The sequence below is a fragment of the Cenococcum geophilum genome, assembly GCF_001692895.1.
Source record: "Cenococcum geophilum 1.58 unplaced genomic scaffold K441scaffold_86, whole genome shotgun sequence".
In the NCBI taxonomy this organism is placed as follows: domain Eukaryota; kingdom Fungi; phylum Ascomycota; class Dothideomycetes; order Gloniales; family Gloniaceae; genus Cenococcum; species Cenococcum geophilum.
The window spans coordinates 348,472-409,419 of NW_027137644.1; the positions used below are offsets into that span (position 1 = coordinate 348,472).

Sequence of the window (60,948 nt, forward strand, 5' to 3'; positions counted from 1 at the left end):
TGTAGCTAATGCGGATATTATACTCGCAATCCATAAATATTACTATATTATAGTTACTATAATATAAGTCTTTACTAATAGTAGACTGTGGGTCTTTATAGTATATAAGTTATATTGCTTATAAGTATACCTAATCCTTATTAACTAGCCGCTATAGGGTGGGCAGTAGTTTACTACGTAACTGCGCATTAGTTAACCGCTTCTTTAGGCGTAAGGTTAGTATAATAAGCTCTTTAGGTAAGCGTACTATAGAACTACTAGGGCTTAACCTATGCCCGCTTTTTATATCTACTAACTACTTAGTATTAACTAACGCTATAGATAAAGCATCACCCGCAATATCTACAGTCTCTATATTTTATTACCCGCGGATATTATTACGTAGCGCGCTTACGCGAAGATCGCCTATATACTAAGGTTGTGTATGCTTAGAACTACCTAATTTATTATAAGGACTCTACCAGCGGCTCTTAACTATAAAGATTGCTTTACCTAAGAGGCCTTCTTCTTAGCCTACCTAGCTAAACTACTATACTAGCATATTACAGGATTTGTGGCGAGGCATTCTATATTAAATTAAACGGTAAATATCTAGAATATCTATACTGTGTGCTACTGCATCTAATATAATAAAAATTTGAATTTAAGATATTGGGCATGTGCATTTAGCGCATAAGCGGTCTTTATTAATATCTGTAAGCGTTATATAGTAGCTCTATACCGCTTCTTTAGTAATAGTAGCATTATAGCCGCAATAGATTAACTAGCTGCGAATAGTATTATAATAGGTAGCTATCCACTCCTTAGAATTAAAGAAGATAATTATCTTTAAAATTAGCTAAAGTTAATTAAACTATTAGCGGTATATCCGCTATACGGATATTAAGCAGCTTCTTAATTACTCGCCCTCTCCTTAGTTACTATTACTAGCAGTGTATAAATATACTAGAGTAGCAGTAATAGTAAAGTAAAGAGCTTAAAAGTCCTTCTTCTCTAGCGCGGTTATAACCCTCTATATAATTTTTAGCTCTAGCTAATTAATTAGGGTTTTAATAACTTATATATTAGGTTTAAACCTAGCTAGCTTATATATAGTCTAAAATATAAAGGGGTTTAGCGTTATAGTATATGCAAACTAAGGCTTATTAACTAAAACTAAATATACTTTAAAGAGTTATGCGTACGCTATATAGAAGGTCTCTCCCTAATTAGTAAGTAGGTATACCTTATTAACTACTAGAAAAACCACCTATATATAGCCTCTACGCGAAAGAGGGATTTTTCGGAGCTCTTGCTGCACCTGGCCCAAAAAGACTAAAACCAACCAAAAGAACCCTGAAAAACACCTAGAGAATCCCCCTAAGATATATACATTGCAGGGGAGGCACACGTCAAACGACGGTGGTTCGCACTCGCGCGCGTCCACCAAAACTACGCCCAGAAATGGCCCTCCATAACAAGAATGGGCGAATACCACACCATAAAGCGGAAAGACCTCTATTAAGAAGGCATCTAATAAAATATAAAGCCTATTAGACGCGTTTAGTATCTATAGTTATAGAGGAGTAACTGTTAGCTATAACAAACTAATATAGCTAGTAGAATGGCTCCGCTAGTCTAGCGAACCTTAGGCGCCCCTCTAGTAAACCCTTAATTAAATCCTCTAATAGCTAAGCAAAATTAAAAATAAATAAAAAACCCCCTTACCGGCGAACCGTACCTAGGCCGCTATAGCTGCGTATCTATAGTATAGGGAACCTACCCCCCTAAAGATAATATCTGGGTATATAATTATAATATAACCAAATATAGAAAAAGTAGAGGGGCTTAGGGGATAATTAGAAATAGAAGTCCTTATAGAGATTCGTAAAGAGGTCTATAACGCTATTATAGTTCAATACCTTAGGAGCGGAGATATTAAAGTTACCCTAAGGGACTAATAGGTAAAGGAACGAGCCATTAGGGTAGGGGATAGGCTAGGAGAATATATTGGCATAAAAGTACTCTATAAAGATTACCTAGTTAAAGTCCTAGTGGTTTCCCTAAGCCTTAGGGTAGAAAAGGGACGCTAGGCGGATAATACAGCAACTATATATAAAATAGTAAAATAAACGGAACGCCTTATACTAGGACTTAAGATTACCTAAATTTAATGGCTTTAATAGGAAAATATAAACTAAGTATATAATAAGAATAATAAAAGAATATAAGGGTTGCTAGAGACTCGCTAGGGTAACGCCGGTTAAACGTATAGCTCCCTTATTATTAGTATATATACACCAGAAATGCAAAAACTCCTTATTTAAAAAGGTATTATTATAAATAGCCTTATATATAACGCAAGGCTCTATAACTATAGACTCCGCCTAAAATAATGCTATTGCTGCGCATAATGGGGGTATACCTAATCTATATACGCAGTATAGGTATACTGCGGCTACTATATAGGCCCCTACGATATAAGATACTGCTTAAATTAAGACTAAATAAAATGCGTAAACTGCCACCAAAGCATATATAAGGCGTAGGAGAGAGAATACTGCATTAAATACAGGAGACGGAAGGTAAGGGCTTAACAGCTATAGAAATAACTACACGCTAGGTTATATAAATAGAAATAATAGGCGATAAGCTAGGGGGGGGTAGGTGCCTTTCTAGCGTTTCCTACCTTTAATACTAGGGGGCTAGGCTAGCCATCCTAAGCCTTAATAGGCTAGAAGCAACGCCGTGTAATATTACTAGACCGTATAGGGATATAAGGGTCATAGGGGACACAAGGGAGAGGACGCCCTGTAGGAAGACCCTTATAGACAGCTATAGTAAGCTTAAAACCAGGATAATTAAAAATTAGACTTAATATAGCAAATATAATATTTATAGCCGACTTTTAAAGGGTATATAGCTAACTAGTAAGAATAGGAGAAGAACTAGAGATAATAATAGATTTAGATATAAAAGCGCTAATAGGAATATAAAACATGGGAATGGAAAGCTCTATATAAAATAAGTAGTAACTAGGGTATAGATATAAGAGATAGAAGTTTTAAATATTCTAAAGAAAGTAGAAATAGAAGAAGTAAGGAACAACAGAGAGGCAAAGGACCCTCGCTGGGGGTCCGCCACCTATTTATTATATAGTATAACTATAGCAATATAAACCACCGTCTTGTAAGGCCCTTACTAGACAGTCTAGACCTAGAGAAACACTATATCCTTACTATATAAGAGCCGTACTATAATACCTATATATAATTAATATACTACCCCTAAGGATTCTAGCTCCTATACGAACTAAAAGCAGCCACATACGTATGCTTTATAATTAGCAAGACTATTAGCCTATCCTTATAGTTATAGCAGGCAGTTAATCTAGATATTATAGTTATAACAATTTAGACATATAAAGGACTAGTATAAATTATTAATGTGTATAACCCTAGGGTTAAAGGGGTCCTATAAATAGAGAATATTATATTAATAATAAGCTTACTCAAAACCAAAGGCATAGAGTCTATCCTATTAGGAGACATAAACCTCTACTACCCGCGGTAAGGGGGTATTTATATCGCTGCTAAATAATAGGTAGAGTGCCTACTAAAAGCTATAGATACCTAGGGGCTTAAGCTAGCCACCCCCCCTAGAGCAATTATATGGTAATGAGGATCTGCTAGAAGTATAATTGACCTTATATTTATAGACGAAGGCCTATACTAGAGACTTAAAAGGTGCAACCCTAAAGAAGAATAGGCACTTACCTTAGACTATATCCCTATCCAAATACAGCTAGATTTAGATATTAAGGCGTAACTAAATAGCAAAAGATATATAATAAGGATAATTAAGGTAGACAGTTTCCTTAATATAGTTAAACAATAACTTTAAGACTTAGAAGAAATCCACCTAATACCAAACGAGTGAGGCTTATTAGCCACCCCTAAGGAAATCAACTAAAGACTAGAAAGGATCTAGGTAGCGATTAAAAATAGGCTGGAAGAGCACTGCCCGGTCTTAAGACTGGGCCCCTACGCGCGATACGTATAGTCTGTATAATGCGCGGTTTTTATAGCTAGCCAATAATAAGCAAGAAGGAAATACTTAAGTAGCTATAATCTTAAAGATAAGAGACGATATAAAGACATAAGAAACTAGTTAAAGAATACCCTAAAAAAAGCAAAAAATAACTAGAGACAATTTATAAATAAGCATACTTTTAACTTAAGCCTCCCCTATAATAAGGGCCTGTAGGCTATAGCAAAATAGGTAAAGAAAAAGGTAGGGCGACTAGTAGAAGACCTATACCTACCACCCCTACGAAGAGCAGGGGAATTATAGGCCACTAATAATAATAATAAGAAGGTAAAGATCCTTATAGAAAGGTTCTTCCCCTAACCGGCTCTAGTAGACCTTAGTAATATTATAGGTAAAGCACTAGTAACCCGCCTGCGGGTTAATAGCGACATAATAATAGAGGAAATGGCTAGAACTATTAGCCGCCTTTTAAATAATATAGCATTAGGTCTAGATGGGATTCTAAATAAGGCCTTAAAGACCTATGGACTACTTATAGCACCCTAGCTTATAGATATAGCCAGAGCATGCTTTGCTATAGGCTATTACCTACGACTTAGAAGATCTATAATAACGGTTATCCTATAAAAAGAAGGTAAAGCAGATTACTTAATCCTAGGAAGCTACCGCCCCATTGCCTTAGAAAACACCCTTAGTAAGATCTTAGAAAAGGTAATAGTGGACTATATAGCAGATATGGCTGAGGAATACGCCCTATTACTATAGAGCTAAATAGGGGTAAGAAAGAACCGCTTAACACTATTAGTACTTACGCTACTCGCTACTACCATTAAATCTACATAGGCGATGCGCAGGGACTTTGTAGTATTAATGCTTAGCCTAGATATTAGTGGCGCCTATAANAACGTACCCNATAAGCGTCTCCTATANATNCTTAGGGNAAAAGGCTTCNTAGAATAGATTNTATAATTTNTNTAAGNNTTTATAGGTTAGAAAGAAATATTACTAGTCTTTAGCGGATACTAGAGCCCCCCTATTATAGTTATAACAAGAATACTATAAGAATTACCCCTCTCGCCTATACTCTTCCTTTTCTTTATAAGCAACCTGCTTAACTTCTTTAAGGAAGGGGCGACCTAGGGGATAGGCTTTATTAACGACATAAACCTAATTATATATAGGCCATTAGCCGCAGAGAACTGCAGAATGCTAAAGAAAGCTTATAATATCTATATAGAATAGGCAAGACAATATAGAGTCTAATTCTTACCAGAGAAATACCAGCTAATCTATTTTATAAGAAAACGTAACCAATCTATAGATCTTTAGTATATAATCCGCATCTAAGGCTTTAGGGGTTAACTAGTTTAGGGCTTAAGGGTATTAGGAGTATAGGTAGATAGTAAGCTTTAGTAGAGCGCATATATAGCTCAAGCGGCCTATAAGGGCCAAGTATAGTACATTGCATTATCTAGGATCGTTAATTCTATATAGGGCCTATGCTTCTAGAGGTTATGCCTACTATATATAGCAGTTATCCGGCCAACCATAACGTATAGGTCCAGTATTTGGGCCATTAGAGAATCTAAGAAAGGCCCCCCTAAGTCACTCCTTAAACCACTCTAAAAGGTCTAAATAGCCTGCCTCTGGAGTATAATAGGCGGATATAAGCGAACGGCCACAGCTGTAACGGAACCTTGTAGCAGGAACTACGGTGGGCTTATTATTAGGCTAGGTATATAGGTGATGCAAGTATAGAAGTCAACAACGTAATAATAACTGGTGGAGTGGTTGCCCAACAGATTAACTCTAATTGTATTCTAAGAATCACTATAAGGAAGGAACTATCTAGGTAGGGACTAAGGGTCCTTAAATACACAACCGTACTCCTATAAAATCCTTCTTATATATAATATACGTATACTCTATCTACTCTATCGCGGATTATATAGATCTTATAGATTATATAGATTACCCCACGTAACCTTAGTTACTATTCCTTATTATATAGTTTTATCGGCTCTATCTTAGACCGTGCCTAAATTAACTAACTAGCTTCTTTCGACTCCTCTTCAAGTAGTTATAACATTGTACTTAAAGCGTCTATAACACTATCTCCCTTCTTTCTATCTTTATCCTTAAAGATTCTAAATATCTCTAAGTCGTTTACTAAAGGTGTAATATCCGTCTAATTAATTTGGTTAATATTATTGCTTATTATACCTAAAGCAATTTCTTCTTCTTTAACTGCTCGTTATACTCGCACTATTACTGCGATACTGTCTCTTAGTGAGATTATGCCGTCTTTATATTCTTATTGTTTAAAAGAGGGGTTAGTTTGTGTTACGTTAGCAAACCCATCTTTGTAATAACCGTCCTCTTACTTAAAGTGCACTAAAGCGAATATTCGTTCGTCCTATAACGTTTGCTTTATCTCTAATGCTAAATATACGCAACCTATTACTCTTAATAGTTGTCTAGTTCCCTAGTTAATTTGTCTTAGGGTTTTATATTTAATCTACTACTACGCGGCTAAATAATAAACTATCTGTTGCCCTAGTAGAGTTGCGCCATTCTTGTGACGCGGAATGTGAGGCTGCTAAAGCTTAGTAAAGAGCCCTTAATTCCCGTCTTACTGCGTCCGCTCAGTTAATCCGTCTTAAGAAGGTTTGTAAGAAGGTCCGTTTTAAGAAGTAAAAGCTTATAGAATAAGGTTTATAGGAACTTAGTAATAAAAGAACAGATTCTTTTCTAATAGAGAAGGAAATAGATCCGAGTAGTTCGGCAACTGCTCTTCCTAGGTCCCCCTTAGGTAACTTATTCTTTAGTAATCCTTTTTTTTTAATACTGCCTAACCTAATCTCTTCTGATACTCCTATACCTTTCTTATAGCGTTCTTTAAATTTTCTAGTAGCTTCTAGGTAGTCTTAGTGTAGCCTATCCACTTAACCTTATACTATGTTTTATTGTTAATATCCTTATAACCAACGATCTTTAAAACTTGCTATTTGTCTTCTTCCTATCCTCTATACGTGTCTGCCTTATAGACTAGTAGCTTAACATTCCCGTATACTTACTTTAGCATTGCGATATGCTATATAGGGTAGATCTTTATTTTAGCTGGTAGGTTTAACTTAAATGTAACTAGTAAAATTCTTTATATAATTTTAAAAGGTCCTAGTCTAACGTAGTCTAACTTCTTACTTGGTCGTTAACTCTTAAAATTTTTATATAGTAGTTATACTTTATCTCCCTCTTTAAGATCTAGTCCCTTAGATCTTTTCGCATTATAGTACCTTTTTATTCTCTCTTATACTCCTTTTACTAATTCTATAAGGTCTATATAAAGATTCATTAACGTCTTTATCCTTTCTTTAGCTGTGCTACTTGTTTTCTTTACTTACTGTAGTAATAATAATGTTCTTGGCTTATATCCATAATTTGCCTTAAATGGTAATGTGCCTATTCCTTCTTAAGGTGTTATATTATATGTAAACTATATAACTAGTAATAGCGATACCTAATTATTCTGTGCGTAATTAATATAGTACCTTAGATACTGCTTTAGTGTCTAATTTAATCTTTCCATTTAACCGTCTGTCTGTGGATAATATACGGTAGAAGTTACTACTCTAACTCCTTACTCCGCTAAGAATACCTCCTAAAATACTGCTATAAATCTTAGATCTCTATCCAATATAATCTTACTTAGTGCTCTATATCTTATAAACACTTCTTTAATATAAATTCTAGCGATATCTTCCGCTAAGATTTCTTCTATATATACTATAAAGTATCCCTACTTTATAAGCTTATCTACTATTACTAAGATTACGTTATAATCTTATCTAGTAATAGGATCTCTTAATTTTAGCAACTTAATAATAAAGTCCCATAATATAACCTCCTATGGTCTCTTTAGTATTTTAATAGGTTATAGCCCTCTATATAGCTTATGCCTCGTTAATTTATTTCTTTAATAATCTAAACATTCCTTTATAATTTTTCGCGCTAAGCCCCAGATTCCGTTAATAATGTACTCCTCCTGGAGTCTTAATACTAAGCCTCTGGCTCCGTTGTGTCCTTAAGTTATTCCCTTATAGAAATCCTTTATAAATTATTCTGCTATACTTTTTAGTATATACTTTACTTCTCAATTCTCGTATATTTCCGTTTATAAATCTTTTAGCTCTACTTCTAGAATTCTTTATACCTAAAAGCTTTCTAATAACTTATAAACTCTTTCTAATAACTTATAAACTCTTTCTAATTTATCGTTCTCTTAAGTTGCTATAATTTTCGGATAATTATATCTAATTAATCCGTCTATATCCTTTTGCAGTAAAGCCCCTAATAGCTTTTTATTATTTTGTAGTTCAGCCCTATAACTTAGAGCATCTACTTATGTATTATCTGTACCCTTAGTATACTAAATCTTGAAATAGTATTCTATAAGTATTTCTGCCCATTTAACCTATCTTTAGTTAAGTTTCTTTATTATTAGAAATCCTGTTAGGTTCTTATAATCCGTCTTAACTATAAATGGTTTTTCTGTGCCTTATAAGAATGCTCTTTATTTCTTTAATACTATAACTATACCTAATAACTCCTTATTGTAGATGTTATAGTTTAACTCCGGTGGTGTTATCTTCTAACTATAGTATGCTACTGGGTGCCATCTATCTTAATATTTCTATATAAAGCACGCCCCTAGTATATAGTCTAATGCATCCGTTTCTATAACCGTCTCTAGTCCTAGTTAATAGATTTTAAGAACTGGCTCCTAGGTAAATAACTCTTTAACTTTCTTAAAGAATTTCTTTTATTCCTCTCCCTATGCCTATAGTTCTTCTTTCTTTATTAATCGCGTAAATAGCTTAATATCTTTTAACTACTACGTTATAAACCTTTTATAGTAGTTGCAAAACCCTAGGAATAATTTTAACTGCGTAACGTTCTCTAGTTCTTGCCAATTTACTATAGCCTTAATCTTCTTTAGATCTATACTAAGTTGGCCTAGTTTAATAATAAATCTAATAAAATCTGTCTTCCTTGTAAAGAACTTACATTTCTTAATTGCTACTGGCATCTGTTCTTCCTATAGTCTCTTTAAAACCCATTTAATATATTCCCCGTGTTCTTCTTTAGTTATTAAGTAGATAATAATATCGTTAAGGTATACCATAATAAATTTATCTAAGTGTTCTTCTAATATATTGTTAATACGCTTTTAGAACGTTACTAGTGCGTTTATAAGCCTAAATTATATAACTAATAGTTTATACAGTCCCTCCTTTAACCTAAAGGCTGCCTTTTATTTATTGCCTTCCTTAATTCTAATCTAATAGTACGCCTATCTTAGATCTATCTTCGTAAAGATTTACGCGTTACCTATCCTATTTTAGATTTCGCTAATTAAGGGTAAAGGATACCTATCCTTCCTAGTAATGCTGTTTAACTATCTATAGTTAATACACAGCCTTAGTTTGCTATTCTTCTTTAGTATAAATAGTACTAGATATCCTACTAATAACTGCGATGGTCTAATATATCCCTTTTATAGGTTTTCCTAGATAAACTCTTTTAATGCTCTACCTTCCTCTTTGGTAAGCTTGTAGATTGGAAAGAACTTTAGACTTATTCCTAGTTCTAATTCTATTTTATAGTCCCATACTATATACTTTAATAGCTTTTTACTTTCTAGTAACTATAGTTTCTTGCCATACTTATGGTATCTCTTTAGTATATAACTTAGTCCTTTTTCTATTTCTTTATAGGTTGCTCCTACTTAGTACTATACTAACTTAGTTTACTATCGTACTTTGCGGCGTTAAGTATCCCTAATATTAACCTAACCTGTTATCTAATTAATCCTTAGATTATATTCCTATAACTAAGGTATACTTAATACTACCTTATCCCGTCCTAATGGTAAGATATTAAAAGACATTTTAATTTGTCTTCCTTTAATAGTTATCTAAATAGGTCCTATTTTAAGATTAATAATCCCTCCTCTATAGGCTATTAGATCTCCTAAAATTATAACTAATAGGTAAGGTTACTCCTTCTATCTATAAGGTAGTCCCATTCTCTTAACTGCTACTAGTAAGATATAGTTCCGCGTTACTCCACTATCTATTAGCGCTTTAAACTGCTAATCTTGCCATTTAACTTATAAATTTAGGTGTTGTCCTTAAATTCCTTTAAGGGTCTAAGGCTTTATTACTGGTTCCCTTTAGTTCTATAGGCCTCCACTTTTTCTAACTATTAGCTATTTAATCCTTATACACTTAGCTTACTCTTTAGCCAATACCTAGTTCGCTTTTTGTCTTTAATATACTATAGATATGTATTCTCTAGGCATTTCTATTACTATTATCCGTCTAGGCATTCTTCCGTAAGGAATTTTCCTAGTTAAAGTACTAAACTTCCTCCCTCTTAAACTTCTGCTGAATGCCATCTATATATACATTTGGCATTCCTATATTATTACTTATCTATTATCTAATATATCCTTATAGGGTATTTCTAATTCTTTTCCTTTGGATTCTTATATATCTTATATATATTATCCACGTATACAATCCATAATAGCATATAGTGCGCTAGGTACTTTAGGTTAACTCTTAACTCGTCTTTATCCTTAAGTTTAAACCTTTATCATGCTAATCTAAACGTTATAACTTTATTCGTAGGTACTAAGATGCGCCTTTTGCTTCTCTAGTCCTCTAAACGCTCCTCTAGATCCTTTAATATTATAATTAAGGCTCCTTTAATATGCGTTATAGCCTTCTCTATAATTAGGTAGTCCTAAATAACTTTCTCGTCTAACTATATATAGAAATCTTCCTACTCGTTATTGTGCCTTTACCTATACTACTTTTGGTACAGCTGCTGGAGTATATATAGCTTGTCCGTAAGAAAGTATCTTCTTATTACTACGTCGTAATAGCCTTTTATATATCGTTTTTCAAACCTAGTAGGGATCCCTAGATCCTCTTCGTCTTCTAGTTTGGTAAGCCACTTAGCCCTTAGTGTGCCTATTCTAGGCCTATTAGTAACTCTTTATACTGGCGCTCTATCCCTTATACATCCTAATGTACTAGATCTCTTATCTAGTTTCTATTCTTGCTATGCGATAATTCTCTATCTAAATTCTTCTATAGTTTCTTTTGGTTTACGTCTCGCGCTTAGATCCTTAAAGTCTTCGTACTTCTTAATCTTAGTATTAACTTTTCGATCTTTAGTCCAAATACTATACTCTACTAGTAAGTCTTCTAGGTCTATATATTTGTTTCATAGTTTAATTACTATTTATGCTGTAGATTTTCTAATCTATAAAGAAGCCTCTTACCTCTTATTTACGGGTATCTTTATTTATACTCTAAATTCCTAACCCCTTTAGATTCTCAATCCTAAGCTTACTCCTATCTTAAGCTTTACTCCAGCCTTAGTTTAACTAGGCTTGCTCGGTGTTCTTATCTTATCTTAAAAGTTTTAAATCTTACTTATCTCGTCTTAAGAGTCTTATGCCTTTAGGAAACTTCGTCCTAAGCTTATTTATATATTGCTGAACTAAGCCGTTGCTCTGCTCTATCGGTTATCGTCTATTATAGGTCCTTAAGCTTGCCTTATCTTATCTTAAGAATCTTAGTCGTCTCGTATCTTATTTTAAGAATCTTAAGCCTTTAGCCTTTTGCCTTTATTAAGTGCCGAAGTAGTTTGCTGTCTTACTTCTCTTATGTCTTATAAAGTAATAGACATTATATCTAGTGGGGTTTTGATCCCTACTAATATTCCCTACTCTATAGTAGAATTATCCTCTACCTTTAGTATAATATCTCTAAGGTCTACGCGCTCTTAGTAAGCCGCTTTTATTGCCTTATTGTTATAAAATGTTTCGCCTACGTTAAAGTTATTATCCTTAATATCCGATCTGCGAACTGGTTTATTGGTTCCTCTATATCCTATAGGTAATGGCTCCTATAGCTAATAGCTTGCGCTATACTTAGCGTCCTTATAAATTTGGTATACGTTATTGTAATAAAACGCAAAACTTCTAATTAAATATTCTTTTATTCCTCGTAGCATATTATTATCCCTCTATATATGTATATTATCTACTAGTCTTGTCCCTTTTACTACGTAGTGACTCTTCCTACTTCTATAGTCCCTAATATAATAACCCTGTTTTCCGTAATTTATACAAGCTCCTTCTTTAAACTATTTTTCTTACTATAGAGTCCACCTAAACGTCTTCTGCTGTTAAGATCCCTAATTCGGCCTCTACTCCTTAGACCTTTAATTACTTAATCCTTGTCCTTTAGGTTTTTATAGTTTCTTACTGTTCGGATCACGGTAGGGGGGGTTTTTGGTCTCAATTGATTTCTTCTCTCTCCTTTCTCCTACTTCTACAGGTGGAATTTGATGGATCTCCTGAGCTCGCTTAGCTCACGTAGTTAACCCAATTGGTTACAAGTAACCGTGTCTACTATATTACAGAACCTTATTCAGATACTTACTCTATCTCTTATAGGCTTCTTTAGTACCACTTAGGTCTATTAGCTCTGCGCCATACTATAGTTTTTAACTTAGCTTTTATTATTACGTACTTTGCGCCTTATATAACTATAGAACTCTATCCTAGCCTCTCTTAGCCTATTCCCTTTAGTAGATCCAATTATTAATCTTAATTACTTAATCTATTAGTTCCTGTAGGGTGTCCGCATCTTTTATTAAGATAATTATATCCTAAACTTTAGCCTTAAGTCCTTATTTATACTATGCTATAAGCGCCCTGTTATTTTACTCTACTTATATTGCTAACGTCTAGAACTGCGTTATATACTTAATTGCTAAGGTTTATTACGTAATGTCTTAGAGTTTTCTTTCTACTATAGTTGTTGCCTTTAGGTCTCTAAATATTTGTATAAGTTGTTCTACGAATCCGTTCTAGCTTAAGAACATAAACCGTACCTCTTAGTTGGTAGTTGTTATTCCGTTTACCTAGATTTCTATAAGGTAAGGCTTAAACCACTTAAGTGCTCTTCCTATTAAGAATAATCCTGTATAGGCTATTTAATCCATAGGTGTTGCCAGCTTTACTTCTTCCTGTACTACCTTAAAGTGCATTTATATAAGGAATCCTTTAAGCTTTAATCTCTTTCCTAAGTACCTTTTAATCGATAGTAACTTAACCTTTACTACGCCTATTCTGTTAATCCTATTTTCTAATATTATATTATTTTCTATTAACTGGTTAACTATCTCTTGTAGTTGTCCGACCGTTATAGGTTGCTATAAGTTAGTATCTGCTATACTAGTGTTGTTACCTAACCTTGAAGTAGTTGCCGCCGTTAATAGCGTTGTGGCTAGTGCTTTTAGTGGCATGTTATTCGACTTTCTGTATTTAATACCGTAACTAGGTAGTAATTATGTAACAGAACCTTGTAGCAGGAACTACGGTAGGCTCGTTATTGGGCTAGGTATATAGGTAATGTAAGTATAAAAGTTAACAACGTAATAATAACTAGTAGAGTGGTTGCCTAACAGATTAACTCTAATTATATTCTAAGAATTACTATAAGGAAGGAACTATCTAGGTAGGGACTAAGGGTCCTTAAATATATAACCGTACTCTTATAAAATCCTTCTTATATATAATGTACGTATACTCTATCTACTCTATCGCGGATTATATAGATCTTATAGATTATATAGATCACCCTACGTGACCTTGGTTACTATTCCTCGTTATATAGTTCTATTGGCTCTATTTTAAACCGTGCCTAAATTGACTAATTAGCTTCTTCCGATTCCTCTCTAAGTAGTCGTAACATTGTACTTAAAGCGTCCGTAATAACAGCACTGCTTAAGAAGGAAGCCAATATTCCCCCCCTATAACTATATATTAAAGCCGCTGCAATATAAAGGGCCTAAAATAAACGTAACTCTAATATTATAAAGTATATTAAGACGCGCCTAAACAAACTATAGAGGGACCCTAGGGCGCCCTATAGGAGAATAAACTAATAACCCTAAAGTAGGGAAGATATATTAGAGAAACAGGTAAAGAAAGTAGAAGAAGAATGGTACTGCTTTAGGGCCTAGGCCTATATAGAGGAGGAAAGGAGACGCGTAAGAGGCTAGTAAAGACAATAGTAAGAGAGAAAAAGGAGCCAAAGTAGAGCATAAAAGAACGCTAGGAAACTATCTACCGCAATATAATACTGGTTAGACTAACGCTAGAGAGGCGTATAGGAGTTAAAGGCACAGAGGCTAACTAAAACAAGAGGAACCCAAGCCGTAGCATGGTTAACGCTATAGGGGGTAAATACTTTAGGGCTCTAAGAAGGCCTAATAAAGGCAGAAAATATAATGGCGATACTTTTAAGAATAGGAATAATAGGACTAAAAGACTAGCTTTACCAGGTGGGCGTCCTAATAGGTAGCCTAAGATGCGAATATAGCTGACTAAGACAGACACCAAAACATGTAATACTGTTATGCCCCTTATATACCAACTAAGAAGTAATACTTTTAGTAGCTGGCATAGAGAACTATAATATACTGCTCTTAATATAAAAAGGCCTTAAGGCGGTTACCTAGTAGCTTATTAGCTAAAATATACTAAACCAGTTCTGGGTTATAAGGGAAATAGTAATAGAGGGTAGGGGGGCAAGCAATAGGCGCCCCCTGATAACTCTACAGTAGTAGAGTAAAGTTTACAATACTAGCACGTCTATAGGCTTGTTACGGCAGTAGTGGTTCCTAAGGAGGTTAAAAAGTAAGGTAGTAGGAGCACTATAGGTGACTCGTAGGCGCCTTATAGGCGCCTTATAGGCGAGTCCCAAAAGGCAGGGAGATGGATTACGGGGTTTTCTCGAATAGAGTTTTCTCCCTATATGTACATAAGGAGTAGTCCGCGTGGGCCCAATAGGGATCCGAATCGGACGTTAAGCAATAAATTATTATTATTATTATTAACTACTATAAGGGCAATATAGGAACGAAATATTGGGTCTATTAGAACCTTATATAGCCTATTACTAACTAAAAGCTCTAGGGAGATAAGGATATATATATAGCTGCCTATATAGATATCCTTAATTAGCTTAGCGGATATTATCTTCCCCTATATATAAATAGGTTGAATATAAGATAGCTTTATAATCTTTTTTACTTACTCTAACCTAATCGCGTTAAGTGGAAGAATAATAATAATAACTATATTAGGTACGAGATATAGTAGTGCTTATATTATTATACTCTTGCTAAAAGACGTCTTTGCTATAAGTATAAGATCTTACTACTTAAATATTAGCACCTTTAGGGCCTTAAGCTGCTCCATACAACCGCGGTATAGATATATCTCTGTAATAGCTTTATCTAGCCTGCTTATAAGCTAAGGTAGTTCCCTTTATAGGCTATATAGCTATAGAGACTACTAGGGATCTATTTTAATATAATCTCTAGCCTATTGCGTACTACTAGCTTATTAATCTACTTAACTAGCTTATAGTTTGCGACCTCTTTACCTTATTTACTTTTGTCGGAAATGAGGCAAGTTGCCGCCACGTACGGCAAACTGCCGTCACGTAATGGCAAGTTGCCATCACGTATCACCGCGGTATTAGCGTGGCGAGGAGCCTTAAGTTCCTCGCCCTCCCTTATTCCAATTAAGAAGCTTTATTAACCAACATCACTATAACCCTACTCAAGTAGTCATTATTGGTAAGTCACCCTATATAACTAATACTGATCAGTAGTTGAATATATAGTCAACTACAAAGCAGCTAGGTTTTCAAACAAAAGAGATAGTCTCGTGCAGGGGTGCTATATACGCTTATATGGAATAGATCCCGGCGATACTATGCTACCTTAAACTTACGGAAAACTAGTAATAGAAGTGTCACTAAGTACTAGGAGATACTAAGTTGCGTCTATTATACAGAACAACCGCGTTTACAAAGATTTAGTTAAGTACTTTAGGTTAAAAGTGTTATTAAACCTAGGGTCCCAAGTTAACGTCCAAAACGCGTTAAACGACGTCTAAAACGCGTTAAACAACATCTTAAATTACCTACCTCTTAACAGCAAACCTACGAGATCCTATAAAACCGAAAATCCTACCTACCTTTAACGTACGACACCCCGTCAATTCTATACCTACTATGGCGTTAACCTACCCAAAGAAGTATAAGGAAGATATTAACCTAAAGATATAGAATAAAGCCATAATTGACCTTGCAAACGCTAATAAACAAGACTTAAATGGATTTTTATTACACCGTATAGCATATTACAAGGATAGTAAATATAATAATACCGCGCTATAGGAATATATAAAGGAGGACTTTATTAAATAGATAAAGGAAATATAGGCCCCTATAAATAAGGATATTATATAGGACTTCCGTAACTTCCTTCGGAAGAATAGAGTATTTGTCCCTAAGAATGGGGGTACTATTAGAGATAATATTTAGGAGTAGGTTATTAACGTAAAAAAAGAGCACGAATGGACCCTATAAGAGATTAAGCACTAACTACGCACTATAAGGAAGCTTAACTCACAATAGAACTTAAGCAATACACCTCTAAAGACGAACCTACCTCCGCCTTTAACTCCTCTATATCCAATTTAACCCGTAACCTTAACATTAGATACTATACCCTAATAAGAGCAGGCACAGGATCCTATTGCTTCGCGATTTAATGACCTTTAAACTCCACTAACCAGACCTACGTCCCTACTATAGCCTATAATACAACTCCTACCTCCTCTACCTTAATCTTAAATTAGAGGTAGTTTAAAATTGCTTATAGAGCTTGCGAAGCTCTACTCGGATCAGGAGAAGAAGTTTAGTAGGGAATTATATAATATTCTTAATTCGAAACTATATATCTTCTATAACTATTGCCAAAAGGTAGGAATAGAGTCTAATTAATACCATAACGCCTATTCCGTTATACTTAAGGGCCAAGCTAGTACCTTCTATTATAATCGTTTGGCAGAAAAAGGATACAATTTTAACCGCATAATATATATATCAAGATGCTACTTTAAAATAGAAGAGAATAAGTAGCAGTATATATTAGAATAGAGAAAGACTACCTTCCTAAGAATTATTACTATAAACCCAGGTGTCCCTCGGCTTAATTATCTTCAAAAGCTCTTTAATTAACTTTAAACAATTCAGCGTAGTTTATCCAAATTATATTAAAAGGATTTTAGCCTATATAATTAAGTTATTAGCGCATGTTAAGGCGTTAAAGAATGCAACCTTACTCTCTTTAATCCTATAAATACTTACGAAGGAGTATATACTTAATTAAGATCTTCCGTTGGCACCGCTCTACGCTCTTAAGAAGTATAATAATTTAACGCCTAACTTTAACCTACTTTAATTAACCCGCCCGGCTAATATAATTATAATTAGACTGATCGAATATATAGTGGCCGTGGTAGGCAATACGGTAGAGGGTATAATTAATAACTATAAGGTAAAGGTGGAGGTCCTTATAGAGGTTTATTTCGAAGTAATTACTAAAAAAAGTGCTACATTTATAAGAAACCGAATTGCTAGTTAACTAGGCATTCTCTTAATAAGCGAAAGAAGGCATATAATAAGTTTCGCTAGAGTATAAGAAATGTTAGAAATTATAAGGCTACTACGGCTTACTTTTAAAGCTTCCTAGTTTAATATAAAGGCGTAGAAGATTTTAAGGGTAAGGTTAATAAGGCCAAACAGCTCCTTATAGATATAGAAATTAAGGACTACTCTCCTAACCAATACTTCACTAAGTATAGTAAGGTAAATAGTATATAAACCGTTACTGTTCTTAATAACCAATCTACACTCTATTTTATTACAAAGTTAAATATCTTTAATAAGCCAAGGGAGAGTTCCGCGTTCTCCTTTAATAATAGATACTCGGCGAACGTCTTCTATGGTATTATACTAGATACTAGAGCCGCAGGAGTATCTATAGTAGGAGAACCTCAAGTTCGAGCCCTTTAGTAGCTTAATAGCTCTGTCCAGATTAACTATTTAACGGCAGGCCAACATACGATTTGTTTTGGCAAGGGTACTATAATCTTTTTTAGCATAATTAGGGTCCAAACCCCCCTAGGGTACATTACTTTCTATATTATCCCTACAAATACCCCGTTTTTATTTTGCATTAAAGATATAAATAAATTAGGCGTTAAGCTTAATAACCTCAAGAATATACTTATTTAGGGAGATAATTAGGTACCCGTTATGCGCAAGTAGGGTTACCCCTAGTTGCTCCTTTATTAACTAGAAAAGAGTATTGCTTAAAGCCACCTAACTAAGTTAGAGTTACGTTAACTACACCATTGTTTTAGTCACCTATTTATTTATTAATTACTTAGGGTTCTTTAGCAAGTAGGCTATAAAGTTAAGGTTAAGGCAATTAAGCACCTTATAAAGTACTGCTATAACTNCCAAATAAACCAGAAGTCCCCTAGCCGATTCAAGTTCACCCTTAAAGATAACTATAACTTCAACTTCTGTATTATCGTCAACATTATATATCTTAGCGGTAAGCTAGTACTCCAAGTTATTAACTTTTTAACCTCCTTCTAAGCCGCACGTTTCTTAAAGGATATATCAGCTAGAAATGCATAGGATACCCTTTAACTATACTAAATTAATATCTACCTAAGACCCCCCAATTAAATCGTCCACGACGCAGGAAAGAACTTCTTATTTATGGAGTTTTAACAATAAATAAAGGTAATGGCAATTAAGGTTAAGGAAGTCCCTATTAAGGCACATAATAATATCAGAAAAGTAGAATAATATTACGTGCCATTACGCCATATATATAAGATTATCTCTTCGGAACTAGAGGACGCTAGTAAAAAACTTACCTTATAAATAGCTGTTAAAGCTATTAACAATTCCGCTGGCCCGGATGGACTTATACCTATATTGCTAGTCTTTGGCGCCTACCCTTAAATAACTAATAATTCTCTACTATCTCCCTCCATCGTATAACGAGCTAAGGCTATTTATAAGGCAATAAAGGAGGTATAACGTCTCTACGCCATACGCCAGGTTAACGATATACTAGAAATAAGAAATGGCCTAAATACCTTAACTACGCTCGACCTGCCACTCCAGTCTAAGGTACGCGTATAGCGTAAAAAGGGAGAATGGTTAGGCCCATATTAACTCATTATAATTAATAGTTAGACTTATACTATTTAAATACCTTACGGACCTACTTAATTCCGTTTAACCGTTATTAAGCCTTACTATAAAGATAACAGTTCCGAGCCTTTATAGGATACTATAAAAAATACTCTAGAGGAGAGCTATAATTAATGTGCTCTAGAAGGCAATAACAATTCTAATATAATTATAGTAGATACGCCGCAACTACGACGCGGTAGAGGTCGCCTAAAGGGATCACAAAACCACTAACATCTTATTAATTTTAAAGAGTAATTTGTTGCCACTATTAAGAACGGAATCGAGCTGTTAATGGCCTTTATAATAACTAAGGAGAAGGCTAACTTTAAGCTCGCAAAATAGCTCTAAAAGGAAGGTTATATTATAACTCTAGGAGCTCCTTTTTAAGTATCTAATAAGCAGGAGATCGATAGTCTTATTGCGAGAGGAGTCTTTAAATTTAAGAAGTATAACTATACTAAGTTCAATGGAGTTCGCATCTTTAAGTTAAGAATAGTTAATAAGATTAAGGGTAAAGCTACTAACGCCCTATTTAAGAAATTAAGGCTTGTTATCTAAGGCTATAACAACGATGGCAAGGAGGTAATTCTTATATAATCTCCTATAATTTAACGAGCTAGTTAGCGAGTTATTATTGCGCTAGCTCCCTCCTTAATAAAGAATGGAATGGCGGTTTATTTGCGAGATATTACTTATATAACGGAACCTTGTAGCAAGAACTACGATAGGCTCATTATTGGGCTAGGTGTGTAGGAAATACAAGTACAAAAGTCAACAACGTAATAACAACTGGTAGAGTGGTTGCCCAATAGATTAACTTTAATTGTATTCTAAGAATCACTATAAGGAAGAAACTATCTAGGTAGGGACTAAGGGTCCTTAAATACATAACCGTACTCTTATAAAATCCTTCTTATACGTAATATACGTGTTATATATATTAAACATAACGTCCCTTGCGTTTAATACAGCTAATACGTCCAACTATTATGTGACCTTAGTTACTATTCCTCGTCACATAGTTCTACCGGTTCTATCCTGGACCGTGCCTAAATTAACTAACTAGCTTCTTCTGTCTCTTCTCTAAGTAGTTATAATATCGTACTTAAAGCGTCCGTAATACCATCTCCCTCCTCTTTATCTTCGTCCTTAAAGATACCTAGCATCTCTAGGTCATTTACTAGAGGTATAATATCCGTCTAATTAATTTGGTTAATATTATTGCTTATTATGCCTAAAGCAATTTCTTCTCTCTCTTGGGTTGAGCGTCGCCTTTATACCGTCTCCTTAATACTGTTACTGGGTAAAGTAATAGCGATTCCTTACTCTCGTTATATAAAAGAGGGGTTAAGTTATATTGCGATTGCGAGTCCTTCCGGTTGCCAACCCTCTTCTTATTCTAAGTGTATTCGCGCTAATATACGCTTATTATGTAACATTTATTCTACGTCCGATATTAAGTATACGCGTCCTATAACTCTTAATAGTCTTTAAGTTCTCTAAGTAATTTATTATAGGGTCTCGTGTTTAGTCTACTGCTATAAAGCTTAACGGTAAGCTAGCCTCTACGTTACTTAAGGTTTAGCGTGCCTTAGAAGAATCTACACGTGTCCTTAAAGCTTAACATTTGGCTTACGCTTATCTTTAGCGTTTAAAACGTGTTTATAAGAAAGTTCGTTTAAAGAAGTGGAAGCTTATTTAATAAGGTCTCTAGAAACTAGGTAATAAAAGAACAGATTCTCCTTTAATAAAGAAGGAAACAGATCCGAGTAGTTTGGCAACTGCTCTTCTTAGGTCCCCCTTAGGTAACTTATTCTTTAGCAATCCTTCTTTATTAATGCTGCCTAACCTAATCTCTTCTAATACTCCTATACCTTTCCTATAGCGTTCTTTAAATTCTCTAGTAGCTCCTAGGTAGTCTTAGTATAGCCTATCTACTTAACCTTATACCATATTTCGTTGTCGGTATCCTTATAATTAACAATCTTTAAAACTTGCTATTTATCTTCTTCTTGTCCTCTATACGTGTCTGCTTTATAAACTGGTAGCTTAATATTCCTATATACTAGCTCTAACATTGCGATATATTATATAGGGTAGATCTTTATTTTAGCTAGTAGGTTTAACTTAAACGTAACTAGTAAAATCCTTTATATAATTTTGAAAGGTCCTAGTCTAACATAGTCCAATTTCTTACTTAGTCGTCAACTCTTAAAATTTTTGTGTAGTAGCTACACTTTATCTCCCTCCTTAAGATCTAGTCCCTTAGATCTCTTAGCATTATAGTACCTTTTCATTCTCTGCTGTACTACTTTAGCTATCTCTATAAGGTCTATATAAAGATTTATTAAATCCTTTATTCTTTCTTTAGCTGTACTACTTATTTTCTTTACTTACTATAGTAATAACAATGTTCTTAGCTTATATCCATAATTTACCTTAAATAGTAATATGCCCATTCCTTCTTAAGGTGTTGTATTATATATAAACTATATAACTAGTAATAGTAATACCTAATTATTCTGTGCATAATTAACATAATGCCTTAGATACTGTTCTAGTGTCTAATTTAATCTTTCCGTTTAACCGTCTGTCTATAAATAATATACGGTAGAAGTTACTACTTAAACTCCTTACTCTACTAAAAACACTTTCTAGAATGCTACTATAAATCTTAGATCTCTATCCGATATAATCTTACTTAGTACTCTATATCTTATAAACACTTCTTTAACATAGATTCTAGCGACATCTTCCGCTAAGATTTCTTCTATACATGCTATAAAGTATCCCCACTTTATAAGCTTATCTACTATTACTAAGATCACGTTATAATCTTATTTAGTAATAGGATCTTTTAATTTTAGTAACTTAACAATAAAGTCCCATAATATAACCTCCTATAGTCTCTCTAGTATTTTAATAGGTTGTAGCCCTCTATATAGCTTATACCTTGTCAGTTTATTCCTTTAGCAATCTAAACATTTTTTTATAACTTTTCTAGCTATCCTCTAAATTCCGTTAATAATATATTCCTCCTAAAGTCTTAACACTAAGCCCGTAGCTCTATTATATCCTTAAGTTAATCCCTTATAGAAGTCTTCTATAAACTACTCTACTATGCTTTTTAGGATATACTTTACTTCTTAATTTTCGTATATATCTAACTATAGATCTTCTAGCTGTGCTTCTAGAATTCTTTATACCCAAAAGCTTTCCAATATCTCGTAAACTTTCCCTAGTTTATTATCTTCCCAAGTTACTACAATTTTTAGATAATTATACCTAATTAACCCGTCTATATCTTTTCGCAATAAAGCCCCTAATAGCTTCTCCTCATTTTATAGTTTAGCTTTGCGGCTCAGAGCATCTGCCCTTATATTGTCTATACCCTTAGTATACTAAATCTCAAAATAGTATTCCGCAAGCATCTCTGCCCATCTAACCTATCTTTAGTTAAGTTCCTTTATCGTTAGGAATCCTATTAGGTTCTTATAATCCGTTTTAACCATAAATAGTTTCTCTATGCCTTGTAAGAATGCTCTCTATTCCTTTAATACTATAACTATACCTAATAACTCCTTGTTATAGATGTCATAGTTTAACTCTAGTGGTATTATCTTTCGACTGTAGTATGCTACTAGGTACCATCTATCTTAATGCCTTTATATAAAGTATGCCCCTAGTATATAGTCTAATATATCTATTTCTATAACCGTCTCTAGTCCTAGTTAATAGATCTTAAGAACTGGCTCCTAGGTAAACAACTCTTTAATTTTCTTAAAGAGTTCTCTTTACTCCTCTCCCTATACCTATAGTTCTTCTTTCTTTATTAACCGCGTAAATAGCTTAATATCCTTTAACCACTGCGCTATAAACCTTCTATAGTAATTACAAAACCCTAGGAATGATCTTAACTATATAACATTCTCTAGTTCCTACTAATTTACTATAGCCTCAATCTTCTTTAGATCTATACTAAGTTAGCCTAGTTTAATAATAAATCCAACAAAATCGGTCTTCCTAGTAAAGAACTCGCATTTCTTAATTACTACTAGCATCTGTTCTTCTTATAGTCTCTTTAAGACCTATTTAANGTGTTNNCCNTATTCTTCCTTANTTATTAAGTAGATAATAATATNNTTAAGATATACCATAACAAATTNATCTAAGTATTCTCNTAANANATTGTTAATACNNTTCTNNAACGTTGCTAGTNCGTTTATAAGCCCAAATTGCATAACTAATAGTTTATACAGTCCTTTCTTTAACCTAAAGGCTGCCTTCTATTTNTNNCCNTCCTTAATNCTAATCTAATAGTACGCCCATCTTAGATCTATCTTTNTAAAGATTTANNNATTNCCTATCCTATNTTAGATTTCGCTAATTAAGGGTAAAGGATACCTATCCTTCCTAGTAATGCTGTTTAACTGTCTATAGTTAATACACAGCCTTAGTTTACCATTTTTCTTTAGTACGAATAGTACTAGATAACCCACTAATAACTGTAATGGTCTAATATATCCTTTTTATAGATTTTCCTAAACAAACTCTTTCAACGCTCTACCTTCTTCTTTGGTAAGCTTATAGATTAGAAAAAACTTTAGACTTATTTCTAGTTCTAACTCTATCTTATAGTCCTATACTACATACTTTAACAGCTTTTTACTTTCCGGTAACTATAGTTTCTTACCGTACTTATAGTATCTCTTTAGTACATAACTTAGTCCTTTTTCTATTTCTTTATAGGTTGCTCCTACTTAGTACTATACCAACTTGGCTTATTATCGCATCTTACGGCGTTAAGTATCTTTAATATCAACCTAACCTATAATCCAATTAATCTTTAGATTGTATTCCTATAACCAAGGCATACCTAATACTGCCTCGTCCCGTCCCAATGGTAGGATATTAAAAGATATCTTAATTTATTTCCCTTTAATAGTTATCTAAATAGGTCCTATTTCAAGATTAATAATCCCTCCTCTATAAGTTATTGGATCTCCTAAAATCGTAACTAATAGGTAAGGTTGCTCCTTTTATCTGTATAGTAACCCTATTTTTTTAACTACTACTAGCAAGATATGGTTCCTTATTGCTCCACTATCTATTAATACCTTAAACTGTTAATCTTGCCACTTAATTTGTAAATTTAGGTATTATCCTTAAATTCCTTTAAGGGTCTAAAGCTCTACCACTAGCTCCCTCTGGTCCCGTAGGCCTCTACTTTTCCCAACTATTAGCTGCTTAATCCTAGTGCACTTAGCTCGTTCTTTAGCCAATACCTAGTTCGCTTTTTGTCTTTAATATACTATAGACACGTGTTTTCTAGGCATTCCTACCACTATTATCCGTCTAAGCATTCTTCCGTAAGGAATCTTCCTAGTTAAAGTACTAAACTTCCTTCCTCTTAGACCTCTACTAGATGCCATTTATATATATATTTAGCATTCCTATACTATTACTTATCCGTTATCCAGTATATCCTTATAGGGTATTTCCAATTTTTTTCCTTTGGATTCTTATATATTTTGTATATATCGTCTACGCATACAATCCATAATAACGTATAGTATGCTAGGTGCTTTAGGTTAACTCTTAGTTCGTTTTTATCCCTAAGTTTAAACCTTTATTATACTAATCTAAATGTTATAACTTTATTCGCAGGTACTAAGATGCGTCTCTCGCTTCTCTAGTCCTCTAAACGTTTCTTTAGATCCTTTAACGTTATAATTAAGGCTCCTTTAATATGCGTTATAGCCTTCTCTATAATCGGGTAGTCTTAAATAACTTTTTTATCTAACCATATATAAAAATCTTCCCACTTATTATTATACCTTTACCTATACCACTTTTAGTATAGCTGCTAAAGTATATACGGTCTGTCCGTAAGGAAGTATCTTTTTATTACTATATTATAACAGCCCTTTATATATCGTTCTTTAAACCTAATTAGAATCCCTAAATCCTCTTTATTTTCTAGTTCGGTAAGCCACTTAGCTCTTAATATACCTACTCTTAGCCTATTAGTAATCCTTTGTACTAGTGCTCTGTCCTTTATACGTCCTAATATACTAAATCTCTTATCTAGTTTCTATTCTTACTATACGATAATTCTTTACCTAAACTCTTCTATAGTTTCTTTTAGTTTATACCTTACGCTCTAATCCTTAAAGTCGTCTTACTTCTTAATCTTAGTATTAATTTTTTAATCTTTAAACTAAACACTATATTCCCCTAGTAAGTCTTCTAGGTCTATATATCTATCTCCTAGTCTAGTTACTATTTACGCTGCAGATTCTCTAATCTATAAAAAAGCTCCTTACCTCTTGCCTATAGGTGTCCTTATTTATACTCTAAAATCTTAATCCCTTAAATTCTTTAATCCTAAGCTTACTTCTAACTTAAGCTTAGCTCCCGCCTTAGTCTAACTAGGCGTCTATAGTGTTCTTATTTCATCTTAAGAGTCTTAAATCTCACTTATCTCGTCTTAAGAGTCTTATACTGTGGGAAACTCTTATCCTAAGCTCATTTGTATATTTCTAAACTAAGCTACTACCCTACTCCATCGGTTTTCGTCCGTTATGGGTCCTTAGGTATACCTTATCTCGTCTTAAAAATCTTAGTTATTTCTTATCTCATCTTAAAAATCTTAAGCCTTTAGCCTTTTGCCTTTATTAAGTAATAAGCTAGCACTAGCAGTTGTTTACTTGCTTAATCATTTTTAGATATTACTCCTTCCATCTTATAAAGCAATAAATACCGTATCCAATGGTATTATAATACCCGTTACTAAACCTTGCTCTATAGCGGTCTTAGTTTCTACTTCTATTATATTATTAAGGTTTAAATACCCCCAGTTAGTTCCTTTACTATCCTTATTACTATTAATTAATAAGTACTCCAACTTTATTATTATTATTACTAATCCTTATCCGCATGTTGCTGTAACATCTTAATCTAGCTCGTAGAGTCGATCTTATTTTTTATCTAACTCTTTAATTCCTCTAAGTCCCTTTAACTCTAGCTCTTATGGCCAATAGCTTATACCATACTTAGCGTCTTTATAAATTCGGCATACGTTATTATAACAAAACGCAAAACTTCTAATTAAATATTCTTTTGTTCCTCGCAGTATATTATCATCCCTCTATACGTATATATCGTCTACTAGTCTTATACCTTTTACTATATAGTAACTCTACCTACTTCTATAGTCTCTAATATAATAACCCTATTTCCCGCAATTTATATAAGCTCCTTCTTTAAACCATTTCTCTTACTATAGAGTCCGCCTAAATATCTTCTGTTATTAAGATCCCTAATTCAGCCTCTACTCCTTAAACCTTTAATCACTTAATCCTTATCCTTTAGGTTTCCATAGTTTACTCCATCTCTTATAGGCTTCTTTAGTACCACTTAGGTCTATTAGCTCTACGCCATACTATATTTTCTAACTTAGCTTTTATTATTGCGTACTCTACGCCTTATATAACTATAAAACTCTATCCTAGCCTCTCTTAGCCTATTCCCTTTAGAAGATCCTATTATTAATCTTAATCGCTTAATCTATTAATTCCCTTAGGGTGTCCACATCTTCCATTAGAATAATTACATCCTAGACTTTAGCCTTAAGTCCCTATTTATACTATGCTATAAGCGCCCTATTATTTTACTCTACTTATATTACTAGTATCTGGAACTATATTATATACTTAATTACTAAAGTTCGTTATACGAGGTTTTAGAGTTTTCTTTCCGCTATAGTTATTTCTTCTAGGTCTTTAAATATCTACGTAAGTCGTTCTACGAATCCTTCCCAACTTAAGAATATAAATCGCACGTCTTAGTTAGTGGTCGTCATTCCATTTACCTATATCTCCGTAAGGTAAGGTTTAAACCACTTAAGTGCTTTTCTTAACAAGAATAGTCCTGCGTAGGCTATCCGATCTACAGGTATAGGTAACTTTACTCCTTCTTATAAGACCTTAAAGTGCATCTATATAAGGAATCCTTTAAGCTTTAACCTCTCTCCTATAAATCTCTTAATTAATAGTAGCTTAATCTTTACTGCTCTTATCCCGTTAAGTCTTTCTTCTAACACTATATTATTAGCTGTTAGCTAGTTAACTATTTTCTATAGCTATCTAACCGTTACAGGTTGCTATAAGTCAGTATCTACCATACTAGTATCACCTCCTATCCCTAAAGTAGTTGCTACCGTTAATGGCGTTATAGTGGCTGCTTTTAGTGGCATGTTGTTCAACTTCTTATATTAATACTATAACCAGGTAGTGATTGTGTAATGGAACCTTATAGCAAGAACTACAATGGGCTCGTTATTAGGCTAGGTATATAGGAAATGTAAGTATAAAAGTCAATAACGTAATAATAACTAGTGGAGTAGTTGCCTAACAGATTAACTCTAATTGTATTCTAAGAATTACTACAAGGAAGGAACTATCTAGGTAGGGACTAAGGGTCCTTAAATACACAACCGTACTCTTATAAAATCCTTCTTATATATAATATACGTGTTATCTGTATTAAATGTAACGTCCCTTACATTTAACATAGCCAATACGTCCAACTATTATGTGACCTCGGTTACCATTCCTCGTCACATAGTTCTACCGGTTCCATCCTAAACCGTGCCTAAATCAACCAACTAGCTTCTTCCGTCTCTTCTCTAAGTAGTCGTAATATCGTACTTAAAGCGTTTGTAATAACTTAGGCCTATACCTAATTAGAGACACACCTTTAGCGCTTAATATTAGTATACCTTTTAGAGCAAATTCGCCACCAATATCCCAAGGATACGATTATGGTTATGCTTAAGCTATTATATGGAATTGCAGAGGCAGGAACTTATTAGTAGGCTACCTACAGCAAGCACCATAAAGAGAAACTTTTAATAACTACTTCTATATTTAATCTATGCTTCCTTATTATAACTATAGGAACCCTATTTGGAATCATTAGCATATAAACTAATAATATAATTATCTTAGGAGACGACCGATTCTTAGCCCTTAAAGAAGATAAGCTAGTAAGGGCAAATTTTATAGCAAAGCTAAAGGAAAAGCTTAATTTAATAACACTATTACTTTTTAATGGATATATCCTCTCCCTAAACGAGGATGTTATTACTTTACGCCAGAAGGGTTAAGGTAAGAAGATTAATGTTATTAACGTTAATTCCCTAAAGTAAGGATATGTGGAGCAACGCGCTCGCGGAGCTTATGTTGCTTCTATCTATTAACCTAAGGCTCCATTTAATCTCTTTGTTGCCGCCCAACACCAAGAACTAACTAAGGACGACGTTCTTGCCCTAAATAAACGTCTTTTCTAGTAAATGAACTATCTCGATCGGGGACTACTCTATATACCTATTAGTCTTCCTACCGCTAAGCTCTTTATATTTGTTAATAGATCGTTTATAAACAATAAAGATTTTAGCTCCTAGTTAGGATATAAGATTATTATCGCGAACGAATCTACTAGAGAAAACGACTTCACAATCCACGGTAACCTTATCTATTAGAGCTTAACTAAGAGCAAGCGCGTTACTTAAAGCGTTTTAGCGTTAGAGATATATAGAATAGTTAGCGGAGTTAACATAGCAATTATAATTAGAACTACCCTAAAGATAATTATAGATTAACTTAAACTTCCTATTATCCCTATAATTGTATATACTAACTTATACTCCCTCTATAAGTGTTTAGTTAAGCTTAATACTACAAAGGAGAAGCGCCTTATAATTGATATTATAGCACTTCATTAATCCTACAAACGTTAAAAACTCTTTAAGATTTAATGGATTAATGGCTAAGATAACCTAGTAGATATAATAACGAAGGCGAACCCAAATAAGGCACTAGAGACGTTTATTAATATAAATACTCTACATATACGAGTTAAAGGTTAGGTGAAAAGGAAGTCCCTAGAAATGTCTTAGTTACGTAAGGCCTTAAGATGTCTAGGAACTTTAACCGGCGGTTGAAGTTGTCTAATTGGTCAGATTCTGCAGACCCTGACTTAAACTAGCTAATTAGGATTTTCTATTCCCGGGATGGAAAATCGCTATTGGCTCGCTTATAGCTAGCGCCTTGGCGGCCCTGACGGCCCTAATATGATATCTACCTATGACTCCTTAGCAAGAAAGCACCGCGTGCTAAGAGGCAAATTTTGGGACAGCGAGACTTATACTATAATGGCAATAGTAAGCGAGGAGGGTTTATATTTGTTACGATAGTTAAGCAGTATTTGTATATAGATGGCAACCACAAAAGAAGAGTTGCTAGTGTTGGGAATAAGGCAAGTTGCCGCCACGTACGGCAAACTGCCGTCACGTAATGGCAAGTTGCTATCACGTGTCGCCGCGGTACTAGCGTGGCGAGGAGCCTTAAGTTCCTCGCCCTCCCTCATTCCAATCAAGAAGCTTTATTAACCAACATTACTGTAACCCTACTCGAGTAGTCGTTATTGGTGAGTCACCCTATGTGACTAACAACTTTAATAGAGGCATTAATAAATAGCGCTTAAAAGCAGTAGAGGGAAAGTAGAGGGTTAGATAAAAGCAGGGAGGACTTAAATATATTATAATAGATAGATCTTAATAGGTTTTAATTATTAGATTATAGATATAATGGATAGATAGTAGGTGGTTAAGATTAATGCGTTATTAGTGCGGATATTACTAATTATACACTTTAGTAAACCGCGTTATAGCTATTTTAAAATTAATATTAGGAATAGAAAGGTAGGGAGACTTCTTACATAGACTATTCGATTCGCCGGAGCTTAGTGTATAATTAATGGATTTTTTAAGCTGCCTAAATTTATTGTAAGAATAAGAAGTGAATATTCGTAATATTAGCTATGCGGATATCGCGACGTGCGTTATAAACGTCGGCCAAAGTGTCTTAGACCACACAGGGACAGATGGCCTAAACTGGTTTAGTGCCATCGGGCCGGATTTATCCGGCCTCCCTTGTGGTCTGAGCATGCTGAGATAATCGTAAACTCTGGTTTCGGGACGTCAGGTGATGCGCTGCAGTTGTCGAGATGCTGTTGTCATTTCCCCTGGCGCAAAGCCATTGGCGCTTTCAAGCAGCCTGAAAGTCCTCAGAAATCCGTGAACGTGACCTAGGGCTTGAAGGTCTCCTCGTAAGACATCTTCAGCCAACGGTACTCGCTCAGGAGCTGCAGCTTGTAAGCCGAACGTTCTCATCGGTGGAATAGAATCGAATGCCGGAGCACCTCTGAGAAATAGGGAGGCCAGGATTGAAGAAAATGTCGGCGAACACAAAGTAGACCAAAAGCATGCCCATGATATACGATGCTGTCAAGTATAATTAAATTTGGTCTAGTAAAAAGCTCGCTGCTTGCAGTTTATTACCAGGTCCCACATGCTCTTCTAAGTCTTAAAAGGCAGGTAAGGGACACCTGTAGTCCTGGTATAACCCTATCCATGTCGCCAACTAGATGACGCGCGATGGGAGGATTTTTTGACGCGACAGGAATCAATGCTAATGTGGTATATTTACGACACTCGGTAAATGGTGTGGTAGTTCCGTGTATTATCGCGAACATAGATTATAAACGCTGAATAGCTAACCTTGGGAAACCATGAAGCTTATAAAGTGGGGGGACTTCTGATGTGCACGTTACACGTGCAATATCGCAAATTCTGTCTTTTGAGAGTGCGCGAAAGAAAAAGGGCCTCAGGTAATATATTCGAAAAACTTTTAAGCTCTAGAGCAGGATATCAAGCATTCATATTTTGCTATAAACCCACTCTACTCAAATCAAGCAATACTGATTCGATTGCAGCACAGCCAAATCTACCAGGTCTCAGCCTCCTGAATTTTACTCACATGTCGACGCCATCGCAATGCAGGCTAATACACCAGAGTACCACCCTTTTAACCTCCCATGATGCTTCCACCGAAGAAAATAGTTAGGGTTTATCTTGAGACTAAGTATTCNCATGCCCCCATAGCTATCCCCTTAACGCTCTCCCATCCTTCTTCAAATAGACACCTCTTCTTCGCACCAAGGCCTACCTCATCCCCCCTTAGACCCAATCTCCTCACCACCCTGAAGGCACCAGTCCCTAGCCTCACACTCTGTCCCATAATGATACACTCACTAACACCCTCGACCCTATCTGTCTTCCCCTTGGCTGCAGCTTCGAACAAATGATCCGGTGTTTTCTCAAAACTGGCCAGTTGAAGAACGCTATCTCTCATCTTGGCCAGACCAAAGCGTGTAATACCAAGAACATCGCCCTTGAAAGTCATGACGTCGGCTAGAAGTTGCATATGACGAGGGTCGATGTCCATCTGTCCCATCACACTCCCAATCTCGCTAATGATGGTCGAACGAGCAGCTTCGATACCGAGCACACTCAAAACTTCCAGCACAGAGTTTGTTCGTGTTTTATAACCGGCAATACCAGGTGTTGTCATACAAGCTTTGAGGCCATATCCTTCAACCAAGAGCTGGACTTCATATTCGCCATTTTTATTGGGTGTGTCATCTTTCTTGATAATGGCGCGTTGGGCATCCGGGTAGCCTTTTACAACCGTATTGGGGAGGGAGCGCTGGAGGGCTTGAACGCGCACGAAGTAGTCGTCTTCGCTTTTGGCCTTCGAACTTGTAGACCTTTTTTTCGGATTTGATGCCGGGTCGGCGACAAAGAGGCGGATGTGATTGCCCGCGATCTTAATATACGAGCCGTCTTTGGCGAGCTTGAGACCCTTTGCATCCATAATTGCCGTGGAAACATCCCCCATCGTGATGTCAAGGTGCAAATTTTCGATTGTTGTAGGTTCAATGCGCATGTGGAGGTATGCACCGTCAGCGTACCACACGTCTTCAATGTAAGCTATGATGTCGCGAAGGTACGTTTTCTCGATGCGGGATTTGACAATGCGGGCAGCTTCTTCGCTGGTTTTGTTGGAGAGTTCACATGAGATGACGGGTGTGCTGATGATTTTAGAGGCGTTGATGATTTCTTTGATACGTGGAACACCTTGTGTGATACTCATGCCGGCAACGCCAGCGAAATGGAAGGTTTTGAGAGTCATTTGTGTGCCAGGCTCCCCAATCGATTGTGCGCCGATGGCTCCAACAGCATGACCAGGCTGTACTCTTGAACGATCGTACTTAGTGATACACAGGCGGATGAAGGTACTCAGAGCAGTAAGGGAAATTTTGGCGATGCCATCGGCGAGGTTATATTTCGTAGCTATCAGAAAGTCAGTCTTTGAGTTTCCTTCCAGTTATTAGGCCCCCATACTAAGAGACTTACAATCTTGAGTACGCTTTAGTTTCGCTTTAGTCGAGGGTTGAGGGATGGCAAGATGTGAGAGAGTTTTAGAGAGTTTGTCGGCTTTCTTGAAAATAAATTCCTGTACGGTGTCCAGGAAGTCACGAATGCTTTCCAATTGATCGATGCCGTAGTCACTTTCGTCATTGTAGTCGAGCTGTCTTTCGCCATCCAAGGACATACGTATGTACTTGTTTCTTTCGGTGTTCAGCTTTTCGGTGGCGATTTCCTTAACCTCGTTAGGCGATAGACTTGACTCTGAATTATCCCATGTAGATGTCTATGACATTGATTAGCCCTGTAGTTAGAAGAGATGACCTCCATACACTCACAATAGCATGAGTAAATGTTCGTTCAAAGTTAACAGGCTTGGCTTTCCCCTCCATATCCACTGGATCTAGATTGTCGTCCCCATATTGAAACTGCACGATCCCTGCCGAAGAGTTCCTGACAGTGTGATCATACTGAGCAGAGAGATCTTCCAAAGACTTCATCAGCCGTCTACTCATGTATCCAGTCTCAGCAGTCTTGACAGCCGTGTCAACTAGACCTTCACGGCCGCTCATGGCGTGGAAGATAAACTCAGTTGGAGTCAGCCCAGAATAGAAGCTGTTGCTAACGAAGCCTTTAGACGCTGGCTGACGAGCGGCTTTAGGGAAATGTGGCAGAGTTCTGTCTTGAAAGCCATCGGCTACACGCTTACCTCCAATCATTTGCTGACCTACAGATGCCACCATCTGTGAGACGTTGATATTGGAGCCTTTGGAGCCGCACTTAGCCATGATGAGAGGCGCGTTCCATTTACTCAGCTGCTCGAAACATATCGCACCAGCATCCTGACGGACGCTACTGAGAATACCGCCAATTCTGTTCTCCATGGTCTGCTCTTCGTCGCACCCAGGATCTCTGGCCAATTTGTCCTCGTTGAAGTCTCTAATTAGCTTGTCGCACTTTGCGTAAGCTTCTTCAACCAAAGCTTGCTTCTTGCGAACAAGATCAGTGCTAGGCATAACATCGCTGACGCCAATGGAAAATCCTTGGTTGGTTAGCCATCGAGCAGAGAGCTTGGCAAGACGGTTCATTCCTTGGACAGCGTGATCTGGGCCGAAATCTCGCATCATCACATAAAACACGGAGTCTTTCTTGCCGTCCCCTACGGTTGACTTATCCATTACTCCGCACATGACTTCAGAATTGCGAATAACAAGCCATGCATCATCTTCGCTCAAGTCTGGAGCCTGGCCCGGCACAGGCTTGAACTGCTTGCAGGCGGCGTCTAGATTAACGAGTACCTTGCTTTTCTTGTTCGGACGCATGAGCATGTTGAAAACCTGTTTCCCAGTCCAAAGCCTTTGAGGCTTAAGAATGACTGGATCGGGAAGTTCAATCGGCATGCGCTCTCCGGTATCTGGGTCAATAATGCTGTCGTCATTAAACATATATCCGCAGATGTGAGCAAAGGTTTTCCGATCATAAAAATTGTTCTTGCTGCTAAGTAGGTAAGCCGCAGTAATGAAATCTTGGATAGCAGCAATAATCGGGGTTCCATTTTTCGGGGTTGCTAGGTTATGCTTCACGCCCATCAGCTCAATGGCTTCTGTACGGGCTTCCTCAGTCTGAGGCACGTGAAGATTCATCTCGTCTCCGTCAAAATCGGCGTTGTAAGGATTACAGACACACTCATTCAGTCGGAACGTTCTCCAGGGGCGAATTTTTGCTTTGTGGCTGAGAATACTGAGCTTGTGGAGCGACGGTTGACGGTTGAACAGCACAATATCTCCATCTTCGAGATGCCTCTCAACAATATCTCCAATCTGAAGTTGGTCTGCGACGTTATCCAGTTTACCAAGTTTGGAAAGCACAGCCAGCGAAATCCTTCGCCCTTCACCCTTGAGGATATAGTTCGCTCCTGGATGTTTGGTGTTTCCCTTCTTGACACATGCTTTAAGTTTTCCAATGTTGTATCTGGAGACTTTCTCAGGATATGTCAAGTTCGTAGCCACTCTTTGAGGAACGGCTACTTCGTCGATACCCAGATTTGGGTCGGGACCAATGACCGTACGCCCGGAAAAGTCGACACGTTTTCCTGAAAGATTCTGGCGGAATCTTCCTCCTTTTCCTTTGAGCCGCTGGCAGAACCCTCGCATGGATTTTCCAAATCCTGGTTGCTGAAGCCCAGGTACGTCGCTGTTAATATACATGGCGATTTGTAATTGCAAGAAATCCCATTGCTCCATGATAGTTTGCACCGGCTGGCCCCTCTCAAGACCTGCTCGAATGATCGAGCTGACTTGGATAATATCTCCTAGCTTATTCGTCAGGTCGTCCTCGGTATTTCCTGATTCCTGGGCAACTGATGGCCGAATGCTCACGGGTGGCACTGGGACATATTGCCAAATGAACATCTCAGGTCGTCCATCTTCAGGGTTCATTCCCAAAAGCTCGCAGTCTGTCGCAGAGATGCGCCGAAACAAATTCCATACTCTCAGCGGGTTCATGTCATCCACGGCCTTCTTCATATGCTTTTCTAACTCCGGGTTCCCTTGTTTTGCGGTGTCAAAGGATTTATCAAATTCCACTTTGCACGGCGGAGTGACTTTCCTCTTCGCAGTTGAACGATTAAAGGAGTCGTACTTCAGATGCACAATCTTCAGAGGATGCCCGTTGACTTTCCGAACGGCGCCATTGACTGCTCCACAGTAGGGGCAGGTTTTGCGCTTCCGGCACTCCTCCGAAACTTTCTTCCCAATCTGTGTTTTCTGCAAATTATCCAAACCAGGTCGTCGCAAGCTTCGTAGGAAGGAACGGCGTTGGTTCTCTTCAAGGAGTATCCGTGAGCAACCCTAAGCAGTTAGACGCATTCCAGGCCACGTATCCATATTGGCTCATACCTTGCAGATATTATGCAGTACGTCGATTATATTCCTCAAGTATCCGACGTGGAAGGCGGGGAGCGCAAGGCGAACGTGGCCAAAGTGGCCGTTGCAGCTCTTAAGGTCGTCGCCGCAGGTATCGCAGGTGACGGCTTTGTTGGAGGTACCCATGCGCTTGTCCATAGGGCCATTTCGAGTAAGGCCCCTAGTCTGACCTGTTCCACCCAGCTCGTAGACATTGCGGTCGGAAACTTCAAGGACTGCCTGGTTGACGATTTCATGATTTGACCTTGCTCAAGTTAGACAAAGCGGCAGTGAAGAGGGGTAGGCGGCTGACAGGATGCCGAATTGGAGCTCCTTGATGCGCTTTGGTACCCAATCGACCACCTGCTCTTTCACGTCGCCTCCATTCATGGTGAATTGGTGCTATCGGGGTTGAAGCATAGGGAAGGACGCTGGGGGTGAGTGGAGGTGAGTCGTAGGGAGGCGCGGAAAATCGTGTAGAATTTTTGGCGTTGCTATGAAAAGGCCCGGGGTAGGCTCAGAGCTGCAGGGACTGTTGGAGAACGAGTGGGAGTCATACAGGTGGTGAGCTTCAACAACCTTCACTGGCAGAAAAATGTCGGCGGTGGGGCACTATTGGAGGTGCCCGCAAAGCAATCACGTGCCGGAGCTAGGGCGGCGATACGACGGAGGGATTGGTTATCGCAAAGCTACCTGTTGTAGGCAGCGACAAACCCCACCTGCCTGGTCCTCAACGCCCTCGTCGCCCTACCACTCTGCCTGCTCATTCTGCTGCAACAGCGCTGCTCCTCCCTTCACTGCTACCCTCTTATACTTTCAGCCTCCCTGTCTGCATTTCTCTCCCTCCCTCCCTCTTCCTTTCTTGTTCATCGCCAGCATACCCGCTCTGTTCAAGCCTCTCAGCTCACCTTTGGTCACGGCTCGCCTTCTCGACTTGCCAGCTGGCTGATCGGCCCGTCTTCACTCCCAGGCTAGGTCATTCAAAGCTACACCGCACCCCTCAGTCAGCCTTGGCCTGGTTTCACATTCGTCCGTGGACAACGCAGCTACGTTGTGGCCTTAGTATACCATCTAGGCTTCGCTCTGGGAGCCGTCATCTACACCATCTACACCATCGACCTCATTAACCCCATCTATCCCCATCAACTTCACCCCCACCTCATTTACAATGTCACCCTCCGATTGTGAGTCTCAAAGCGCTTCAGCTGCCGACATGTCCTCTCTGACTCGAGAATCAGCCCTTGAGGTGACTCTCCGATCCATCGACAGCCTCGACGAGTTCCCAGAACGCAAGATCCTCCTCACACCCAACTCCAAAATCTCCATAGGACGTGCATCCAAGAACGCTTACAAGAACTTGCGTTCATCTCCAAGCAATGCTTTCATCGATAGCCCAGTCGTCTCCCGAGACCACGCCATCATATCGGCTAACTCGAGCTGCGGAGTGCGTGATCCGACACCTTCACATGTTCTTCATCCCACTAATTTGTTCCACCAGATTCCGACAGTATACATTAGGGATAGCGGATCCATGCACGGCACCTTAGTTAACAAGGTCCGGCTCGAGAAGAGTAAAGATCATCAGCTGAAGAATGGAGACATACTGCAATTTGGCACTGATGTCCATCGAGATAATGGTGAGCTTAGCCGTTCATGCCCTTTCAACCATTAAGCATCATCGCATATTTGTCTAAGTTAAGTCTGTTTGGCTTGGAATGCTAAGGCTAATATCTTCCAATTCGCAGAGACTTTCATCGCCCAGAAGTTCCGTTTCGAATCTAGACCTACCGCTTCCTCTGTGACAGAGGAAACCACTGTTTCGAGAACATACTCCGTCCCCGAAGCCGATACTTCAGATGAGGAGGAAGAAAGCGAGGATGACAGCAGCATTGCCGAGGTCTCCGACCACGAGTCTCTCTCATCGCTCCCCGAAAAGCCGTCATCCTCGAGCGAAGGACTGAAAGGTCCTTCCTCTCCCACTGAAGGGTTCTCTACCATAACGGCCTGCGGCTTTACCAATGTGTCAGACATTAACCGTCTCGGAAGCCAATCTAATCCTGTGAACATTGCGGACGACAATGAAGTTGCCACGCAAACTAAGATTATCTTCATCGACATTGAAGATGAGGAGAAGCCTGCCCCGGAGTCTCAAAGCGATTTAATGCTAAAGAATAAGAGTGAAATTAGCAATATTTCCACAGAGGGACCCAACGGTGATAAGCCTACTATGACTACCGCCGAAGACAAAGCAAAAGAAAGCAAGGATGTTGCTGAGGTAAATGATAATCTTTCTGACTATCATGAAGACGATGAGTCAGACGCGGGATGTGACCATGATTCAGAACGTATGGCCTCTGCTAGTCCAAGGTCATACCGATTTCAGTCTTACATGGACAATCTCGAGGACGAATCTGATTATGAGGAGCATCGCTCTATGGCTTCCGATCTCTCCAATGGGGACATGCCTGGCTCAGTCGATGGTAAATGGGACTATGACTCAGAAGCATCAGAAATGGAGGCTGAAATCGAAAAAGAGAGAACATCGCACGTGGCGCCTTTTGAAAATTTGGACGAAACGAACCGAGAGAATGGCGGCGTGGATGAGAATTCTCTTAATAATTCCTCTGAATTGGGTGCCGAGTTCGATATTGCCAGTTTGGCGTCTGATGAACTTGAAGACTGTGCTTCTGAGAGCTCCGATGATGAAGCAGATGCCGCGTGTCGCCTCAAGATGATCGAGATGTTGAACGACGTACGCCAAAAGACAGGTTGTGCAGGCTCCGTTTCTACTGCTGCAAAGCCTCCGCCAAGCCTCTTATCTGCTCCAAATTCCTCGCTAGCGCCCGTCGATAATATCACCAAAAACACAACGGAATCCTCAGCTCTAAATGTCCCTCCTAGCTTCCCTCAGATTGGCCACGCTAATCGTTCCTCGGCTGTTTCGATGTCGCTACGCAATATCATGTTGAGCGAGAAGGATCAGGCAACCGATACCTGCATCCTGTCAAAAGAGCCTGCTAACAAGGCAAGTAATGGAAGTCCGATGAACCGTTCGGCGCCCGCAAATTCATGGAGTCCGCCTAAGAATCTGGATATGAAGCATGTCGATTTAGGACATATAGAGTTCTTCGGCGATATGTTTGAACAGCCTTTCCCAGGAACATGTCGTCCTGCTGCTCCGAAACCATTGCCGTGGAATGGCGACAGTATTCGGGACAATAATGATCTGAACTGTCTTCCCTATTCCTTTTCAAGAGACGGATCTTTCCTGGGATGGAATGAAGCACCAAATACGTCTCCGGCACGTTTTAACTATCCACCGTTACCATACAGTGACTACACTATCAACCCACAGCCTGGAGATAGGCCTGCGGCAGATAGCTCCACGTCGTTCAGCAGACCTACCTATGACCCCAATTACTCATCGAGATCAGCCAAGCCGTTCAACCCTTATCTGAGCTCGTCACTCCCGCATAATGCCCCAGCGTACCCTCGCTCAGACACTGTCCCAACTTCATCTGGCACACCAGTTGGGTTCCAGAAGTGGACTGCGGATCGAAAGTCAAGTGATCTTGTTTCTCAGTATCAACCCGTCAAGTCGCCGTCATCGGAACCTGTCGTGAAAGCCTCAACACCTGGGCCTCAATCTTTGGTTGAAACGCCAAAGCCAAAGACCGGAATGTCAATTCCAGAGATCGTAGAGGATAATTCACTGCAATCTACCACACCACAGACCAGTCATAAAAGGAAGGCAGATGCTATGGAGCATGAGGATGAAGAGGCGCTCCCTGTAGAAATTCCATCTACACTACAGCAGGAAATGCCAATTGATTTACCGAGTGAGGGCTCAGAGGCAGTAACTGTCGCTCGGCCAGTTGCATTGGAACCGCCCAGAAAGAAAATGAGATTTCAATTTGCTGCTACAGCCATGGCCGGCGCCGTTGTTGGTGGTTTTACCATGCTAGCGACCTTGATCTCTCTGCCCGACACCTTCTTCCAGTAGTCTTTTACTTTGTCCGGTTACCCTAGGGACTAAAGTCCAACCAGATCGCTGGCGGGCCGGGTTTGAAATTATCCTCTCCCAGGCGTTACTGTGTAGCCTTGTCATTATCTTACACTGTTCCATGACCTGCCGGACTGCAAAGTACTATACTCAGGCATGCTTAAGAACACAACGACCATACGTGGCGCTTTCCTATTAATTGGCGTTGAAAGGATGGTGGGGTTAGTCGTTATCTTTGGCTACTTGTGGGGTTTGCAGTGGTGTTGCCAGGATCGGTAGGTTACTAATACATTTACCAATTCCAAGGCTCTACAATTGTACTTTCAATTAGCCTCGGATGGTTATGTTGTTGTGCATTCTTTGTTCCATTTTTTTAGGTCTCGGCAAAGCTTTGACGTTGCTGTTTTCTTTTCACGTGGGCTTCTACTGCGTTACATGGACTGCATTTGTCACTTAAATAATGAGACGAGCTTCAATTGACGTTATCCTCCGCTGCTTGTTTCATCTAATCTAAAGCAAGCTACTGATTTAGATCCATGGTAAGCGGCAGAAGCGATGGCGCGTACTACTAGGCTAAATACTAAAGACAGTAAATGTGGTATTCGAATACTAATAATAACTGTTGCTTTTTATTCAAACCATTCCAAGAAGATTTGAGGTCATTAGTGAGATTTCGAGATATTTTTAACAGTTCAAATAGCATGTAGTCGTTGCGGGTTTTCTTCATCTAGCCTTTTGTTCAGTGTCATCTCCGCTTTCCCCGCAGATATTCTCCGTCCGTTAAGGGCCATGATGGGAGGTTTCGATTGGATTTATTTGATTGTGTTATGTATCATCTATATCGTGCTCTTTGTTTTCGATTTTCTCTATTCAATCTTCCTATGACTAGCCTTCTTCGATCCAGCAAGGCCATTGACTCTCAAGCGGTAGTAATTTTGTAGATTGTATACAGGCCTATCTTGGATCGTCCAGAACTGTCGCGTTTTATATATAACAACTAATCGGCTACGATGATCATCGTGTTCATATTAATCACACAGTCAACCCTGCTCAATTACACGGATCAGCCGGTCCGGCCTCAACCGTGGAAGTCCCCTTTTTACTCCAGAGGGCAGCTGGCGCCTTACACCGGACAAGCAGGACGAACCAAGGTCGATAAACCAAGGTCGATGAAACAGGATCTGAGGTTCACTGTTGGTCGTCTGACTCCTAAGCATCAGCTCTGGCCACTTTTGGAACGGTCCGGATGTTAAACTACAAAGGGCATGACTAAGGGGGTCCAGCTTAGATCCAGCGGCAAAGCTATAATGGGACGCACATCCTGGCAGCCACGTCATGCGATTATGCTAGACCCATCCAAGGCGTCCGCCGTTTAGATCAGCGAGGCAAAGGTTGAGGACGCCAAGAAATGGGGGAGGGCAGGCTCATCCAGCGCAACTAACGCATGTGGGACGCTGTAACTATGCTATAGAACTTACAGGCGCAGCACGGTTAGCTTGGATCCACCCTAACATATCAAGTGCAGAGACAGCGGCGATTATGCCCCTTTCCAGGAATGTGCTGGCTGCTCCATTGGATCAACGGGGAAGGTATTGTGGGAGGTCTTAGACACCCAAGTCAAGTGCTTCACCCATCGCCTTCCAGTGCTGCAGGCACCAGTATCACAATATAGGAAGCGGGCGCCAATATTCATGCATTGTAACGCCTTGGCCCAAGACTATGCGCTCTACACCACCCTCGCCATAATTGCAGTTAGCGGCAAAGTGCGAAAAGCATGAAATTTGCGGCAAGGATGCAGCTTCACCAGCTAAGAGCTGGGCTATGCGGGAAGTACGAGCATATATAAACCCACTCTTCTTGCTCAGGATTCTCCATTCATCTACATTTCCCGCCTCGCCCTCCTCTCCAAAACAATCCTTGCTGCTTGTGCGCGAATCTACATCAAACTTCAGACTCCAAAATGCAATTCAATCCCTTTCACCCGCCCACTCAGCCAACCGCTCCCGTTTCTGAAACAAGGCTTGCAACCTACCTACAAGGACAAGATGAGAACTAATTGCAGTATGAATCTCGTGGAACCGCCGGGCTCTGACAAGAGGAGAGGTGCCATTCTCTCGGGGCAGCAGATTGCTCGAGGCGGCGCAGCCGGAGCTCAGGGTAAGTGGGAGCATAGTTGCCGTATTTGACTGTATCTAATAGAAACTCAGAAATCTCCGGTGCTACAAGACAAAAGGCGAAGCCGAGAAAGGCTTTGAGAAAGGCGAACCTAAGCGTCAAGAATGTAACCACCACGCATGTTCATACTACAGGCACAGAGGGCAATCTTGCTAGCCCCCATGGCGTAAAACCAGGCGATAGTCCAGGTAGGCATATTGGATCTTTTCTAATTTACACTCGCAACTTTCGCTTATAGCAATTCAGGTGAACTGATTATACTAGACGACGATCAGCCGCATGCCGCTACGTCCGACCCTGGAGGCAGAGGTTTCAACACTAACCGCACAGGGATCAGCAACGGGGATTGTACTCTGCGCAAGAACTCCATGGAAGCCCGCCCATGGGAATTGAAGGAAAACATTGTCGGTTTAAGCAGCTCAAGGCCAGGCAATAGCCAACAGTGCTTTTATCAGTATTCAATATCAGTATGAGGCCGTATTGATATTGATATTGAATAGTAATTCAATACTGAAAAGATATTGAATATTGAATATAGTACAGTCTTAGCATAGCGTTTTAATTGAAAGAACGTTCCACGCCCTTGGGCTCTGGTAGAGCTTCAAAATAGCTACTCTCTCGCGACTGCTCTCTCACCACTATCGTCACCTTTGTAATCCTTGGCGTGGTGTAGCAGATGTTGGCTGCTCTCTAGATTCTGCCAAGAGCTCAGAAGCCTCTCGTACTACATTGGTTGCCATAAGCCTCCATTAAAAAAAGCCAGCAGTAGCCCGGGACAGTTCCTCCTTCAAGCCCTCAGCATACCAGCTGCCTCGATGATACTGTCATGGGCCCCGTAAGGTCCGCTTCGCCACATAACAGTTCCCTTCAGGATATTCCCAGGAACCAGCCCATGACACTAAGGAGAATTCCAATGAACTTTCCCACGGAATCTCACGGAGGTGGCTAGTGATAATGAGGATGTTTATGCCAAATACCCTCCCAATTAAGGGGAAGGTGATGATTCCACGGCTAGACGAGAAGATTAACAGCAACGGGAGCCCTCCCCTCCTCCCCAACTTGTTGCGGCTACTAGTACATGTTAAGCTGCCTAGAAATGATTTGTGTATATAGAACTATAGCGCCATAGCCCAGGGGCTGCATGCGCAGTATTGTACGTAGTATAATACAATGGATAAAAAAAAAAAAAAAAAAATAGTCCTATACTAAGCGCCCCGTTGTCTCTGTCAGGGGTTCTACGAATAGAAGTGCTACTAGAAAGCTGTCTCCTCGAAGAACTGGTCAAAGTAAGTCTACGCATGTCTTTAATTGCCTGCCAAACATATCTAATAGATATTCTCATAGAGGATACCGGCCCCAGAGGGGCTCTAGAAAGGAAGTCAAAAAACGACTTGGGCTTTGTAAGCCGGTTGTCAGAACAGCAACAGAATCAGTACGTCCCACTCGACGATATGGCTCCACTACCTAGCGCCGATGCTCAACTTCAAGCAATGTTGCGGCTCAAAAAACGCTTTGAGTCTTTCGCGCGCCATTCTACGCATTCCAGCGACGCTCGCCCTGCCAAGCAGTCCCGCCGCCCAGATAAAGAGTACTCGCAGTCGGCTTTCCTAGTGACCGCTCATGGCGGTATTCCACCACCCGCCGTGAATCCAGAAGATAGTCGGTATATCGTCGAACGCTTGCTCGAGAGCCGCCTTGGAGGGCGCAATCGGCGGACAGTTATGCAATTTCTGGTCAAATGGGAAGGATACAGGGAGGAGCACAACAGCTGGGTGGATGAGAATAATGTACGGAGGACGGAGCAAAAAGATATTTCCCCTTCCTTTCTGGGACTAGCAGTTTTCTCCCCATAAGGTGCCCATAAGGTTGCCGAGGTTTTAGGCCTCTTCGGGGGGCTTTTGGCGGGTCTAGGGGCATAGACCGCCTGAAATCTCGTTACTCAGGCGACAGAGCCCCCATAACTTTGCGACCTTATGGGTGGTAGCCACTAGTCCCAAGAAAGAGGTGGAAATATCTTTTTGCTCCGTCCTCCGTACACCAGGACTCATTCAAGTCTACGCGCCTCAGCCGTTTCAACTTGAGATTGTTCTGGCTGACAGCCGGACGCCTGAACGCATGTGTACTGGAGGATGAGCTAATCAGGGTATGTTTGTTTGTCTTTGAACAAAATGTTACTGTAGCTTGCATGGCTAGCAGTGGAATAACCTAGATGCATTGACTGTACTGAAACAATGTATTCACGCTAACTTGCTTGTGTAACAACAAGGGGTGGTTGTAGGAAGTAGGCGTATGGAACTTAGATGCATTGCGAAAACCGGATCAGCTTTGGCGCAGAAATACTGAGTGTGAATCTGTAGTTAGACTTGTAGGGATCAATGCATCCCCCAAACGGCGAATGTGAAATAGTAGGTGTGAATTCCAAGTAGTCACGTGCTTGAATGAAATAGTCTGTGCTAAACCTCAGTCGGAACGTCTGCTCCTCCACTTCATCACATATCCCACATAGTACGAAGGGTATCATAGTGGCATCATTCATTCGGACCTTGTAGTCTTCAGTCCTCCACCCAGCCTTTTCTTCCCTGTGGTTCGAACCTTTCAAGTGAAAGCTGATAGAATTTCCCTTCTAAATTAGATTAGAAATGCCGAATCCATCGAGAGTGAAAAACACTCTAATTAGAAAGCGCCCACCCAGACGCCTTCGCACTCTTCGGATTACCATTCAACTCTCGTCCTGAAATATCGACTTTCCCAGAGCCCCTCTAAGCGCTAGATTGGAATCGGCGAAGATTGGATCAGAGGCTTGGCTCATGGGACAAATTTGTTCTGCTGTGTTCTAAACTAAAGGATGAGGGCTCGAAGGACAAGCTACGCCGTGAATAAGCACGCACTACATTTTTCGTCAGACGCCAGCCGTAGGCGCCGCGACCGTTTCATGTTTGAAGCAACATGGATTGTGTTATCAGGTAGAGAACGTGACGTGATCTTCCTCCTGAGGCCTCGAAACCCGTGTTCAGGACGAATGCGATGCCGAAGGCCTCATAGGCGACCCAGGAAGTTCCTGCGGGGCAAGCTCACTCGTGCCGTGGACTGCATGCAATTCGTGAGCTTGGTCCTTGTTAGGACCCGACAGCTCCTGTGCTACGCTCTCTGCGTTCAACTCCTGGGCTAGTTCCCCCGAAGGAAGCTCGGAGACAACTTCACCTGTGTCATCTTTCTCGTCTGGTGTGCTCGTCGTCGTTCGTCGATGTCTTCGCAAGAGGAGCATGACAAACAGTCCGATCGGGGCAAGACCACCAATTGCGGCCCCGATGCCGATTCCTGCCTTTACGCCTGTAGATAAGCCGGTGCCGTTACCGATGCTGGATGTTGAAGTTGCTGAGTTGGAGGCGCTAGGAGCGCTAGGAGTTGTCGAGGAGGTTGAGGAGGATGGCGTTGCAATGGAGTAATTGCATGAGAACATCCCTTTGATGATTCTAGACTGTCGTTCGTTCTGCAGCTCTTGGCATGTTGAATTAATGTTACTAGTTGAGTTAATGAGGAGAGCGCCGCGGACGTCTTCGATACCGCTCAGTGAAATGCTTGAGACAGGTCAGTTGGGACTCTGATGGAGAGGACAGGATTACCTACTTGGTGAAATTTCCTGAGATTTTGAGCGCTCCGGCAATTACCCTGATCGTATCGAAATCTAGGGTGTTAAGTGCAGCGTTGTCGAATACTTGAAGGCTTCCGCCTACTTGCGTAAGTGCCGGTAAGGACAGATTCGTTAGGTCCGAATTGTTAGTGAAGCTCAAAGATCCTCCGATCGACTCAAGTTCTGGCAGCGCAAAATCAGTGAAGGCGTTGTCGGTGAGTCCGAGAGATCCGTTGACTGCTGCCAATTTCGGCATGTATACAGATTTGCAGTCGCTAGCAGTCAGATTGAACGTCCACAGAAGGGAGGGAAAAGTGAGGCTCAGGCCCGGATTATTCTGTTTAACGATAATAGAGGTCGTGAAGTTTTCGAGAAGAAGCTCAATGACCTGCAAGGATGGATTGTTGGCAACGTATACTGTGTCTGCAGTTTTAAATTGAGTGATCCCAAGTAACGAGCTTAGAGCAGTGTTTTGGATGCTAATCGTGGAGACTGCGCTAACACCGGCGTCGAAAGAAAGCACGGACAACGCGCCGAGCTCATCCCATAAAATGGCATCGGCTTGTGTCAATTTCGGAAAATTCAAAGTCGACAATCTTGGCAAGGTGTTTAATTTGAACCCCCCTTTGATGATCTCCAGTGAATCTGCCGATAGTGACTTGATCTGTGTAGCATTTGTTGCAACGATATCGCCATTCAAGGTTTGAACTCCATCCAAAGCTATGTCATCGGTCGTACTTGTAGCAATTGCAATGCTTCCTGTGAAAGTAGAGCAGCTTGCTAGTGATGATGCCTGCGTTTGACTATTAATCGTTGTAGTTCCGTCGATACTGCATTCTAAATATTGTCAGCACGTGAACCAGCCTGAAGCCTTACGGTGGGATGATTGTGCTTCTGCTTACGAGCAAGGACTTCAGCAGCATGAAGCTGAAGCAGGAGGCCTACTAGTCCAAATGTCCGCAAAACCATTGATAAATGTTAGCAGTGCTATGCGTAAAAGCTATCTCAGTTTTCAGACGATACTAGCAGGATTGTCTGTCAAGGAAATACGGAGTAAGATAGGCCTTTATGTCTTAGCTTGGAACTGCGCCTTGTGGCGCAGGGTAAAGATCCTCAGCAGCTAGGGGGTTATTGGCCCCCATGCTAAGGAGGCATTTCTACCCCAAGCCAATAGGAAACCATCCATTAGAAACCGCAAATATATGCAATAGAAATATGATGATTCTTTGCCCTGAAGCATAGAATAAGTACCACCTATGAAAGAGGCGCAGGCAGCCTTGTGCTGCAGGCTGGGCCGAACGTGCAGAGGATCTGTCGATCTGGAGAACTCGTGTGAAGATTAATCTATAAAGAAAAGAGACTATATATACATGAAATCGATGAGACATAGGCACCCCTGATCTAATCCTAATATAGTAGTGATCGGCACCAGGTCGACTGGTTTAGCTTCACACCTATTTCTTATCGATAAGTACTTCCGATCCATGTTGATGTCCGATCTGTCCTTCACCTCAGGCTAACAACCCGAACTCCGAATTAAATGAATGCACAATGCTTTTGAGGCTTGTGCCAATCAGAAAAGTGCTCTTCTGAGTATTGTAATTGCTCTGAGCTGTTTATGTCGCTGTCATTTGCTGCCTTGCATCGGGCTGCAAGGCTGGATTTATGGAGGCTGAGCTTCAGCCGCTCCCAGCCTCATGTTGTATTGTTAATCAGTTCAATCACAACCTCTCTTAGAAGATAGGTATACCGATCTCCATTTGCAGCTGTCATGACCACTGCTAACTTTCCTCCACCGACTGTCATGTTTTTTTCGTAGAGGAAAATCCAAACGCTCGAAGAGGTAGACCCGCGACTCGCCGGGAGCTCGCCCGTACCATAACCCAACTATTTCCACCTGAATGTCACACAGAATATAGCTGCGATAGAAGATGTTGAGGAAAAGATTTTGAGTAATGGAGACGTAGAGGCAAGGACAACGGAAAGAATCAGCAAAACTACTGCAGAATGGGAATTTAGCAAAGGCTTGGAGCTACTTCAAGCTGGATACGTTGCCGCGCCGATTGATTATATACGACTCACCGCTTAAGAAGGGTTACAAGAAGTGAAGTTGCCTTATGCCCTTGTTGGCCAATATGACTGGGACAGGCGGGAGGATAGCGTTGGATGGGCCAATTGGCTGAAGCGCGCAGTCGAGGCAGGCCACATTCCAATGACTGATGACTACAATATGGCAGAAAAGGCGATCAACTAATCCTAGACGACGCGCTAGGGAGTAAAATTAAAGTCCACTGCGCCCTCCTCATGCACGGGCTTAGAGAAAGTCATCTAAATGGAAGGGCTGTTGAAACGGAGAAGTCATTAGCGCTGCGGCGTTTCGAGATGGCTGAGAGTTCGGAGGGCAGCTTCTCTTGAGAAAGCCGCTTAATGTTATGCCGAAGGTGTAGGCTGTAAAAAGGATCTAAAGAAAGCAGCAAAGTTGTACGGTTTGATTATATTCATTTGGCACGAGCGATTGACTTGTTTAGAGCATCGGCAGCTAAAGACCGAATCCAGGGCCACGGCGCCGTGGGGTGGGGCAACGTGACTCCAGCGTTGCCATAGACATGTACCTCCGGGCCAAAAGGAAGGTATCAGACCAGCCACTTCCAGCTGTCAGACGATTACCGTCGAGGGAATCGTTGGTCTGTTCTCGCTGGGCCGTCTCTGCTTTCACTATTTACGTTCTCGCGCACAGCAGATACAATTGTGTACGTATATTCGTCTCTCTCTTCGGGGCCTAATCCTTCAAAGACAGAACAATTCTATCACAGACCCGAGTATCAGGGCGCTAGCAACTCAAGTCTGGTGTAATCATGCTAGGCTCGGCAATATCTTAGCCGACGTTGGCCAGTACGTAGGCTTGATTCCTTCAAGCACAATACCGGCCATGCCAGAACTACTAATGCGATCAATCCTGTGTTAGGCACTGAATTCTAGGGCACTATATAGTCGCATAAGGAGTCGCACGCGATAGATTTTCACCCGTTGAATAAAGAACTGATAATAACGTCCGGTGGCGCATTGAAGTTCATCTCATCGTTTGTGAAATAAACTAGCGACACTCTGAGAGTTCCACAAGGTTTTTCAATATATATGAGATGTAGTTAAGCCATATTTCAAAGGCCCCTTGCTCCTCTTCGTTCCTTCGTAATATTATAGCTTTAGGCTTCTAATCGTACATTCACCTAAAGCCAGAGGAGTTCTATAACTACTATAATACGGAGTTATATACGTATTTTGACGCCTATTAAACCTTTGATTCTACCCTATCTATGGTATAAATAGATAATGCTACCGAAGTAATGAGGTGTGAAGGATATGCTGCTATATCTATAATTATGTGTAAGCTGAAAAGCAAGCAGTTTAGACACGCGAGTACCGCGATCTGCTCCGTACGCTTCGAAATGATTCACGCTCCGACATCTATCGATCCTCTCTGCAAATGAGAGTGCATATGCCATGCCATAGTATGCCAATCCAGTCCTGCCTGAGAAACGCTAAAAAAAGCCAATCAGTTACTTGCCGCCGGCGCCGCAGCATCCTTCTTCGACGGCACCCTCAAAATCTTGATCTTCCCATTCGTCACAAAAACAACATAATTCTCCATCTCCACTCCCTCCTTAATCAAATCATGCGTCAGCATATACTCATAGTCCAGTTTCGTAGCCACCGTATCCCTGACCACCTTCCTAAGACTTCTAATGCCTAATTGCGGATCATAGCCCTTCGCAAGTGTCTTACAGACACTCGCATCTAGCCTTATTTTAAGCCGGATGTTACCGAGAAGTTGTTCCCGGTCGCCGAACGAGGTGTTGACGGGGCGATGCACTTCGGACGCGAGTTCGAGGAGGTATTTGTGTGTGCCGACGCAGGTTTCGCTCAAGGAGAAGGGGAGGAAAGGGATGAAGGAGGAGATGCGGCCTGTGAGTGGGGGCTATTCACACAGATCAGACCATTTGACTGCAAAAGAGAAGTGGGGGTTACTATGCCGACCTTAAAGCGGCTTTTGAACTCTTCTTTCATATTCTCGGTGAGGGTTTCTAGGTGCGTTTCTCGCGTTGTGGCGTCTTCCTCGTTGAAGATTTCTTCATTCTTTTTGCAGTACTCTTCGATTTGTTCGTCGAGGGCGTTGGTGGCAAGGATCCAGATCGTCCTTGAACAGTTAATTGTTCGTAGATCGCGTCGGTCCTGATATTCTCCTGTGTAGTGGTGAGCACGTTTCTATCCTATATTGGAAGCATGTTTCTGTACCTTTGTCGAATGGGATCAGAAGCGAATTCCAGATATCGGGTGACGCCTTCTCGAACTCGTCCAAAAAGGAAATGCATTTCTGCCCATCCTTTCTTGCTAAGAAGTTGTTTAGTGGTGAACCTTCTGCAGCCCCGACGTACGGCTTCCTCGATCCGAAAAACTCGTTTTCGCGGCTAACTATGGTGCAGTCGCTTACATGGAGCTCTAGTGAGAGCAGAGCACCAAGACGCCTCGCCAGCTCAGTCTTTCCGTGGCCGCTTGGACCTATGGACATTAGCTGAAGATCAATGGGATGTGTTCGAAAGGAACGAACCGGCGAACACTAGAACAAGCGGATCGCGTCGATGTCTCAACATGCCATGCAACAATTCCTTCATGAGCAATTGTGTAGCCGCCGACTGGCCAATCAAGAAGTACGGAATACCGAACAGATCTTCAGAATAGTTGCGGACCGCAACTTGTCTCTGCCGCTCTGTCGGTTTCTCCAGTTTAGAAGACTTTTCCAAGTGGTATCGCTGGGTAAGGTTCAATGTTTCAGCGACCATCGCCCGTGTATCGAGGGATTTGCACCACTGGATCTTTAAATCATCCAAATTGTCTAGGTCCTCGTCGCTTGGTCCACGCTCCGGCAGGTCCTGGCAGAATGGTGAGTAGAAGGCCTTCGGTATCACGGAAGCGTCGGCGCCGAGACTCAGGAGAGTTGCTACACTCGTTGTTGTGTCGTATTCAATCGTCTTACTATTTGCGATGGCGAATAACAAAAGCGGAAGCGGAGGGCTGCCGTAGACAGCGTTCACATTGCCACCATACTTGAAGAAGAGTCGGATGATCCATTCATTGTTGGTCGCGGCTGCATAGAACATTGCAGAAAACCCTTCGACAGGATCGTTGATATGTGCTTTGACACTATTTGCACTTGGATGGCTGTGGTGACTAAGATAGGCTAGGATTTGCTCATAAGGAGTGTCATGTTGCACTGCTCCTACGAGGTCCCTAATCGAAAATCCAGCGCTGCCATCAAGACCGCCGGGCTGGAAGGATGGCGGGGGAGGAATCCTTGGAAGCCAGAAATTCCATTTTGAACTATCAGGTGGTTCTGGGGTCTTTGGAGGCTCTGGTTCACGTTCCCACTCGGACTCTATGCCGCTGTCGTTCACTGGCTCGTGTTCTGAGTGTGGCGAAATTGAAGAGCTAACAGGAGATAACAATGGTGTCGAGCTACTACCACGTGGGGAATCCTCTTCCGAGTAGTTGCTGGGATAGACGCGTGCAAGTTTATCAGATCTTGCACCTTGCGGAAGATGGCTCCAAAGACGCGGGCGATGACTACAGAGAGGAAGGAAGGGAAAGGAAGGAAAAAGAAACGGACCGCTTTTACGGACGACTCGAATCCTTTCTCTCCGCTATCACAGCCTCCTCCTTTACAGCCTTCGTTACACCCTCATTCTCCAACCCTACACTCCCCTAAATCGCCGCTCCCGCCATGCCCAGCTGCATCTCCTCCACCAATACCTTCGCCTTCGCCTTTACCTTTGCCTCCGCCATCGACCCTAGCCACCCGCTTTAGAACGATATCCTCCCGTATAAGCTTATTCACCAATTACTGGCCCCATTAAAATCTCTCCCTAGTAAAACTCGCCGCCGCCGGCTTCTACCGTCTAATCTTAGGTAACGGGAAGGATACTGTAAGATGCGCCTTCTGTCGTATACAGTGGGAGGACTAGGATGATATAGACTACTCTATTGGGGAGCTAGTAGAGGATTATAAGGATAAATGCTTGTAGCCAGAAATTAGGGATAACTTCTATAACCATCTCCCACTACTCGCACCCTAAAGCACCGCAATACCAAATAAGACCCCTACGCCTACGCCTACGCCTACGCCTACTACACCTTATATACCTCAGATACCTTAGAAACCGCTTCTAAGCCGTATACCCCGGCCATCACTAAAACGTAAACCACTACCTTAATCGCCATAATCGCCTTACCTACCACCTCTACCCCCCCCTTCGCCGCAATCCCCTCTATAACCACGTATATACGCCTTAGTACTAGCATTATCCTTACCCCTATAACCAGTGCGACCTCACCAGAAACCACTAGGCCTAGTACTTACAGTTTAAGACCTTATGGCACGATTTTGGGGTAAACCGTCTCCGTTCTAATTTTAATTCTAATAGCTACAACCACAACTACAACCACAACTACTACTACCACTACTAGCAGCTTAGTTGATTGTACAATTCCTATTATATATACTACCAGCGTTTATAAGTGGACGTGGTCTAAGCGATATTACACCCGTATACTGTAACTAACCCACGCACCCTCGTGCTACTAGCAGATCTCGCTTTAGTCGCCGAAGATAGGACACTAAACACTTGGAGGAACGGCCCCCCAGGAGTACCTGCTACTAACTACCCACGAGATCTCATAGAATAAGGTATAAATAGTACTAGGGAGTACTAAATAAGGTGATGATGATGATGATGTTTATTCCGCCCGGAGGCACTAAGCCTAAAGGGCACTAGTACTATATTACATATTTTCGCTCCTTTTAGTCTCGCCATATTCTCGTACAAGCCCGTATATATGCCTTACTTAGTACTCCCTAGTGTTACTAATACCTTATTCTGCGAGATCTCGTAAGTAGTTAGTAGCAGGTAGTCTTAGGGGGCTGTTCCTCTAAGTATTTATTATCCTATCTTCGGCGATTAAAGCAAGATCTGCTAGTGGCACGAGGGTATGTGGTGTGGGTTGGTCGAAGTGTGAGGGGGGGGGGGGGAGGTTTAACTGTGGTGGGCGGGTTATTGATCCGGTTCTGCCTTAAGTCGTCCGGTGGCTATTATATATTTTACTATTATTTGGACTATGTCTACGTTTAGTGTCTACTGTCTAGGGTTAGATAGCGCCTTGCCCCTAAGGTAGAAGGATAAGCTGCCTTGTTTTATATCTGTTTACTACAGCATTTATTCTTAATACGCTGTCTATTTTATATACCTAAAGAGGAAATATTCTACTATTTCTCTTACTTATCCGCAGTTATATTAATCTAATTCTACCGCTCTAATCTGGTGTAGATATCTATTAAGTTATATTATTCCTATCCGTAGTTAGGCTAATATATTTACCTTTTCTTACTTAAGAGAGTTATATAGCCTATAGGTATGTTTACCTAATAGCGCTGTATCTATTTTTCTTAAGTACCTTCCTACTCCTTCTAGTAGTATTTTCCTACCCTACTGTCTTACTCTTACTGTATTAATTATTATAGCCTTGGCCTGGTATTATTGTCCTTGCGGTAGGCGTCCTTATGTAGTGGCCCGTTGTGCTACTTCTTTTACCTTCTTACCTAGTGCGAACTCCCCTTATATTAGGACCTATGCCATAAGGACGCGGTTGCTTCTTTGCCTTAGTGTATGGGTTATATTATAGATCTATACGATACTTATTTAGCCGGACTAGTGCTTAGGTTAGTTAAGCGCTAGTAGTGCCGCCTAATTACTGGTAAATATAGTAATCTATCTCCCCTATAGATCTGGTAGTAAGCGTCTTATTGCTAATAATATTGCTATTAGTTTAGCCATATATAGGTTCTATTCTACTCTTAGTTCTAGTATGGTTAAGTATATAACCACTTCCCTATTTGGTGTATTGCTAAGGGTATTATAGACAATACCTCCTATTTTTACTATGCCTCTCCTCCCGGATAAGCTTGTTGTAATCTATATACTTTAAACGAAGTTAGCGGCTTTAGTTGCCCTATCTTTATCTAGGTTAATACTTATAGGTAGTTAATCCTCCTATAGTGGTACTATGTAGGGTTAAATAACCTCCATCTTATCTGTTGGTGTATGTTAGTATATATAGGCTATCTTCTATAGTGGGGATGTAAACCTCTAGAGTATCTTCGTGCGGAGCCTTAAGAGCGGGTTCGTTTTATATAGTGTATAGAGGTTGACCTATAGCTTAGTGGCCCTCTTTAAATGCCGCTCGCGTACTAACCGTATACTTACTTTGGCTTCCCTAATAACTATAGCTACTATACAGAAAGTTCTTATAATTGCCTACGCTCTAATTCTTTATACCCTATTTATTACGGCTATAGCGGAACCCCCGCAGACGTATATCTAGATGTTTAAGGCGTAGTTTACTACTAGCGCTACTGTTGCCCTAAATAGCTGTCTTATGGTTAAGGGGGATACTATCTAGAGTCTCTTTAGTGTCATAGCTGCGATAAGGCCCTTAGTGGCTGCTTTTGCGATATATTGCTTATACTAAAGCTCCGTATCTATAACTACCCCTAGAATCTTAGCTATATGCCCTAGTATAACTGTTTTTCCCTTAATTATAAATAGGGTAGTATTAGTCCGCTCCGCGTTTTTTATAAAGTGCACTAATATAGTCTTTTCTCCTTTAAATGTTGCGCCGCTTTGTTTCTCCTAGTTTATTACTCTATTAATAATAGCCTAAATACCTTTACAGTTTACTACTGCTAATAGTCCTATAACCTATATATTATAGTTATCTATAAACGCTATTAAGCCTCTATTTATATTAAGCCAGTACTAGATTAGGTTGGCGTTAAAAAAGAGGAATAGTATTAGTGAGAGCGGCGATTTTTATGGTAGTCCTACTTATAGTAACTATTGCTAGTTAGAGGTATAGCCGTTAACTAAGATAGTTGCTGTATAATTAGAGTAGAATATATTAATCTACCGCACTAGTACTGGCGGTATACCTCTTACTATAAGCCTCTGTAATAGCCTTTCTTTATATACTCTGTTATATGCCCCTTTTATATTAAAGCTAATAAGGCTGAGCATCTTCCTAGACCTCTATGCGTTATATATATGTTCTTATAGTAGTAGCAGCGCCTATTTAGTGGAGCGCTTTTTCCTTACCCTAAAGTAATTTATAGGCAGTAGTCTAAAGGTTTCTACTACGTGCGATATTCTCTTGGCGACTATAGACTCCAGTACCTTGCCTAATGTAGAAAGTAGAGAGATAGGCCTCCATGCCCTTGCCTTTATATAGTCTCCTTTATTTAGCTTCTTAAGCGGTATAATCTTAGCATTTCTTTATTGGCTAGGAAGGTCACCCTTGTCTAGTAAGGTCTAAAAGAGGAGTAGGACCCTATCTTTTATTACTAGCTATATCTGCCTTTATACTATCGCTAGTAGGCCGTCGTCCCCTGGCGCTTTCTATAGCTTTACTATAAATATCTTCCGTTCCACCTCTTTTATTGTAAGACGCGGCATTAGTATTAGCGTTCGTTAGGGCCGTGGGCCCTTGTCCTCTATTCCTGCTAGCAGTGGGGGAAAGAACGTGGTTAATAGCTCCGCTACTTACTTATCTTTTCCTTCTGTAATAGATCTATTTATCCTTACTAGTAGTAGTATCTTATTAAATGCTGAGTTGCCGCTTAGGTTAAGGTATTTTACTACTTGCCAAATATTTATGTTATTAGCTAGGAAGTTATTCCAGTGTGTCCTTTTCTGTTTCCGTATTATATTATAGTATTCCTTTAAGGCCTCCTTTGCTTATTACTCTAGTTCTAGTAATATCTAACCCGCTTAGCGTTAGTTCTTTACCTAGTTTCTCTAGTAAGTATATACCCGGCGGAGCTTTATAAGGTCTGTTATCTACTACCTTTTTACGTATAGTAACGGTTTAGCTTTTGGAGTTAATGCGTATACTGCCTCTAGTACTACATCTATAAGCTGGTCTGTTTGCTGCTATACTCTACCGCCTACTAGGATTATATAGAGGGCGGTAGTAATCCTATTTCTAATTTTATTCTATAGTGCGTTTTTAAAGAGCATTCTCTGTTCTATAGCGCGTTTAGGGACCGTAATGTTAAATATTATCTTAATTGCCCTATAATCAGATCCGTGTTCTGTTCTATATACTATATACTTTACTATTGTAGATACTAGCTCGTCTAATGCTAGGATTAGGTTAATCGTTATCTTATAGTTGCCATTTTACTATATTTTTGTACCCCTAGGCAGCAGGCTATATAGGGAGTAATCTCCTATAAGGTCAATAATCGGGTCGGCTTCTCCCTATCTCGCTGGCAAGACGTCATTTCCTCCCTATAGCTGGTCGTGCTGATTAAAGTCTTCTATAAGTATTATATTGGTTCATGTCCCTATCTTATTCTATATTTTTTAGATTAATTAGTATAGTTTGCTAGTTATATCCTATAGTGCCTCTGTATTCTTTCCCTTAATATATACCGACATTACCAGTACTAATTAGTTAGGAAGGCGCAGCACCGCCGTGGTAAGATCTGCCAATTGTACTGGCACCTGTTTAGCCTTAATATCTTTTTAAATCCATAATATGCTCTATACCGCCCACCTCTCTTTGCGCTAGACTATGGGTATTATCTTAGTCCAATTTAAGTGTCCTATGGGGATAGTTATAATTATGTCGTTTATTTTCTATATATACGGCTCTAATATTACTAATACTCTAAAGTCTTTTAGTTGTTTATCGTTTATTAGGCTCTGCTATACTATACTCTATTTTCGGATATTTAGTTAAAGTACCTAAAGTGTCTTATATATAGTGGGTAGGATAAAGCACTTAGCAATTTTTACTAAACGATTTATATAGTCCTCCGTATAGTATATATTTTAGGATCTATCTTTAGCAGTTATTATAATAATGTCCTTTTTAAGCGCATCTAGTACATACTTGCGGTCTTATATATGCGAAAGCTTTATGTCCTAGTGTCTAACACTAGTAGCATTACGTTGGGCCGCTTTTAGGTTTATAGGTTCTAATATAGGCTAATTCCCCTGCGATATAAAAGTATTAGTCCTGTAGCAACCGTGCTGCCTTACTGCTTTTAGTAACGTATACTACTATTGAACCATATACCTTTCCTGTGTCTTTTCTACTAAGCTACCCTATTTAGGCTATGTATACATTATTCTCTTTTCCTAGCACCTCCACTGCTTCGTCTTAAATCTTTCCTTTCTAGTTAAGAACTGCTATTCGATTAGCGTTGTTAATTTTTACTAGGTAGAGCTAGTCTCGTAGTATCTAAATACTAGGTGCTAAGGTCTTCTAGGCCGCTTCTTTTATATATTAGAGCTTGGCATTATTTCTATAAGTTATCCTAATGCGTACGGGGTTCCTGGGGTCTTTAATTACTGCTGTACAGCGCTAGCTCTTGTGGCCTTCCGTTATGCGTATACTACTTTTAATTACTTGCCTAATTACCCCCGGTTATGCTTTGTTCTTATTTTCCTCTTTAACTCTAGATATATTAACTGTATAGTATAGCGTGTTAGTGATAGTTAATGGCATGGTATTCCTTGACGGGAAGGACGTTAGGTTACTTAGTTAACTGCTTGGCGGCGTATGGGCAATATCCGCGTATAACGGAGCCGCGCTTAGTAGTGCTTAAATGTTTAATAATTAGGTCTGGATTACCTCTATCTTCTCTATAACCTTAGCTCTAAGCGCGTCGATCTACTCTATAAACATTTTAGTAATGACTTTAATTTAGTTTGCTTATGCCTCTTTCTGCTGCTCTAATACCCCTAGTAGTAACATAACTAGGTTAGTTAGCACCTTAATCTGTATATTTAATATTATATTTATTCTTTTAGTTGTTAATTGGTTTGCTATAGTGGCTGTTATTACCGGCTGCTCTGTTCTCTTTTTAGCCATTGCGCGGTTTCTTGTTAACCCTATTTAATTCTTAGGGCGTAGTTTTTTCCCCGTGCGCTTTGGTTGTGGTATACTAGGGGCCACTGCTGCTACATAAACCGTATCTTTTGTATTGCTCTCGTAACTATCGTTTTTAAGGGCCTTGGTTATCTTGGCGCGTTCCCGACGCGATTAACGCGTCGAGCCTCCTTCCACCTCTGCCGTTTCCATCTTCCCTTTCTCAACTTGGGTACTGCGTGCTAGGGGGTGTTATTTAAAGATAAGGTTTAAGTCCTTCCTCCTATTATATAATCCGTATATATTGGGGTGGTGGCCGTACTAAATAAGGCATATGTATGGGCTTGTACGAGAATATGGCGAGACTAAAAGAAGCGAAGTTATGTAATATAGTACTAGTGCCCTCTAGGCTTAGTGCCTCCGGGCGGAATAAACTTCATCATCATCATCGTGCAAGTTTATAGAAGACCTCGGGTGCAGCACTTGATAATATTGACTGAGTAGATTGCGAAGAAGACATTGTTGGCTTCTATCCCGGTATAAGTCAGTCCAAACCTAGTGAACTTACGACACTAAGGGTATGAATTGTTGTTGGCTCCAAAGCTAGGCGGAAATGAAGCAAAGTTATTTAGGGAATCATAAAGTAAAAAGCTGAAAAGTGGAGATAGAGAAAGGAAAGCACGACGTACTATTTGTGCTTGACTAGAGATAGCAAAAGAGCCGTCTTTCTGTGCGTAAAAGATAATATGAACGATGACCCTTACCGTGGTGGAATGATGCTCTCGATACAATTTTATCGCCTTCGCAACGTCGTTATCGTTTCTCTGAAGAAGCCATTAGCGATAAAATCTTTGAGTCCAATACAGGCAAATAATTGGCTGTGAGATGGGTGCGCACATTGAGATAGGTTTTTGCCCGCAATGGTTTACATCCAGTTGCTACGACGACTTCCTTGACCGCCTCTGGCGATGGCTCGCCGACAGTGTTTGGCATGATGGCATTGCCACTGCAGAAATAGCTACTAGCAAAGTTGATGCCTCGAAGTATTCAGAAAGCGGAAAGAAACGCAAGGCGGCCGTAGAGCTCTAGCAGGCGGGGTGTCACCTCAAAGGGCTTGGAAAACGCGACAACATGCGAGATCAGAGCCAAAGTCAAAGTCTGAATATTTCAGTCACGCAAAATCATATCAGCCGAGTAAGTGGGCGCTTGACACGAGGAGGCCATGAACTGCACTGAAACGCCAGTTGGAGCACCACGTCAACAGCCATGGCGTGCTGAATTCTTTCGCTCGTTATCGGGCCAAGTTTGTGGCACAGGCTGAACGTCCAAAGAAGAAACACGCATCAGCCAACAATACAATCTGAATCATCTTTACCAGTTCCGGAAGTCTCGATTTAATGCCGATGGAGCCTTCAATATTTGGCTTGATCGGGACCGGTTCCCTGAGCTCTTAAGTCATGCAGGTCTTAGCAAGGCACATTCGTAGCACCTGTGCTGTCCTCAGAAATCTCTCTTGCCGTTCCGCCACTTTTTTTTCGATTTATTCAGTTTCTCATGATAAAGTCATCTTGGCGATAATATATTTCTTACTGCGGGACCATCTCGCACGATAGCTCTGAGCGCAAACATGGCGTATCCATACGACCCGCAGCTTGGTAATGGAGTCGATATGGCGATGATGGGCGAAATGCTGCAAGAACCTCTTCAAATAGACCCACGCCATCAGCAGGAGCACGAAAGAAGTGATGAACAAGAAATGGACACGAACCAAGGACCTTGCTGCGATCGCTCGCGGATTGAGCTCTTGGAAGGCGAGGTCGAAGACTTAGAATCAATGCTTGAGAGCGAACAGTCCAAAACAGAGGCGCTCAGCGAGGAGCTGGAGCAAATGTCCCAGGAATTGGAGCGACTCCGGACCGAAGGTGAAAGAGACCTCAACGAAGCAAGGGCTGAGGTTCAGACAAGCCTTAATGAGGCCAGCAAACGCGTAGAAATCGCCGCCCAGGAGCTAAAAGAGAAGAAAGAAGCGCTGTTAGAGGTGGAGGAAGAATTGTTGCAAAGCAAGCAGATAATCCAGCAGCACCAGAAGGATCTTCACCAGAAGGAGCAGGATTTGGGCGTGGCGCGTCAAGACTCTCTGCGGCAGCAGACGCAGTTGTCCTCCCAACTGCAAGAGGCCGAAAGAGGGAAACAAGACTTAGTTTCTCAACTAGTCGTCATGCAGGGACAGTTCACTGCTCTGCAGAGGGTTCAACAAGAAGGTACGCGACGTTCTCAATTTGGCTATATTCGTGCTGACATCGCCTTCTAAAGATTTGGTTGCTCAAGAGCTAGGAGAAGAGCTGGCTCATACCAAGACCGAGCTTGAGAGCAGTCTGCAAGAGCTTAAACAGTGCCATGCACTTATCGGAGCACTAGAGACCCAACAAGGGAATATGAGTATGGAGCTGCAAAGAAGTCAAGAGCAGATGGCCGAGATTAGCGGTCAGCGGGCCCAACTCGAAAGTAGGATGCGGAATCTAGAAAACGAGCTTGCTGAAAGAGAAGAGAACCATCAAACATTGATCGGGCAGCAAAGGTCAAGTTGGCAACATTTGCTGCTAGCTACGATTGAGGACCGAGGCCCCGAACTCGCCGAGAAACTCTTCGAGCAAGTCCGAATTGAGGATTGGTTCCGTTGGCAAGACGACCTGCGCAAGATATTCTCCGGCGGAACCGCGCGTCCAGCCTCTCAACATCTGATGTTTCAGCGAAGTTTCTACCGCTGGTCCGAACGGATTTCTAGGGACTACCTCTCTTCCTTGAAGCGGATCGACCAGGCAACGAGTCACGGGCCGGCGTTGAAGTGGGTTGCTCTACGCTTTGAGGATGCCGGGGCCATCGCGCCTATCCTCCATACTCTCAAATCATTGCCTGAAGGGACCTCTGATCCGGTAGTACACGCGATATTGGCAAATCTCGAGCCCAGCGGCGGCAATGCAAAGCTCATCACCGACGCCCTTTCCCGGTTAGTGTACGTAACAAAAGTTGGCATGCAGGCTTCCCTTCGTGTGGTAGAAGGGTACAATCAGAACTCGAAACGGATACCGGACGGACTCGTTGCTTTGATTCTTAAATCTGAAGATTTGGCACCAGCCGATGAACGAGCCCTAAAAGCGGTAGTGGCTGTACTAGAGGTATGTATGTCTCTGGTCCGTCGCCTCCCCTTTGCTCCTCCGTCCGTCGTCGCAAGGGCGCCGCCGGTTGTATACCCCCTGAAGACACGTCACCACGACGCTAGCTACCACAACCAGTCTGCCACAGAGCAGACGACCTCTACAACCAGTCTGCCGCAGGGCAGACGACCTCCTCTACAACTAGTCTGCCGCAGGGCAGACGACCTCCTCTACAACTAGTCTGCCGCAGGGCAGACGACCCCCTCTACAACTAGTCTGCCGCAGAGCAGACGACCTCCTCTACAACCAGTCTGCCGCAGGGCATACGACCTCCTCTACAACTAGTCTGCTGCAGAGCAGACGACCTCCTACAACCAATCTGCTGCAGAGCAGACGACCTCCTCTACAACCAGTCTGCCGCAGGGCAGACGACCTCCTCTACAACCAGTCTACAGCCGTCGTGCTGCAGACGACCTCTACTGCAACCGGTCCACGGCTGTCGCGCTATAGGCA

The 60,948-nt window shown here is 40.4% G+C and overlaps 6 protein-coding genes across 6 annotated transcripts; 3 read left to right on the plus strand and 3 right to left on the minus strand.

Moving 5' to 3' along the window:
• Window positions 1–30,979: 30,979 nt before the first annotated feature.
• K441DRAFT_648602 (beta and beta-prime subunits of DNA dependent RNA-polymerase) lies at window positions 30,980–36,063 on the minus strand. The gene is made up of 5 exons (XM_067646899.1): window positions 35,803–36,063; window positions 35,484–35,754; window positions 32,925–35,435; window positions 32,575–32,872; window positions 30,980–32,511 (listed from the first exon to the last, which is right to left on the minus strand). The coding sequence occupies exons 1-5, from the start codon at window positions 35,877–35,879 to the stop codon at window positions 31,226–31,228; spliced, it is 4,443 nt and encodes a 1,480-aa protein (XP_067496929.1). The 5' UTR covers window positions 35,880–36,063; the 3' UTR covers window positions 30,980–31,225.
• A 497-nt stretch (window positions 36,064–36,560) lies between these two features.
• Window positions 36,561–37,217, plus strand: K441DRAFT_356905 (uncharacterized protein). The gene has a single exon (XM_067641351.1). It carries the CDS (start codon window positions 36,658–36,660, stop codon window positions 37,159–37,161), a length of 504 nt encoding a protein of 167 aa, XP_067496930.1. The 5' UTR covers window positions 36,561–36,657; the 3' UTR covers window positions 37,162–37,217.
• Window positions 37,218–44,440: 7,223 nt separating this feature from the next.
• On the minus strand, window positions 44,441–46,361 carry K441DRAFT_356920 (uncharacterized protein). Its single transcript, XM_067641352.1, has 3 exons — window positions 46,201–46,361; window positions 45,295–46,135; window positions 44,441–45,245 (listed from the first exon to the last, which is right to left on the minus strand). Exons 1-3 carry the CDS (start codon window positions 46,265–46,267, stop codon window positions 44,678–44,680), a joined length of 1,476 nt encoding a protein of 491 aa, XP_067496931.1. The 5' UTR covers window positions 46,268–46,361; the 3' UTR covers window positions 44,441–44,677.
• A 1,365-nt stretch (window positions 46,362–47,726) lies between these two features.
• On the plus strand, window positions 47,727–47,885 carry K441DRAFT_594215 (uncharacterized protein; the record flags this gene model as incomplete). The annotated part of the gene is made up of 1 exon (XM_067644946.1): window positions 47,727–47,885. A coding segment is annotated over one exon (159 nt), but the record flags the coding sequence as incomplete, so codon positions are not given.
• A 695-nt stretch (window positions 47,886–48,580) lies between these two features.
• K441DRAFT_701300 (P-loop containing nucleoside triphosphate hydrolase protein) lies at window positions 48,581–51,136 on the minus strand (the record flags this gene model as incomplete). Its single annotated transcript, XM_067653326.1, has 5 exons — window positions 48,581–49,274; window positions 49,334–49,539; window positions 49,592–49,855; window positions 49,905–50,829; window positions 51,122–51,136. 5 exons carry the CDS (start codon window positions 51,134–51,136, stop codon window positions 48,852–48,854), a joined length of 1,833 nt encoding a protein of 610 aa, XP_067496933.1. The 3' UTR covers window positions 48,581–48,851.
• A 7,464-nt stretch (window positions 51,137–58,600) lies between these two features.
• Window positions 58,601–60,560, plus strand: K441DRAFT_742416 (uncharacterized protein; the record flags this gene model as incomplete). The annotated part of the gene is made up of 3 exons (XM_067654387.1): window positions 58,601–59,541; window positions 59,594–60,460; window positions 60,541–60,560. The coding sequence occupies exons 1-3, from the start codon at window positions 58,908–58,910 to the stop codon at window positions 60,558–60,560; spliced, it is 1,521 nt and encodes a 506-aa protein (XP_067496934.1). The 5' UTR covers window positions 58,601–58,907.
• Window positions 60,561–60,948: the final 388 nt, after the last annotated feature.

Bases quoted from the DNA above. Each gene is read 5' to 3' on its own strand.
- K441DRAFT_356905 (XM_067641351.1), top strand. From the start codon at position 36,658: ATGTCACCCTCCGATTGTGAGTCTCAAAGCGCTTCAGCTGCCGACATG.
- K441DRAFT_356920 (XM_067641352.1), bottom strand. From the start codon at position 46,267: ATGGTTTTGCGGACATTTGGACTAGTAGGCCTCCTGCTTCAGCTTCAT. The intron at 46,136-46,200 runs GTAAGCAGAAGC...GACAATATTTAG, and splicing joins TGCTGCTGAAGTCCTTGCTC to AATGCAGTATCGACGGAACT. The intron at 45,246-45,294 runs GTAGGTAATCCT...ACCTGTCTCAAG, and splicing joins ATCTCAGGAAATTTCACCAA to CATTTCACTGAGCGGTATCG.